The following is a 53434-nucleotide window of genomic DNA, read 5'->3' as shown; positions in this document are numbered from 1 at the left end:
TTCAAATCTTATGAACAGTGATACTGTTTTTGCGATTTAACAGGTGAGGAGGAAAGGGGTAACATGTAAGTTTAAAGGCTAAGGTACTGAAACTTTGAACTGTTTCTCTGATCACTATCTATATGCCACAGGAGGCGGATCACAAGAGGGAACCAAACAGAAATTGTTACCTGATCAACTAACTTCAAACACAGATCCATGAGGCGGGGGGTGTAAAACATTTGTCCGTTTAATTACACTTCATAACATTAGTCAACTGCTCATAAATGTCTTCACATGTATTGTTTTCTAGGTTGAGGATGATTACTATACAGTACTTCAGAACAAATCATAAATGCTTACTTGTAATAATTAATAGTAAAACAGGATACGCCAAGAGTGCAGCACTGCAAATGGAAGTGGAGACTGCTGCTCCGTACAACACTATACATATTAACCTTCAGTGGACTGATTGGAAAAGAGCTCTGGATTTAAATGTGGCTACCGACTCATGTACAGTGTTTTTACCCACTGCCTTCTATTTCAAGATAGTCTTGATGATTCCTCCTGCCTTCCTTTCTGGATTTTGAGACCTTTTATTCCAAATCAGGCATTTCTGAAAATAAAACCAACAGTTATAAATAATGTAAAGTAAACAAATGGCCACATGGTCAAAAAATATACTTCGCATGGAACATTTTGCATCAAAACATTTTCAGGGTTAAGGGATGTCTGGGTATAAAATTTCATTCGAAAGCTCAGTATCTGGTCAGAAAACATTTCACTTACTTTCATCGTCACTATCTGCAGACTCATCCTAAAAAGGAATAGAAAAAAAGCATGCGATCAAGCGAAATATGACCATTGCAATTAAGGTTTTGCAAGTGCTTATTGTGTCCCACACATTCTGAAGAGACACTGATCATTAATTAGCAAACCCATATACAAGAGGGACATGACTTGAGTGAGATATGTTTTTGTATTAAGCCAAGTGAAGTGAAACTGAGGGAAAGAAGGAACTCCACAGAAAAGCTCTTACATCATCAACATCATCTAGATCAGGTAGGCAGTCTTCCCCTCCCATGTTGTTCATCATCTGCAACCAGAATCACACATTACAGCTGTAGACAAATATCATCATGTTGGCTTATATTACTTGTACAATCTTTGCCCAACCTTTCATACAGCAATCAAGTGCAAGTTCAGTTTGCACTAGGGCCCTTACTTTAGCCATCGCTTCTTGTGTGTTGAATGCCATATCCCCGTCTCCCCCCTCTGGGAAATTATCGAAGTTGCCTAGTTCCTCGTCTGAGTCGCCCTCCCAGTCCTTCCAGTTGTTAAAGTCGACACTGAGCCAAGTTAACTGTTGAGGAATATCTTGCATGACAAAAAGGCATTGCAGATGCTCGTTTGGAGGATGTGTTCAGTGTTCCAAAATCAATTATGCACCAAATACAGAAAATGTGCATTTAAATTAACTATATAGATATATTAGTTATCTATATATTTAACTAATATATAACTACATACAAAAGTATGTGGACACCCCTTCAAATTAGTGGATTTGGTTATTTCAGCCACACCCGTTCCTGACAGGTGTATGAAATCGAGCACACATCCATACAATCTCCATAGTTTCATTGGCAGTAGAACAGCATTAATGAAAAGCAACATCAGCACAAGACGTGTTGGAAGCTTCATGAAAATGTTCAATATTCTCAATATGCTCATTACTCTCAAATGTTGTGCACAAATTTGTTTACATCCCTGTCAGTGAGCAGTTCTCCTGGAACTCTGTAGTGAGTATTACAACTGAGGACAGATTTTTTTTATTTTTTTTTTTATACATGCTTCAGCACTCGCCGGTCCTGTTCTCTGAGCTTGTTGCCTAACATTTCCACTTCACAAAAACAGCACTTAGTCGACTGGGGAAGCTCTAGCAGGGAAGAAATTTGAACAACTGACTTGTTGAAAAGGTGGCATCCCATGACAGTGCCATGTTGAAAGTCACTGAGCTCTTCAGCACTGGCCATTCTACTGCCAATGTTTGTCTATGGAGATTGGATGGAGGTGTGCTCAATTTTATACACCCGCCAGCAACGGGTGTGGCTGAAATAGCCAAATCTGCTAATTTGAAAGGGTGTCAAGATACTTTTGGCCATTTAGTGTATATATTATGGAAAATATATTATACACCATCACTGACCTTAGCCTTCTCTTTTGTTAGCCTAGGCCACGCTTTCCCAGGTTCAGCTTTTCGTAAACAGCACAACACTGACCGATCTGTGCGTTTGTGAATGGATTCCTGTGTATACAAGAGTGTACATGAACACTTTCATGCTGCAAAACTAAGTCCCCTTAGTTATATCTTGTCAGATGCAATCTGCATCTTGTCCTGAAGACAGGAAGACAATGCAATGAAGTTACTCACATTTTGATCAATGCCTTCGAAAAGGTCTACTTCGTTCTCATGTTTGACTTGATCAGTTCCTCCAAGACAACTGGTGAAGGGAGGGGTGAAAGGAAATTCAGCATAAATGTGACTAAATCTGAATGAGGAATTATCAAATGCCTAGAGCAGTCCGCCAAACGTCTCCTTTAAACCTCCACTGACAGAAGTTATAACTCACCTGAAAACAAACTTTGCATCCTCGAAATTGATCTTGACATCCTTGCTGTCCGCTACGCAGAACTCGATGTAGACGGAGTCCCGCCTGTCATACCACTTAGCAGTCGCCGGATGCCTGGGATCACAGATGAAGAAACTCAATGAATGACAACATTCTACAGAAAATGTAGAGAGTTACCAGTGCCTTTTTCTTCTCCAGGACAGAAAGGTTGGCTTCAGACCAAAGTCAATGTATCAATCATCACTGAAAAGGAATACAACTAAACTTCCGGAGGACCTATCATGCTTTCACTCCCTCTACCTCCTTATCCACTGCTAAAGCCACTTTCTATCAGTCTAAATTTCAAGCTTCTGCCTCTACCCCAAAGAAACTCACACCTTGTCTCTCAATTGTCCACCCCTGCGGACCACGTTTTCAACCACTTTGAAAAGGTTGACGACATCCGCTCCTCATTCACTCAGCCTATTGAGTTCACTGGTCCCACACACAGAACTACCCTACGCCTTGAACTCTTTCTCGCGTCTCTCCAGATGAAATCCTTCGACTAGTGAGGTCTTGCCACCCAACCTAATCCCCTGTATTCCCTTGTCTGGAGATCTTCTCCCATTTCTCACTACCCTCATCCCTGACTGTGTTCCTTCGGACTTCAAAATGGCCCGAGTGACTCTCCTCCTCAAGAAACAAAACACTCGATCCCTCTAACGTCAAAATACAGACCGGTATCCCGTTATAATTTTATTTTTAAACACTGGAGCTGACCAACTCCTGCTCTCTCTCTCAGAATGATGTTCTTAACCCTAACCAGCCATGCTTCAAGATAGGGTCACTCAACCTAGACTGCTCTTCTGTGTCAGAGGCTCTCCGCATTGCCAAATCCGACTCGCTCTACTCTGTGTCGAAGGCAGCGGATAGATCTAGGAAGATGAGAACAGTGAACCATCAGATCCTCCTTTCCACTCTCTCAGGGCTGGGCGCCTCAGGCATACTCTTGGATCGCATCCTACCTGGCAGGCCGTTCCTACCAGGGGACATGGTGAAGCTCTGTCTGCAACACGTACTCTCACTACTGGTATCCCCCATGGCTTGGTTCTAGGCCCTGTCCTCTCAACACACCAAGTCATTCAGCTCTGTCATATCCTCACATGGTCTCATATCATTTCTATGCAGATGACAACTCCTTTTTTCTTTCCAACACCCAGGTGGTGACACGCACCTCTGTGTGCCTGGCAGAGATTTCAGCATGGATGTCGGCCAACCACCTCAATCTCAAAAAGACAGAGCTGCTCTACCTCCAGGGGAAGGCTTGCCCGCTCCATGACCTCGCCATTAGTTTCCCCCCTCCCAAAATGCAAAAAAATAAAAATGACACTGGACAACACCCTGTCGTTCTCTGCAAACAACAAAGCAGTGCTCACTCGTGCATTTTGATGATCTACAACATCCGCAGAGTAAGACCCTACCTCACACAGAAAGCGGCGCAGGTCCTAATCCAGGCACTTGTCATCTCCCATCTGGACTACTGCAACTCGCTGTTGGCTGGGCTCCCCCTTATTCCGTCAAACCCATGCAACTTATCAATAACGCTACAGCCCACCTGGCATTTAACCTTCCCAAATTCTCCCATGTCACCCCGCTCCACTGGCTTCCAGACAAAGCTCGCAGACCATAGTACTTGCCTACGAAGCAGCAAGAGGAACTTCCCCTCCCTTCCTTCAGGCTATGCTCAAACTCTACACCACAACCCGAGTACTCCGTTCTGCCACCTCTGGTCTCTTGGCCCTCCCACACCTAAGGAAGGGCAGCTCCCGCTCAGCCCAGTCCAAGCTCTTCTCTGTCCTGGCACTCCAATGGTGGAACCAGCTTCCCCCTCAAGCTAGGACAGCAGAACCCCTGCCCATCTTCCAAAAAGATCTGAAACCCTACCTTCAAAGAGTATCATAAAAAAAAATAATACCACAGCACCACCACTCAATGGAAAAAGTAGACTGGCACTTGACCGCCCCCTACTACTAGCTTTGACTTTGCTGATAGTAAGTACATTTTACCTCAAAGTAGCTATGACTGATGTGGTTGTCTCAGATAGCCATCTTAACCTGTTTGGGATAGGGGGCAGCATTTTCACGTTCGGATGAAAAGCGTGCCCAGAGTAAACTTCCTGCTACTCTGGCCCAGAAGCTAATATATGCATATTATTAGTAGTATTGGATAGAAAACACTCTGAAGTTTCTAAAACTATTTGAATGATGTCTGTGAGTATAACAGAACTCATATGGCAGGCAAAAACCTGAGAAACAATCTTACCAGGAAGTGGGAAATCTGAGGTTTGTAGTTTTTCCAACTCTTTGCCTATCGAATATACAGTGGAAATGGGGTCATATTGCACTTCCTAATGCTTCCACTAGATATCAACAGTCTTTAGAACCTTGTTTGATGCTTCTACTGTGAAGGAGGGGGGGAAGGAGAGCTGATTGAGTCAGGGGTCTGCCAGAGTGGTATGAGCTGGTCACGCATGCTCACGTGAGAGCGACCTGCGTTCCATTGCAATTCTAAAGAACATTGTTGAAGAAAGAATTCTACAATTCTAAAGAACATTGTTCTATACATCGTTTGACATGTTTCTACGAACTGTAATATAACTTTTTGAACTTTTTATCTGAACTTTCGCCTGGACTTGCCCGCGACTCGTGAGTTTGGATTGTGAACTGAACGCGCTAACAAAAGGAGGTATTTGGACATAAATTATGGACTTTATAGAACAAATCAAACATTTATTGTGGAACTGGGATTCCTGGGAGTGCATTCTGATGAAGATCATCAAAGGTAAGTGAATATTTATAACGCTATTTCTGACTTCTGTTGACTCCACAATATGGCGGGTATCTGCATTGCTTGTTTGTCTGAGCGCCGTACTCAGATTATTGCATGGTTTGCTTTTTCCGTAAAGCTTTTTTGAAATCTGACACAGCGGTTGCATTAAGGAGAAGTATATCTATAATTCTGTGCATAACACTTATCTTTTATCAAAGTTTATTATGAGTATTTCTGTAAATTGATGTGGCTCTCTGAAAATTTGCCGGATGTTTTCGAGGCACAACATTACTGACCATAAAGCACCAAAGTAAACTGACATTTTTGGATATAAATATGAACTTTATCAAACAAAACATACATGTATTGTGTAACATGAAGTCCTGAGTGTCATCTGATGAAGATCAAAGGTTAACTTCTCTAGGGTAGGGGGCAGCATTTTCACATTTGGATGAAAAGCATACCCAAATTCAACTGCCAGTTACTCATCCCCAGGAGATAAGATATGTATATTGGATAGACAACACTCTGAAGTTTCTAAAACCGTTTGAATCATGTCTGGGAGTATAACAGAACGTATTTAGCAGGTGAAACCCCGAGGACAAACCATTCAGATGTGTATTTTATTTTTTTGAGGTCACTTTTTTAAAATATATTTTTTTAATTTTTTATCCCCTTTTCTCCCCAATTTTCGTGGTATCCAATCGCTAGTAATTACTATCTTGTCTCATTGCTACAACTCCCGTACGGGCTCGGGAGAGACGAAGGTCGAAAGCCATGCGTCCTCCGAAGCACAACCCAACCAAGCCGCACTGCTTCTTAACACAGCGCGCCTCCAACCCGGAAGCCAGCCGCACCAATGTGTCGGAGGAAACACCGTGCACCCGGCCCCCTCGGTTAGCGCGCACTGCGCCCGGCCCGCCACAGGAGTCGCTGGAGCGCGATGAGACAAGGATATCCCTACCGGCCAAACCCTCCCTAACCCGGACGACGCTAGGCCAATTGTGCGTCGCCCCACGGACCTCCCGGTCGCGGCCGGCTGCGACAGAGCCTGGGCGCGAACCCAGAGACTCTGGTGGCGCAGCTAGCACTGCGATGCAGTGCCCTAGACCACTGCGCCACCCGGGAGGCTGAGGTCACTCTTTTCAATGAGTTTATTGGGAAACCAGATTTCTAAGCAAATTACTTGCAGTTCCTACGGCTTCCACTAGATGTCAACAGTCCTGAGAAATAGGTTGAGGTTATTCCTTTGCGTAATGAAGAAATACGGCCATCTTGAAGTCGAGGCACTCCAGGTGTCCTGGACATGCGCTTCAATCAAACAGAAGGCATGCTACATATCGTTTTAATCCTGTATTGAACACATATCCCGTCTTCAATTTTATCGATTATTAACGTTAAAAAATACCTAAAGTTGTATTACATAAGTAGTTTGACATTTTTTGGAAACGTTTACAGGTAACCTTTGAGATATTTTGTCGTCACGTTTGAGCAAGTTGGATATATATTGACGGAATTAAACGAACAAAAGGACCATTTGTGATGTTTATGGGACATATTGGAGTGCCAACAACAGAAGCTCGTCAAAGGCATGAATTATATTTTTATTTCTGCGTTTTGTGTCGCGCCTGCAGGGTTGAAATGTTCTCTCTGTTGTTTACTATGGTGCTATGCTCAGATAATAGCATAGTATGCTTTCGCTGAAAAGCCTATTTGAATTCTGACATGTTGGCTGGATTCACAACCAGTGTAGCTTTAATTTGGTATCTTTCATGTGTGATGTAATGAAAGTTTGATTTTATAGTAATTTTCATAGTAATAAATTTTTATTTGGCGCTCTGCATTTTCTCAGGCTTTTTGCCAAGTGATACAGTAGCGTCTTGCCTAAACTCAGATTTTTGGATATAAATATGAACTTTCCGAAACAAAGAATACATGTATTGTGTAACATGAAGTCCTATGAGTGTCATCTGATGAAGATTATCAAAGGTTAGTGATTAATTTTCTCTATTTCTGCTTTTTGTTACTGCTCTCTTTAGCTGGAAAAATGGCTGTCTTTTTCTGTGACTTGGCTCATACCTAACAATCATTTGGTATGCTTTCGTCGTAAAGCCTTTTTTAAATCGGACACTGTGGCTGGATTTACAACAAGTGTAGCTTTAAAATGGTGTAAAATACTTGTATGTTTGAGGAATTTAAATTATGGAATTTCTGTTTTTTTGAATTTGGCGCCCTGCAGTTTCACTGGCTGTTGACGAGGTGGGACGTTACCGTCCCACATACCCTAGAGAGGTTAATGATTCATTTTCTCTATTTCTGCTTTTTGTGACTCCTCTCTTTGGCTGGAAAATGGCTGTGTGTTTTTGTGACTCGGAGCTGACCTAACAATCATAAGGTGTGCTTTCGCTGTAAAGTATTTTTGAAATCGGACACGATGGGTAGATTAACAAGAAGTTTAGCTTTAATTTGGTCTATTGCACTTGTGAATGTATGAAAGTTGCATATTTCTAAAAAATATTTCTGAATTTCGGGCGCTGCATTTTCAGCGGAATGTTGTCGAGGGAACCCCTAGCCATAAGAATTAAGGTACACTAAATATAAGTCGCCCTGGATAAGAGCTACTGCTAAATGATTAAAATGTAAAGGATCCCTTGCTGTTATTTTGCAGAATATTTATATAAAATAAAAATAAAAAGCAATGTCATGGACAGAAAACTGCTAGAAAAATCCCCTTAAATCATTACAGTTAAGATTTCGGGAGTGTTAACTGATCCTGGATATGTCACCAAGGACATATTATACCCCAGTGCTAGTAACAGAGTTGGAGGCAGAGGACAAACAGCTGTGGTGCACCTGCATTTAACAGGTGGAACAGAGTTGCAAGTTGTGTCAAAAGGCAGATGTATAAGGTTGCCAATAAAGGTACCAATTGAAAATGGCTGAGCATTTAGTTAGAAGCAACCCGGCTGTCAACAGAGTCATGATGATCTCATCAAAAGGGGATGGAAAATACTGGCCACACTTCCTTTACTCTTTTAGTGTGCCCAGTGATGGAGGGTCAAAGCATAGGTCTTCAAACCTGACATTATGTCAAGAACAATTTACTAGTAGACTATATGGTTTTATTTGTGATACGCTTCTTGGCATAAAGATGGTGCCATACTGGATAGCTGTCGTTTTGCAAGCTCTGACCCAACTTTGCTATTTTCGGATTATTTTGTAGGTTATGTTTTCTAAATAAACCCGCTAGAATTTCTTACAACCAACAATTACTTTTGAACCTCAGATTGGAAGCCGGAATTGAGAACTGCCACTTCAACTCATCTGCCCTGGGCTCTTTCTGTAATTCTTACCCATGGTTCACCTGTCTTGGAATACCTGATGGTAAAAGGGTCTGCATTTGATCTTGAGGGAGTTTTCAGCTGTTATCGTGACTGTTGCATAAATTCAACTTCAGGAAAAGAGAAATAACAAGCTGGCACAAAACTGTACGAGGCTATAACCAAGCAGAAAAACATACATCCAGAGGCTGCTTTTCTGGTTACCGCCGATTCATTAACTTCTTATGGCTGCAGGGGCAGTATTGAGTAGCTTGGATGAAAGGTGCACAGAGGTGCCCAGAATAAACGGCCTGCTCCTCAGTCATAGTTGCTAATATATGCATATTATTATTAGTATTGGATAGAAAACACTCTGAAGAATCTAAAACTGTTTGAATTATGTCTGTGAGTATAACAGAACTCATATGGCAGGCAAAAACCTGAGAAGTTCCACCTCCTGTTTGGATTTTTTCTGGGGCTGCTAGATTTTCAACCAAGCTCCCAATGAAATTACAGCGAGATATGGATGAGTTTTCACTTCCTACGGCTTCCACTAGATGTCAACAGAACTTTGTCTGATGACTAATGTGAAGGGGGGCCGAAGGAGACAGGAATGAGTAATCACTGCCATGAGGTGATCACGCATTGAACACGCGCGTTCACGTGAGAGGCAGCTCCGTTCCCTCGCTCAACTGAAGTCAATGTAATTCTCCAGTTGGAACGTTATTCAAGATGTATGTTAACAATATTCTAAAGATTGATTCAGTACATCGTTTGACATGTTTCTACTGACTGTTACGGAACTTTTGGACATTGTCACATTATAGTGGACGCGCTTTGTGACTTTGGAATTGTTTACCAAACGCGCTAACCAAAGTAGCTAATTGGACATAAATAACGGACATTAACGAACAAATCAAGCATTTATTGTGGACCTGGGATTCCTGGAATACTTTCTGATGTAGATCAAAGGTAAGGGAATATTTATCATGTAATTTCTTGTTTATGTTGACGTCAACATGGCGGCCAATTGCGACTAATTTTTCTGAGCGCCGTCTCAGATTATTGCATGGTTTGCTTTTTCCGTAAGTTAAAAAAAATAATCTGACACAGCGGTTGCATTAAGGAGAGGTATATCTATAATTCCATGTGTATAACTTGTATTATCATCTACATTTATGATGAGTATTTCTGTTGAAACGATGTGACTATGCAAAATCACTTGATGTTTTTGGAACTAGTGAATGTAACGCACCAATGTAAACAGATTTTTTTTTATATAAATATGAACTTTATCAAACAAAACATGCATGTATTGTGGAACATGAAGTCCTATGAGTGTCATCTGATGAAGATCATCAAAGGTTAGTGATTAATTTTATCTCTTTCTGCTTTTTGTGACTGCTATCTTTGGCTGGAAAAATGGCTGTGCTTATTGTGGTTTGGTGGTGACCTAACAATCGTTTGTAGTGCTTTTGCTGAAAAGCATATTTGAAATCGGACACTATGGTGGGATTAACAACAAGATTACCTTTAAAATTATATAAGACACATGTATGTTTGTATGTGCTGCACATGTATGTGCTGCCTACCACCACTCAGTCAGACTGCTGTATCAAATCATAGACTTAATTATAACATAATTGCACACAGAAATACGAGCCTTAGGTCATTAATATGGTAGAATCCGAAAACTATCATCTCGAAAACAAGACGTTTATTCTTTCAGTGAAATACGGAACCGTTCCGTATTTTATCTAACGGGTGGCATCCCATAAGTCTAAATATTCCTGTTACATTGCACAACCTTCAATGTCATGTCATAATTACGTAAAATTCTGGCAAATTAGGCAGCCCAAACTGTTGCATATACACCGACTCTGCGTGCAATGAACGCAAGAGAAGTGACACAATTTCACCTGGTTAATATTGCCTGCGAACCTGGATTTCTTTTAGCTAAATATGCAGGTTTAAAAATATATACTTCTGTGTATTGATTTTAAGAAAGGCATTGATGTTTATGGTTAGGTACACATTGGAGCAACGATAAGCACTGCATCGATTATATGCAGCACAGGACACGCTAGATAAACTAGTAATATCATCAACCATGTGTAGTTATCTAGTGATTATGATTGATTATTTTTTATAAGATAAGTTTAATGCTAGCTAGCAACTTACCTTGGCTTCTACTGCATTTGCGTAACAGGCAGGCTCCTCGTGGAGTGCAATGTAATCAGGTGGTTAGAGCATTGGACTAGTTAACTGTAAGGTTGCAAGAGTGAATCCCCCGAGCTGACAAGGTAAAAATCTGTCTTTCTGCCCCTGAACGAGGCAGTTAACCCACTGTTCGTTCCTAGGCCGTCATTGAAAATAAGAATGTGTTCTTAACTGACTTGCGTAGTTAAATAAAGGTGTAAAAAAAATATTCCAAAAATAGCGATTTCCGATTACGAAAACTTGAAATCGGCCCTAATTAAATCGGCCATTCCGATTAATCAGTCGACCTCTAATCTAGATAGCTAAAGTTACACAATCCTTCCATATTCTTGTTCAAAGTCAAAAGTAAGCATTGTAGGCTATGTCAACGACATGGGCTAAACCAGAGGTTTGAGACTACTTTTGCCCTCACTGCCTAAGATGAATGTGATTAATCTTACCATACTGACAATTGATGTTAAATGCACCACTTTAGGACATCCATTAAATGAGCATTATGTATCATTGGCTAGTTAGCCATCCCTCTTGGCTTCCTTGCAGGCTTCCTTACAGTTAGCAGCCGACAGTAGGATGACCAACCTTTCATTTTGTTGAGATTAACTGGACATTATCTATGTGCATAGTATGCATGTAAATATTTTGTAAAATAAAACTGTCAGTCATTCACCATTAGAATAAAGCTAAAGTTACTTATAACCAGAACACTTCGCTAACTAGTGAGGTGAGGTTACTAACATGTCATGATGGGATTCCAGTTCAAATGTGGTAAACATCCATGGGGATCGATCAACATGCTAATAGAATAGTTAGTTAATCAGTTGTTAGGTAACTAGCAAATATATTTTATAGCTAACGATAACTCAGGGGGGAAAAATGGAATGCACACCACATGCCATGCGGTGTACTTGCGCACTACCTAGCCAACTTCCATCATTAGCTAACTAACGTTAGATAACTAGCGTCTACTATAGCAGGGAATTTAGCCCATGACTGAACAATGTGAGCATAGACAGAAACCTAGTTATATTCAGTTTGGTTAAGCAGTTTCTAAATCTGGTTAACGTTAGTAGCTATTTCAATCCTTGCTGTTAGTTACTAGTACTAGCTTTTTTTACATTTATTTTCTAACGTTACTAGCTAGCTAGTTAGCGAGCAAATCAACTGACCGACATTCGCATGATTATATTTAGTGACTTGCATTTAAATGAGCTAGCTTGGTAGCCAACAGATACCTAACAAGGCCCATCGTCGCTAGGGGTCCCTCCCGCCTTTCGTAAAAGCATGTTGGTATGCTAGGTAGCTAACTTGCTATAACCTTAACGAAACCAACGACGTTAGCTAGCTAGTGGCGCTAGCGTGCTCTTGCGGACTACATTTTACAGAAGCTCGCAATTCATCACAAACTTACATGTCTTGTTGTAGATGTGTGATAGCCTTCTCCTTGGGGATACAGAATCTATTTACAATACTGTCCTTATGGGGATTTCGTTTCAATGGGCTGTACAAAAATGTGCTATATCCATACACTGCAAAGCCACCGTTTCTATGACTCGCGGACTGTGCATCTTCTTTATCTGTGGATTTTATATCTCGGTTGGCAACCAACTTTAAGGTGCATTACCGCCACCAGCTGGACTGGAGTGTGGACCAGAGACAGTGAAGGTCTAAATCCTACCCAATAATATCGTCTCCCTAAGGAAACGAATTACATAATTAAATACTACATCCCCTGAAAAGGTATTCAGCAGTTCATTTAATCCTGGCTCTTCAACCCCATTACTCCTCAAATCTAATAACAATTGCTCCCTTTCTCTCACATATTTCTGGCACTGAAATAGAACATGTTCCACTGTCTCCATCTCCTCCTGACAATGATCACACCTCCCAGTCGATGTTTCCCCACCACTTTCAATGTACTATTTAGCCTTGTGTGTGCCAGTCTTAGCCTGTAGACATCCCTGCCCCGACCCTTTCCTGGATCTTATACAGGTGTCTTCCCTTACTCTCACTGTTCCACAACTCTTTCCACTTATTTTTAACCACTGTTTTTATTAATCCCTTGACTTCTGCTTTACTGATTGATATTTCCATCTCAACATTAGGATGTTTAAGAGCCTGCTTGGCAATAATATCCACTTCCTCATTCCCCTCTACTCCCACATGAGCTGGTACCCAGAGGAACGTCACAAATACCGCCATCTGTTTCACACTATACAAACCTCATACAATACATCCTGTCTGCTCGAAGACATACATGAATTTAAGCTCATCAGTGCTGCACAGGTGTCAGAGCAGATGACTACCCTGTCTGGCCCCACCTCCTCCACCCACTCTGCAGCCAATAGTATGGCCAACAACTCCATTGTGTAAACAGATAAATCATCCGTTGCTCTTTTCGTCACTGCCACCTTAAAACTCAGGAACACTAAAAGCTGCTCCTGTTTAAGGGTCCTTAGATCCATCTGTGAATATGTTCAAGAAAGCATAGTACTGTGTTCTTAAATGTTCACTTACAACTGAATCTACTCCTTCCTCAACATCTCGTACCCTCTCAAGCAACCCTAGATCTATCACTGGTTGAGGAAGACACCAAGGTGGGATAGCAAGAACAACCACAGAGGGGCCGGACTCTGGATCTCTGGTATTGCGACTTCTTCGATGAGGTTTAACGGCAGTTGGCATTCAATAAATGTTGCATTACCGCCACCTACTACACTGGTGTATTACACCTTTATACTTTCCTTAATAAAAAAAAAATACTCTACCATCTAACACTACACTCACAATTAAAAATAAATGAATACCATACTCCACTATTTAAATCTATTTAGTCCTACTTCAGGCCAACAGCCAGAAAGAATGGGACACCACCACTTAACACACCCTGTAACTCTTCTGACATCAAATCTTGCACACACCAAATACCTCTGCAGCTGCCACCACAACCTTTATTTCTGCGACTTATGTTCCATCCCTGCAGTACAGTTGATAACCATTACTGTAAATGCCAAAAATCCAATCTTACTTAAACATATATCACTTGGTGATTAATCCCTCTGTACTGGTACAGATCTACAGTGCCCTCCACTAATATTGGCACCCATGGTAAACATGAGCAAAATGGGCTGTGAAAAAAAGGTCTTTGCTGTTTATCCTCTTGGTCTTTCATTCTAAAAAATTCACAAAAATCAAACCTTTAATTGAAGTAAAATGATTGAAAAAAATACATGTGAAATAAATATTTCTCTCCAAAACATGTGTGCACCCCGAGAAATTCTTATGAGTAAAATCTAACTGAACTATATTCCCATTCATATTTTACGATTTTAAGTTCACCTGAGTGATTAGGAACACTTAAGTGGTAAGCCATGACTTAGTGTTTCACTGGGGTATAAATTTGAGGTGACACACGGGCCAAGTTCCCATAGCCATCAATCACTATGGGAAAGACCAGAGAATACAGTAATGATGTGCGACAAGATTGTTGAGCTGCACAAATCAGGAAATGGCTTAAAAAATATATCTCAACGGTTGAAAATGGCCATTTCCACAATCAGGGCAATACTTAAGAAGTTTAAAGCAACTGGAGATGTTAACAATCGGCCTGGAAAAGAATGTGTGTCTATATTGACCTCACGCACAGTGAGGAGGATAGTAAGAGTGGACAAAAAATATCCAAGGATCACAGCTGGAGAATTGCAGACGTCAGTTGGGTCTTGGGGTCAGAAAGTCTCCAAAACTATGAACTAATGCCACCTACATAACCACAAGTTGTTTGGGAGGGTTGCCATAAAAAGCCTTTGCTGTCATCAAACAACAGACTCAAGTGCCTACAGTTTGCCAAACATTACTGGATCTTTCAATGGGACCGGGTTCCATGGTCAGATGAGACCAAAATACAGCTTTTTTTAAAACAAACACCAGAGGTGGGTTTGGCATAGACAGAAAGATAGCCATGCAGAAAAGTACCTCATCCCCACTGTGAAGAATGGTGATGGATCTTTGATGTTGTGGGGCTGTTCTTCTTCCAAAGGTCATGGACAACTTGTTAGGATACATGGACTCAATTATGTACCAGCAGATATTAAATCAAAACCTGACTGCTTCTGCTAGGAATCTTAAACTGGGCCATGGTTGGATCTTCCAGCAGGACAATGATCCAAAGCACACCTCAAAATCAACCCAAAAATGGTTCACTGACCACTGAATCAAGGTTTTGCCATGGCCGTCCCAGTCCCCTGACCTAAACCCCATAGAGAACTTGTTGGATGAGCTGAAGAGGACAGTCCACAAGCGTGTACCTCGGAATCTGAAGGATCTGGAGATATTCTGTATGGAGGAATGGTCTGATCCCTTGCCATGTGTTCTCCAACCTCATTATGCATTATAGGAGAAGACTCAGAGCTGTTATCATGGCAAAGGGAGGTTGCACATAGTATTGAATGAAGGGGTGCCAATAATTGTGGCACACATATATTTGAGAAAAATATGTTTTATGATAAGGTTTTTTTCCCTTTAAATTATTTTAATTTAATTAAAGGTTAGAGTTTTGCTCATATTTTTAATGAAAGACCAAGAGGATAAATATTTATTTTTTTCACAGGCCGTTTTGCTTATATTTACCAAGGGTGCCAATATTAGTGGAGGGCACTGTATACCACACTCCTTCCGTGGCCTCCAACTGCTCTTAAACGCTAGTAAAACCAAATGCATGCTTTTCAACTGTTCGCTGCCCGCACCCGCCCGCCTCACACCTCTGGACGGTTCTGACCTAGAATATGTGGACAACTACAAATACCTAGGTGTCTGGTTAGACTGTAAACTCTCCTTCCAGACTCATATTAAACATCTCCAATCCAAAATCAAATCTAGAGTCGGCTTTCTATTTCGCAACAAAGCCTCCTTCACTCGCGCCGCCAAACATACCCTAGTAAAACTGACTATCCTACCGATCCTCGACTTCGGCGATGTCATCTATAAAATAGCTTCCAATACTCTACTCAGCAAACTGGATGCAGTCTAACACAGTGCCATCCGTACTAACCAACGAGTAATCTAACAATTCCACAACTACTACCTTATACACACACAAGTGTAAAGGGATAAAGCAGAATATGTACATAAAGATATATGAATGAGTGATGGTACAGAACGGCATAGGCAAGATGCAGTAGATGGTATAGAGTACAGTATATACATATGAGATGAGTAATGTAGGGTATATAAACATAAAGTGGCATAGTTTTAAGTGGCTAGTGATACATGTATTACATAACGATGGCAAGATGCAGTAGATGATATAGAGTACAGTATATACATATGAGATGAGTAATATAGGGTATGTAAACATTATATTAAGTGGCATTGTTTAAAGTGGCTAGTGATACATTTTTACATCAATTTCCATTATTAAAGTGGCTGGAGTTGAGTCAGTATGTTGGCAGCAGCCACTCAATGTTAGTGGTGGCTGTTTAACAGTCTGATGGCCTTGATATAGAAGCTGTTTTTCAGTCTCTCGGTCCCTGCTTTGATGCACCTGTACTGACAACGCCTTCTGGATGATAGCGGGGTGAACAGGCAGTGGCTCGGGTGGTTGTTGTCCTTGATGATCTTTATGGCCTTCCTGTGATATCGGGTGGTGTAGGTGTCCTGGAGGGCAGGTAGTTTGCTACGAGCATCACAAACACCAGGAATCAATCTTCCCCTTCAGTTGGTCAGCTTTCACATTTACTGCTACCCCAGTAATCACTCCTTCCAATGTCGGCCTTTTCTTTAGAGCAAAACAATTCACATCTCTTGCCCCCATTCGTTTAACATGGAGCGCCTGCTCCCTCTGACCAGCAGAAACACAAACAATTATCACAAGAACACTTCTGGTTACCCTCACTGATTCCACAGCATCCAAATCTGTTTTCACCCACTCTGAAACCACAAATGGATCAGCCAAAAATTGATCACTTTTTCAAAAAACTTCACTCCTGTCATACTCATCTTTATCCTGACCCTCGGTGCAACCCTCGGGCTCCGAGAACTTCACACCTCCAATACTTTGCCCTCATTCACTTCAATTTCTCCTCCTATCTTCAACTCACTCTGCTTACACAGTCTACCATTCTTTTTTAACAAACCATCTCCCTTAAACCAACTCAAGCTCACCCTCTTCCTCCTGCTCTCTCTTAGACCTCCTCTGTCTCTTTTTCCCATAATTTCTCCTCTGTATGGTATTGCGACTGATAGCGTGTTCAAAACAACTGGGAACTCGGCACCACCAATGACGCCATGACTCGGCTAATGCAAATTTAACGTTTCGAGAACATTCCAATAAATCTAATAACATAACATTGTATTTGTCACATGCTTAGTAGACAACAGGTAAAACAGTGAAATGATTATACCTCGTTAAATACAAATGGGTACTCGGACCTCGGAAATCTCTGACTTCCGAGCAATCAAGACAACTGTGAACTCTGAAAAAAAACGAGCTCCAACTGGGAAAAGTGATTTTGAAAGGTCATCCAAATCAGAATTCCAAGTCTGTAACTCGGGCCTCTTTCTAGAGCTCCGACTTTCTGACCTGAAGATCACTGACGTCATGATTTGACCTCGTATTTTTTAGAGTTCCCAGTTGCCTTGAAAGCACCATTACTTGCGGTTCCTTTTCCAACAATGCAATAGTATCCAGCTGAGCAGCCTGTCACCAAAACCAATCCTATCGCCATCTACTGGAAGTGATTAATCCCTACAACACACATGAATTTCTTTCCTAGATTACTTTCTGCTTTCTTTTCCGCCTTTCCTAGCTTCCTAGGAAAAGGGAGCTAGTAAAGAAAGAAAGGAGCCAGGGAAAGAGGAAAGGGAAGTAGGGAAGGAAAGGTAGCTAGGAAAATAGGAAAGGAAGCTAGGAAAGGCAGAACAGAAATGGAGCTAGGAAGAGGTAAGAAAAGAAGGACATTAATCTAGGAAAGAAAAGGAGTAAAGGGAGCTAGGAAAAGAGGAAGGGTCCTAGTAAAGGAGGTTAGGAAGGAAAGGAGGTTAGGAAAGGAAGCTAGACAATTAGGAAATTAAGCTATGAAAGGAGGAAATGGGAGCTAGGAAAAGAGGAACGCTAGCAAGAAAAGGAGGAAATTAATCTAGGAAATTAGGATTTCACATGTATGTGGTAGGGACCAATGACAGTATATATGAAAGGACAAAGCCATCGATTACGTGACACCAATTATTTTCTATGTGAAGACTCAAATACCGAAATCAAGCCAAATTAAGTCAGTTAAAATGGTGTCTCATGGAGACATAACATAAAGTTTGAGCTACTCCAGGAAAAGATGTTGCAGGGTAGCTCAGTGTTGCTGCCCAATCTCATTGAGTAACGTAAACGCACCCCATTCCGTACAAATGTGCGTAACCGCGACATTCAAACGAGGCTACAAAGAAAACTAATGGGACTGTAGTGACTGTGTTGACTTCAAAATCGGGGGTGTGAACTAGGTTTCTATTCAAGCGTTGATCGACATGGTAATGGCTCTATAGTATTGGAGAAAAGTAAAAATAAATAAAAAAACGGACCCTCCGTTACATCTTGACGTGTCATGTCGTAACATACAGCACGCATAAAGCAACTATTTCTGTTTTACAATCTCTCTCCACAAGGTGTAGCACTTCTCTCATCGTTTAAAAACAAGAAATGGACAGTGACGGGGGTAAGGGGGGGTACCGCTGTTTACTTCTAAGATCACTTTAGCACCGCCCTAAAAACCCGATTCAAATTCGACACAGACCTTAAAATAGGTATGTAATGACACATTATATAAACTCTTTAGTGTTTTATTTACATTTTAGAGGCGATGGGGTGTTAAGTTGGACAGATCGAGTGAAAAAAGCAATTTTCCCACACATCTGTCCTTCTCACTACCACGCATTAGTTTCGCTACCCCAACCGCCATTTAAAAAAATACCCGACGGGGCTCATTGCCTGCTTGAATTATGCAGAAACAAGCAGTGTTTAGGTCATGTAATCGATTTTTTTGGAAATGGGAGAAATTGTGCTTTACAATGGTATTGACATTACAGTTGATCTGGAAGTATTACGTTTTTGGGGCGCTAAAATAAGGGCCATTGTACAGACCAAGGCGATGTACGAGTTTACGTTACCTGAAGTTGAAGGCCGACTGGGGTACCGTTGGCTGCCATTAGAAATAATTATTTACACAAAGATTTTTCCATTCACTATAGATGGGTTAGCTGACAACACGAAGATTATGCACGTGCGTTGATGGGGCAGAAGTCCATCTGTAGTTATGATTCTGGATGGTCAGATAGCTAGCAACAATGACATGAAGCTGCCATGTGGGGAATCATAGGTCCATCTTGTTATTGACACCATGTCTTGTTTTGAGGAGCTCCACGTGCTAAATTCCTGCACTTCAAATTTTCAATTTCTCCTGCACCTAAATATAAACAGTAACGTTACCAGCACCTACAATTATTACCGACGCCTATTTTTATGCAAGTCAAGCACTGCTCGTCAGGTCTATGCTAAAATTAGCTAGTTAGTTAACCAACAGCTAACTATGTATTTGAGAGAAATACTCATTGTGCAAATGTATTTACGTTTTCAATACTGGTGAAAGTAATTAAAAAAAATACCAGTAGGTAAGGGACAACCAAGCGCACAAATTTTTAAATAGCCTAGGTGCAATAGTGGAGGCTGGTGGGAGGAGCTATAGGAGGACAGGCTCATTGTAATGGATGGAATGGATTTAATGGAACGGAGTCAAACATATGGTTTCCATGTTTGATGTGTTCAATACCGTTCCATCTTTATTCCATTCCAGCTATTACAATGAGCCTGTCCTCCTATAGCTTCTCACACCAGCATCCTCTGGTGTGATCAAAGAATTACATATAGAAACCCTATTAATTTCATATGATCTCTGTAGAAAAAGACAAAGGGAGTCATCTATCTCATCACCTGTTCATGTGGGAAAGCCCACGTAGAACAAACGAAAAACACAATTAAAACAAAGCATAGCTGAACAGCGCAGCTCAATCAGGTGTAAGAACACAGACTATCCAGTAGCTGCTCACTTTGTTGAAGCTAACCATCCCCTCCCTCAAATACACAGGGATTGATCAAATTTCTCTACCAAGGAGAGGAGGTAACATTGAGATCCTACCTTCAACTACAGAGAGAGGCCTACTGGATATCCTATTTAAAAACATTGACCCCTAGTGGTCTGAATTTTGACTTTGGCCCCTCTTATGAAGAATTATATTTTCTATAAAAAAAAGTCTATAAATTAATATATTCTTTCTACAGCTTATCAGCATACACCCAATATGTTCACCATGATGGTGCTTATTATTCTCATTATGGTTGAACCGAAAGATTACATGTAACAAACATTTTATGAAATTGGAAACAAAATATGTGAAATTAAATTAAACTCTACAGGATCGGTATCGCTGAGCTAACGTAGGCTAATGTGATTAGCATGAGGTTGTACGTAACAAGAACATTTCCCAAGACATAGACATACCTGATATTGGCAGGAGAATGACATTGTTCATCTAACTGCACTGTCCAATATACAGTACCTATTACAGTGAAAGAATACCATGCTATTGTTTGAGGAGTGCACACAGTTATGAACTTGAAATGTTAATAACCCAAATAGGCACATTTGGGCAGTGTTGATACAACATTTTGAACAAAAAGCTTATTTTTTCTTTGTATTATCTTTCACCAGATCTAATGTGTTATATATTCCCACATTTCCACAAACCTCAAAGTGTTTCCTTTCAAATAGTACCGAGAAAAATGCATATCCTTGCTTCAGGGCCTGAGCTACAGGCAGTTAGATTTGGGTGTCATTTTAGACAAAAATTGAAAAAAAGCGTCCGATCCTTAATTAAGAGATTTTAAAACCTACCCTAACCAGAAACCATGGAAAGATGGCGGCATTCTCGCAAAACTGAAAGTGCTTACCACCGCATTTAACCATGGAAAGATGACCGGGAATATGGCCGAATACAAACAGCGTAGTTATTCCCTCCGCTAGGCAATCAAACAAGCGAAATGGGACAAAGGAGTCGCAATTCAACGGCTCAGACACGAGGCGTACAGTTGGAAGTCAGAAGTTTACAAATATTTAGGTTGGCGTCATTAAAACTCGTTTTTCAACCACCACACATTTCTTGTTAACAAACTATAGGTTTTGGCAAGTTGGTTAGTACATCTACTTTGTGGATGACAAGTAATTTTCCAACAATTGTTTACAGACAGATTATTTCACTGTATCACAATTCCAGTGGGTCAGATGTTTACATACACTAAGTTGACTGTGCCTTTAAACAGCTTGGAAAATTCCAGAAAATGATGTCATGTCTTTAGATAGGCTAATTGACATCATTTGAGTCAATTGGAGGTGTACCTGTGGATGCAGTTCAAAGCCTACCTTCAAACTCAGTACGTCTTTGCTTGACATCATGGGAAAATCAAAAGAAAATCAGCCAAGATCTCAGAAAGAAAATTGTAGACCTCCACAAGTCTAGTTCATCCTTGGGAGCAATTTCCAAATGCCTGAAGGTACCACGTTCATCTGTACAAACAATAGCACGGAAGTATAAACACCATGATCATGCAACCGTCATACCGCTCAGGAAGGAGACCCGTTCTGTCTCCTAGAGATGAACGTACTTTGGTGCAAAAAGTGCAAATCAATCTCAGAACAACAGCAAAGGACCTTGTGAAGATGCTGGAGGAAACCGGTACAAAAGTATCTATATGCACAGTAAAACGAGTCCTTTAACGACATAACCTGAAAGGCTGCTCAGCAAGGAAGAAGCCACTGCTCCAAAACCGCCATAAAAAGCCAGACTACGGTTTGCAACTGCACACATGGGAACAAATATCATACTTTTTGGATAAATGTCCTCTGGTCTGATGAAACAAAAATAGAACTGTTTGGCCATAATGACCATCATTAAGTTTGGAGGAAAAAGGGGGAGGCTTGCAAGCCGAAGAACACCATCCCAAATGTGAAGCATGGGGGTGGCAGTATCATGTTGTGGGGGTGCTTGGCTACAGGAGGGACTGGTGCACTTCTCAACCTAGATGGCTTCATGAGGGAGAAAAATTGAAGCAACATCTCAAGACAAGACAGAAGTCAGGAAGTTTAAGCTTGGTCACAAATGGGTCTTCCAAATGGACAATGACCCCAAGCATATTTCCAAAGTTGTGGCAAATTGGCTTACGGACAACAAAGTCAAGGTATTGGAGTGGCCATCACAAAGCCCTGACCTCAATCCTATAGAACATTTGTGGGCAGAACTGAAAAAACGTGTGAGAGCAAGGAGGCCTACAAACCTGACTCAGTTACACCAGCTCTGTCAGGAGGAATGGGCCAAAATTCACCCAACTTATTGTGGGAAGCTTGTGGAAGGCTACCTGCAACGTTTGACACAAGTTAAACAATTTAAAGGCAATGCTATCAAATACTAATTGAGTGTACGTAAACTTCTGACCCACTGGGAATGTGATGAAAGAAATAAAAGCTAAAATAAATCATTCTCTACTATTATTCTGACTTTTCACATTCTTAAAATAAAGTGGTGATCCTAACTGACAGGAATTTTTACTAGGATTAAAATGTCAGGAATTGTGAAAAACTGAGTTTAAATGTATTTGGCTAAGGTGTATGTAAACTTCCGACTTCAACTGTATGTAAATGAGATATTTCATTTTCGATAAAGTTGAAAACATTTCTCAAAACATGTTTTCACTTTGTCATTATGGGGTAGTGTGTAGATGAGTGAGAAAATCAATCAATATAATTAACTTCGAATTCAGGCGGATTAAGTCCAGGGGTATGAATACATTCTGAAGACACTATAGCCAAGATATCATTACCTATTGTGTATTGTTTCTTTCGCTGCACTGTTGGGAAGGGCCTGCACGTATTTCACTGTTCGTCTACAGTCGTGGCCAAAAGTTGAGAACGACACAAATACACATTTTCACCAAGTCTGCTGCCTCAGTTTGTACGATGGCAATTTGCATGTACTCCAGAATGTTATGAAGAGTGATCAAATGAATTGCAAAGTCCCTCTTTGCCATGCAAATGAACTGAATCCCCCAAAAAACATTTCCACTGCATTTCAGACCTGTCACAAAAAGACCAGCCGACATCATGTCAGTGATTCTCTCGTTAACACAGGTGTGAGTGTTGACGAGGACAAGGCTGGAGATCACTCTGTCATGCTGATTGAGTTCGAATAACAGACTGGAAGCTTCAAAAGGAGGGTGGTGCTTGGAATCATTGTTCTTCCTTGGTCAACCATGGTTACCTGCAAAGAAACACGTGCCGTCATCATTGCTTTGCACAAAAAAGGCTTCACAGGCAAGGATATTGCTGCCAGTAAGATTGCACCTAAATCAACCATTTATCGGATCAAGAACTTCAAGGAGAGCGGTTCAATTGTTGTGAAGGCGGCTTCAGGGCGCCCAAGAAAGTCCAGCAAGCGCCAGGACCATCTCCTAAAGTTGATTCAGCCGCGGGATCGGGGCACCACCAGTACAGAGCTTGCTCAGGAATGGCAGCAGACAGGTGTGAGTGCATCTGCACGCAGTGAGGCGAAGACTTTTGGAGGATGGCCTGGTGTCAAGAAGGGCAGCAAAGAAGCCACTCCTCTCCAGGAAAAACATCAGGGACAGACGGATATCCTGCAAAAGGTACAGAGATTGGACTGCTGAGGACTGGGGTAAAGTCATTTTCTCTGATGAATCCCCTTTCCGATTGTTTGGGGCATTCGGAAAAAAGCTTGTCCGGAGAAGACAAGGTGAGCGCTACCATCAGTCCTGTGTCATGCCAACAGTAAAGCACCCTGAGACCATTCATGTGTGGGGTTGCTTCTCAGCCAAGGGAGTGGGCTCACTCACAATTTTGCCTAAGAACACAGCCATGAATACAGAATGGTACCAACACACCCTCCGAGAGCAACTTCTCCCAACCATCCAGGAACAGTTGTGACGAACAATGCCTTTTCCAGCATGATGGAACACCTTGCCATAAGGCAAAAGTGATAATTAAGTGGCTCGGGGAACAACACATCTATATTTTGGGTCCATGGCCAGGAAACTCCCCAGACCTTAACCCCATTGAGAACCTGTGGTCAATCCTCAAGAGGCGGGGGGACAAACAAAAACCCACAAATTCAGACAAACTCCAAGCATTGATTATGCAAGAATGGGCTGCCATCAGTCAGGATGTGGCCCAGAAGTTAATTGACAGCATGCCAGGGTGGATTGTAGAGGTCTTGAAAAAGGATCAACACTGCAAATATTCACTCTTTGCATCAACTTCTTGTAATTGTCAATAAAAGCCTTTGACACTTATGAAATGCTTGTAATTATACTTCAGTATACCATAGTAACATCTGACAAAAATATCGTAAGACACTGAAGCAGTAAACTTTGTGGAAATTAATATTTGTGTCATTCTCAAAACGTTTGGCCACGACTGTACACCTATTTACAAAGCATTTCACAAAATTTGATTTGTTGCTAAACAACCCACCCGTCTAGGGTGATGGGGGATCTTGTTTCCTGTCAATGCCTGCAGGACCACGGTCGGCCTTGAACATCCGTGGCTTCCATGAGAGGGTGCAGTCAGTCTCCCCTGGCAGGGATTAACCACAGCCAGTAGATGTCGATAGTATTGTTTTTTATTGACAGGCTAATCACAGGCTGCTGCAGGGTTGCAGCTGGATGCATCTCAAGCATTCACCAGTTGCTCATGAACTGGTTTGGACACAGGGATTAAAGTTCAGGAGACTACTCCCCTTTAGTAGAAACCCAAGATAGGAGCATGCTTGACCCAATTCCGTGGTTGACCTGGCCACCGATCTAAGATTACTCCATTCCTTGCCTTTATCATTAGGAGAATGGGGAAAAAGACCATCAGTGGTTAACATACGTTTGAAGCACTCTGGGTTATGTCTGGTGTATTATCACAGGTATCAGTCAGGTATTTCTAGGATATCAAATGCAGTCATACTAATGCTTGTTCCACCCCCCATAAATTTGGCATTACGATCTGTATTCATTACATACCTTTACAGTAACCTTTCAGCGAACAAGTGCCTTCCAGTTTCCTTGTTTCATCAGTTACTCAGAGGTGCGGTTTACACTGGAAGTCTTTAGATTAGTCATAGTAGCAAAACGGCTCAAGATTCCCAGCACCAGCTAATTAAAATGCAATACTTTTGTCTTAAATCTGTGGTACATTGTTTACAAAAAATATTTAACCACAGCAATGAAAGATATCCAGCCCTACAATACCATTTCAGCAGAGGGACTTCTGAAAGTTCAGTAAAACAGAGCACAGTTTACACCTCTGAGGACTAAACTGTATTCCATACCACTGTTCAGACAAATCCCTTTGAGTCAAGTGTTCTTCAATCCTAGTCCTGGAGATGTACGATTCATAATTTCACAAAACTAATACAGAGGGAAACCTAGTTCAATTCACCAAGCCACAACTTTATTTCCATCTCGGGTATAAATTGTACAAACAATAGTAGATTAAACCAGCAAACTTTCAGAACCCCCTTCGACCAGCAGCCTACATCGTCAATTCCTGTGAATATAAGAATACAATGTGTTGATACATGTACAAACTAAGCCCTGTCATAGTTAAGTGCCCATCTCTTCTCAGGACAGAAAGGTTGGCTTCAGTAGACTCAGAAGAACGAAAGTCACTGTATCAATCATCACTGAAGAGAAAGGATCTCCAGCTAGTAGATCCTACGATAACTGACAGGTCACAACTCAAATCTACACATTTTTGGATTGAGGGGAACCTGTGCTGGATAATACTGTCTGGTGACAAGGGAATTGTGTGGTAAAATATACTTACCATAATAGCATTGACAATATCATTGTTGTTGTTTTTAAGGGCGCGTACAGCCTTCGCTCGCGACACGTTGGCTTGTGACATCACGAGTTCAATGTCCTTCACCTCAACCCCGGTCTCGTCAACCTATGCATCGAGACAAAGCATTAGTATCAGACAGTTTAACTCACACTGCAATTCACTGACATCAAGGGGAATGGGGCTTTTGGATTGGACCCACAATAACCCCATTAAACAAGGAAGACAACTACAAACTAAAAGCTAATTAATGGAGGCAAACAGAGTTATACCATCTAAATGGACAAAAAGTATGGTACCTGGTTTCTGATAATGTATAAACTAAGCCCTATCATAGTTTACAGTGGTCTGGTTCATGATCATGTATAAAACTAAGCCCCATCATAGTTTCAATTGCTCTTCTCAGGACAGAAAGGTTGGCTTCAGCAGACTCAGAAGAACGAAAGTCACTGTATCAATCATCACTGAAGAGAAATGACCTGCTGATGATTCTATGTTAACCGTTTCACCCCTCTCAAGGCCCTCACCTCTTCCTCTTCGCTCTCCTCTTGTACAGTGGGAGTCTGTGTGTTTTCCTGGACGTTCGACACGGCTTCTCCCTGTACCTTGAACTTCTCTGCCGCGGCAAGCTGGGCTTGTTGTGAAAGATCCTCGATCTGAGACACAAAGGGAGAGAAACAGATCGTGATATCAGCGCTGTAACCTTTGGAAAGAACCCCAACACCTTGGTTGAATGGACATTACACTGCAAATTTGACTGATACCATTAAGAGTATGCGATTCTGGTTCTGAAAGAGCAGTTTAGAGGAGATGGAATAACACCAGCAACATGACATATTTAAAAGGAATCAGAAAATAAAATTCAAACTGTATCCATCTTACCTTAGCCTCACCAAAGACAATGTAAGTGTCTGATGCAGGGCTCTTGTAGACGTCTGGTTTGGTGATAACGAAAAGGATATTTTTAGACTTGCGAATGGTAACCCTGGTGACCCCCGTCACCTGCCTGAGACCCAGCTTAGACATTGCCTGGAGAGAAGCAAAGAACCATGGGTCATGCTCTATTTTGAGTGGAACTGAACACTAGTTCCAACAATGGACAGTTATAGATGGCATAGTAATTTAAATAATTCAATGTATACTTTTAAGACTGGAATGCCTAATGAAAACAAGTCTAGATCGTTTCATGTTAGTTACCTTTCGTGCCTTCTTTTCACTACGGCTCTGTTTGGCTTTGCTAACGGGTTCTTCATCTATTTCTGCAGCAGCTGCAAGCTGTGGGGGAAAAATTTACAAATCCTCCTTTAATGACAGGCAAGATGTAGATTTTTGGAGAAATAGACCAAAAATGCAACCAAGATGTAAGAATATGGTGTGCGCGGTAAAAATAAAGCATATTAAATTATCCCTTTGGCTTTTTCCTATTCTCAGGACATGAAGGATGGCTTCAGTAGAATCAGAAGAATGAAATTCACAGAATCAATCATCACTGAAGAGTCAAGGATCTATTCTAATCATGTTGGGAGTGAAATACACTGCTCAAAAAAATAAAGGGAACACTTAAACAACACAATGTAACTCCAAGTCAATCACACTTCTGTGAAATCAAACTGTCCACTTAGGAAGCAACACTGATTGACAATACATTTCACATGCTGTTGTGCAATTGGAATAGACAAAAGGTGGAAATTATAGGCAATTAGCAAGACACCCCCAAAAAAGGAGTGATTCTGCAGGTGGTGACCACAGACCACTTCTCAGTTCCTATGCTTCCTGGCTGATGTTTTGGTCACTTTTGAATGCTGGCGGTGCTCTCACTCTAGTGGTAGCATGAGACGGAGTCTACAACCCACACAAGTGGCTCAGGTAGTGCAGTTCATCCAGGATGGCACATCAATGCGAGCTGTGGCAAAAAGGTTTGCTGTGTCTGTCAGCGTAGTGTCCAGAGCATGGAGGCGCTACCAGGAGACAGGCCAGTACATCAGGAGACGTGGAGGAGGCCGTAGGAGGGCAACAACCCAGCAGCAGGACCGCTACCTCCGCCTTTGTGCAAGGAGGTGCACTGCCAGCGCCGTGCAAAATGACCTCCAGCAGGCCACAAATGTGCATGTGTCTGCTCAAACGGTCAGAAACAGACTCCATGAGGGTGGAATGAGGGCCCGACGTCCACAGGTGGGGGTTGTGCTTACAGCCCAACACCGTGCAGGACGTTTGGCATTTGCCAGAGAACATCAAGATTGGCAAATTCGCCACTACGTGCTCTTCACAGATGAAAGCAGGTTCACACTGAGCACATGTGACAGACGTGACAGAGTCTGGAGACGCCGTGGAGAACGTTCTGCTGCCTGCAACATCCTCCAGCATGACCGGTTTGGCGATGGGTCAGTCATGGTGTGGGGTGGCATTTCTTTGTGGGGCCGCACAGCCCTCCATGTGCTCGCCAGAGGTAGCCTGACTGCCATTAGGTACCGAGATGAGATCCTCAGACCCCTTGTGAGACCATATGCTGACACATGCACATTTGTGGCCTGCTGGAGGTCATTTTGCAGGGCTCTGGCAGTGCACCTCCTTGCACAAAGGCGGAGGTAGCGGTCCTGCTGCTGGGTTGTTGCCCTCCTACGGCCTCCTCCACGTCTCCTGATGTACTGGCCTGTCTCCTGGTAGCGTCTCCATGCTCTGGACACTACGCTGACAGACACAGCAAACCTTTTTGCCACAGCTCGCATTGATGTGCCATCCTGGATGAACTGCACTACCTGAGCCACTTGTGTGGGTTGTAGACTCCGTCTCATGCTACCACTAGAGTGAGAGCACCGCCAGCATTCAAAAGTGACCAAAACATCAGCCAGGAAGCATAGGAACTGAGAAGTGGTCTGTGGTCACCACCTGCAGAATCACTCCTTTTTTGGGGGTGTCTTGCTAATTGCCTATAATTTCCACCTTTTGTCTATTCCATTTGCACAACAGCATGTGAAATTTATTGTCAATCAGTGTTGCTTCCTAAGTGGACAGTTTGATTTCACAGAAGTGTGATTGACTTGGAGTTACATTGTGTTGTTTAAGTGTTCCCTTTATTTTTTTGAGCAGTGTATAAGGGTTTACTGTATCCCACCCATACACCATAGAAGCAGCGTGCTAAATTAATCTGTTCTGTGGCCTGCCAGACCTCTGCCCGAGCAGTCTTATCTGGGCACTTGGTCACTCTCAGGTGGTCTTACCTGCGCTTGCTGTGTCTGTGCAGAGTCGTGTTCCTCCAGATCTGGTACAGACTCATCACTGTCCGATTCAGTGCCAGACCCTGTAAGCCACCCCCAGAGAAACAAGCATTATTCATGTGGTCAATGGCAAAGGCCTGAGCTGCAGAAAACCAGTTCTTCTACAGCAGCCTTTGTAAGAGAATTGTAATTGCATAGGTATTTAACAGAGCAAAGTCTATGAGGCACAACAGAGACTAATACAAATCGAGATGTTGAATGAGCGCAACATTGGTTGGTGGTAGGTGAATCTAATCTATTAATTTGAGGCAGTGAAACAGAATAAAAATGGGTATATGTGGATGAGGTTAACAAAAATGTCAGTGTAGAAAAGAACAGACCTGCTTATAATGTGAAAGTATCTGTGGAGTAGTAAAATCTTGCACACCCTTTGCATACGGATTTGAAAAGTAATCTCCCAACTTGACAAACCTGTATCACAATGACATGGAACTGCCACCCCCCTTGCCATTCCCCTCAAAAGTCATTTTATAGGCTGACAGAAATACAGTTCCTTCAGAAAGTATTCACACCCCTTGACTTGCCAACATTTTGTTAAACAGATTTTAAAAAGGGATTCAATTTAGATTTTTTGTCTAAGTCTTAATACACCATGTCAAAACGGAGGTCTGAAACGTCTTAAATAGTCAAGCCTTTTGTTATGGCAAGCCTAAATAAGTTCAGGAGTAAAAACGTGCTTAACAAGCCACATAATAAGTTGCATGGGCCGTGTGCAATAGTGTTTAACACAAATTCCAAATTACTACCTCATCTCTGTATCCCATTCATACATATAATTGTAAGGTCCCTCAGTCGAGTAGCGAATTTCAAATACAGAGTCAACCCCAAAGACCAGGGAGGTATTCCAATGCCTAGCAAAGGGGCACCAAAAAAAGAAAAGAAGAAGCAGACACTGAATATCCCGTTGAGCAAGGCGAAGTCATTCATTATTACCAATACACCCAGTCACCACAAAGATACAGGCATTCTTCCTAACGCAGTTGACGGAGAGGAAGGAAACCACCCAGGGATTTCACCATGAGGCCAATGTTGACTTTCAAACAGTTAGAGTTTAATGGCAGGAGAAAACTGAGGATGGATCAATATTGTAGTTACTCCACAATACTAACCTAATTGACAGACTGAAAAGGAAACCCGTACAGAATAAAAAAATATTCCAAAACAAACATACTGTTTGCAAGAGGGCACTAAAGTAATACCGCAAAAAAACAATGAATGTTTTGTCCTGAATAGTGTTATGCTTGGGGTAAATCCAATACAACGCATTAAGGAGTACCACTCCCCATATTTTCAAGCATAGTGGTGGCTGCATCATGTTATGGGTATGCTTGTAATAGTTAAGGACTGTGGAGTTTCAGGATTAAAAAAAAGAGCTAAGCAGACAAAATCCTAGAGGAAAACCAGGTTCAGTCTGCATTCCACCAGACATTGAGATTATTTCAACTTTCAGCAGGAAAATAACCTAAAACCCAAGGCCAAATGTTCCCGAGTGGCCGAGTTAGTTTTTCCTTAAATCTACTTGATTTTCTAGCAATGATCAAGAACCAATTTCACAGAGCTTGAAGACTTTTGAAAATAATAAATGGGCTTATGTTAAAAAATCCAGGTGTGGAAAGCTCTTAGAGACTTACCCAGATAGACCCACAACTGTAAGCTGTAAGGTGCTTACTCGTGAATACTTATGTAAATGAGATCTGCATTTAATTTTCAATAGATTTGCAAAAAATATATAGTGTTTTCACTTTGACATTAGTGTGTAGATGGGTGCAAATGTGTATTTTTAAAATCCATTTTGAAGTTAGGCTGTAACAACAAAATGTGGAATAAGTCCAAGGGTATGAATACTTTGAAGGCACTGTAATAGGGCTCCTCAATTCACTATAATTGAGAGACCCCCCCCCAGAAAAAAACAGTATATAATAGCAGGGCATTTACATAATTTGAACCTTAACATCATCTTGTTGGGAGGAAAAACATGCAAACTGGAACTTCCTGTTTTGAAAGTACACAGTAAAAATGTACCCCAAAGAATAAAAATGGCACTCAAACGGGAGCACTGATTTCACCAATCAATAGCTCCAATAACTACACGTGATCTTTGAAACAGGCCAGTTCAGACGTTACATTTGAGGAAAAGGTAATACAGACTACTACAATCTCTACTTTCTTTAGCTTTAAAAGGGAAAAGAGACTTGAACAGGCCACAGAAATCAACACCGGTGGGCAAACAGAGGGGACACAGACAGACAAAATATTGAAATACCCTTGTCATTCTTGATCACAGGCTCCGGTTTGGTAGGGGGTTTAGCAGGGGTGGGGGCAGGGTTTGAAACAGGTGCTGGTACAACGGCTACTTCAACAGGCTTAGGGGGAGCTGGGGAAGCTACAACAGGCTCGATGGGAACAGGCTTAAGAGGAGCTGGTGCAGCTACCACGGCTGCATAGGAAGCAGGCTTAAGGGGAGCTGGTCCAGCTACAACTGGCTCAACGGGAGCCGGGGCAGCTACAACGGGAGCGGCCTTGACGGAAGCTGGTGCAGCTACAACGGGCTCAACAAGAGCTGGCTTAGCGGGTGCTGGTACAATGGGCTCAACGGGAGCAGCTACAACCGGAGAGGCCTCAATAGGAGTTGGTGCAGCTACAACGGGAACGGTCTTGACGGAAGCTGGTGCAGCTATAACTGGAGCAGGCTTAGGGGGAGCTGGTGTAGCCACAACGGGCTTAACAGGAGCCGGCACAGCTACAATTGGAGCAGACTTAGGGGGAGCTGGTGTAGCAACAATGGGCTTAACTGGAACTGGCTTAGGGGGCGCGGTTGTAGCCATAACAGGCTTAACTGGAACTGGCTTAGGGGGCGCGGTTGTAGCCACAACAGGCTTAACTGGAACTGGCTTAGGGGGCGCGGTTGTAGCCACAACAGGCTTAACAGGAGCCGGCGCATGTACAATTGGAGCAGGCTTAGGGGGAGCTGGTGTAGCAACAATGGGCTTAACTGGAACTGGCTTAGGGGGAGCTGGTGCAGCTACAACTGGAGGAGGCTTAGGGGGAGCTGGTACAGCTACAACTGGAGCAGGCTTAAGGGGAGCTGGTACAGCTACAACTGGAGCAGGCTTAAGGGGAGCTGGTGTAGCCACAACGAGCTTAACTGGAACTGGCTTAGGGGGAGCTGTTGTAGCAACAACTGGAGGCGGCTTTAGGGGAACAGGTGTAGCCACAACAGCCTTAACAGGAGCCGACGCCGCTACAACGGGCTCAAAAGGAGCAGGCTTAGGGGGAGCTGGTGTAGCAACAATGGGCTTAACTGGAACTGGCTTAGGGGGAGCTGGTACAGCTACAACTGGAGCAGGCTTAAGGGGAGCTGGTGTAGCCACAACGAGCTTAACTGGAACTGGCTTAGGGGGAGCTGTTGTAGCAACAACTGGAGGCGGCTTTAGGGGAACAGGTGTAGCCACAACAGCCTTAACAGGAGCCGACGCCGCTACAACGGGCTCAAAAGGAGCTGGCTTAGGGGGAGCTGGAGAAGCAACTGGGGCAGGCTTAGGAGTCCCTACTACTGTAGGGGGTGAGAAGACTGGCATATTTACTGGCTCCTCTGGTGGAATGAGAGGGGGAAGGTCATCGTCATCCTCCAGGGCAGGTGCTGCATTGACCTCTTTCACCTCAGCCTTGAGCAGACGCTCTGGCTTGGCTATGGGCATTTCAGAGGCAGCTCTAGGGGGGCTAGAGGCAATAGCGTCAGCAAATGACACGGGGGCTGGTGCAGCAGGCTTTGAGGTCACTTTGAAGGACACAGGGGACGCCACAGGCTTGGGAGAGGCAGGCTCTGGAGCAACAGTTACTGGCGTGGCCACTACTGGTGCAGGAGCAGCTTTAGGCTCCATAGGAAGAGGTTTGGCCCCTGCTGGGGCTGGCAGGTCAGCAGTAGGCTTAAAATACTCTTTCTTAGCCTTTCTTTGTTTGCCAACCTTCACAACCTTGGGGGCGGCACGACTGCCCTGGCTGGGAGTTCCAGCAGCCCCAGGTGAGGTAGCTAGGGGGGAATGGGGTGTGGAGGAGGTAGGAGAAGCAGAGGAGGCAGACATAGAGGAGCGTTTTCTTCTGCCAGGGACAGCCTTTGGGGCAGAGCCACCCTTGGCCTCTTTGCCTTTGGGCTTGGCAGGGCCAGAAGCAGTCTGAGGTTTCTGGGAGGTAGCCAGACTTGCAGAGGGTGCAGCTGAATGAAACAAATTTGTTAAAATGTTTTTACATTTGGAAGACAAGGATGTCAAAGCCTGAACCATGCGGGTTAAAAGATCAGAACACAGGAGGCAATGTTACCTCAGAAATCCAGGGTTAGGAAAATAAACACCACACCAAACTTCTTTCCGAAATGGAAGGAATTGTTGCAGGGCAGCACACTCAATTTCAAGTATTCAGGCAAAACACACACACACGTCACATTTTCTACAGCATCACTCAAATTCAAATTGAGGACCCACTCAGTGCAGAGGAAAGACAAAGTGTGGCAAATGCATTCGCAAAGCATGGCACGATTTATAATTTGTGACAGGTCAAATCCGAAGGCGCTTTAGCGGTTATTGTTTATAATGCTATGCAGAACAGATAACACTAAGAACATTTGACCTAAACCCTAGGTAGAATGATGAATTGTGGTTTACAACCGAGTTTCAAAGTTAAGCTATACCAGTGCTCCCAAACTTTTTCACTTATGCCCCCTTTCATCATTGTGAACCCCATAGGTTTGAGAATCGCTATAGTATAGATAAACAAAATCAGTATTTCATTGAATCATTTAACCAATTCGCTATGTTTAATACTAAATACTAATACTATTAAATAAATAAAGCAATCAACAGCAGATGTGAGGATGATTAAAAGATAGTGAGGATTAAAATGGTGTACCACAATGAACAAAAAGCCTTAAACTGGAACTACAACTCCCACAAATGAAAACAAACACCTTCATTGGAAACAAATATCAGTGTTGAAAACACACTGCTGTTAAAGCACTTGAACACAGTTGGCTTGGTGCATTCTTCCTGGACAAACGCCAATAAGCGCTGAGAGAGAAAATAGAGCAACAGAAACAGAACAGTTAACATCAGACGACAAGAGTAAAAAGTTGCTGGAAGTCAACTCTTTACATGAAGTGCTTAAATGGACTGGCCTGTTTCAAGGTGAAACAATGAGTTTAAAACAGTGACGCAAAAGAAAATTGAGACGCCTCGAGTTAACAAGCCTTAAAATAAAATCTTGCCATTCTTAATTCTCTCAACATTAGCCCTTTTCATCAAGCATATTGAAATACAAAAAGATAAATTTGGGAAAACATACAATTTACAAGGCAAATCTAGGCCCAGTCAGTGCAAAAGTTAGCAAGTATATAAGAAACAAAAGATCTGGAAGGGGGAGCTGCTGTAAGAAAGTAAGAGCAGCCTTTACTTTACACACAAAATGACCCACCTGACAGGTGCCGGGTGGAGATGGTCGGGCCTGCACGATTTGACGTCACCTTTGGCTGGACGGCCTCAGAGAAGGCCGCCATTGCTTCTTTCTCAACGAGAGTTTTGTTTAGTGTGGCAGTGTCTATGGTCAAATCAGCAGGCAGAGATTCCAGTTCTGTGTCCCCAGGGTTCGAGCTGGCCACTTCAGTGCATGGTACGGCATCTTCAGGAGCTGGCTTCAAACTCACAGTCTTCACATCTTCAACGATTGCCTCGACTGCAGGCTCAGGGGTGAATTCTGGAGTTTCACGTGCCATCCCATCAATAGTGTCTACGATTGGCGCGTCAACAGCATCAGCGATAGGCTCTTCAGCAGCAAGCACTGGTTCTTTGACCACTCCAATGGGTTCTTCAGCTTCAGCCATAGGTTCCTCAGCCACGGTAACCTCTGTAACCGCAGCTGAATCTTGAATGATTATATTTTCAGTTGCTTGGGTGACCGGTTCTTCGGCAGCAGCTTCTAGGTCTTGAACAGTTGGTTCTTCATTTGAGGCATGAGGTTCGTCAGAAAGTGCCGTTGGTTCTTGAACAGGCGTTTCTTCTGAGGCAGATGCAGCTGCCTCAACTGGTGAGACAGATTCTTGGATCACTGCTTCCTCTGTGACCCCAGGCACTTCAGTTTGCGCAGTGACTTCAGGTGTTGCTTTTACACCATTAAGTTGTCCACTAGCTGCCTCCCCAGAAGCCATGTCTGACACTGAATGGGATTTGATTTCTGGAAGAAAAGTGGAGCCTTCTGGAGGCACAGGACTCTCCAAAGGGGCATTGGTCACATCGGGCACAGCCATCCCAAGGGGAGCAGAGGAACTCAACACCCCTGGAGCTGATAGGAAGGAAAGGAGGAGGAGCGGAAGGAGCAGCAGGGGATAGTCACAGCGATAGCGTGAGGAGCGGTTGATAAGCTTACATGTTTATTTAAAGCATATGATCAAAATGATTGAACACCTTGTTTAAGAAAATCTAGCTACACTAATAGTACTCTCCTATACGAGAGACTAACAAACATGAGGAAGGTAGGGTCCAAAATGTTTTGATTATGTGACAAAATATGAAGAGGAAACAATTGAATAAAAGTACATTTTTTAGCAATGGGTTTGTGATCTACATCTACCAATTCAGTTGAACCAAGGTGTTTGTGAGGTTGTTAAAGGATGCAGACATGAGCTTTTCATTTGTTATAACTGAACCAAAAATGGGTGAATGTGTATACCCACAAAACCAAACTTGTGCCCATGTCCCAGTTACCATGCAGTGCCCAAATGCACAAGATTGTACTTGGAAACACATTGAGACCGAAAGTGTGAGGAAACCCTCTGAAGAAAGAGTAGCATTCAATACACCTACTAACCGTAATGACAATATTTCAGAGTGAAGTGTCTTGCGACAGAGACAATCATGCACACTGGAATACTAGAAAACTTTTGAATTAGTAAATCGAGATTTAATAAGTTTCTATTCTGTTATATATAATGAGGCATTTTAATAACCTTACCTGAATAACCGTCAAATAACTAGATTTCTTAAAAATCCATTTCATGCAACAAACCAATTCCCCAACAGGATTTTCAACACTTTTCTGGAACACCGACTTCCATGCTGAGCAAAAAAAATACCGCTCTTCCAACAGACTAAAATGAATTCCTAAAGTCTTCACGTGTGGTCTTCAGCTAAAAACAGTTATCAGCTAATACTTGGTGTTAGCACTAGTATGTGGGCTCTCTCCATAAATCCTTCACTGTAGTTCCTCAGCAACTTCATTAAACAAGCACCTGTGGTACCCATGTCATTTCCAATCAATATCAGTAGTCTTCACTTGTTTAGCACATGCATCTTCTTTGGCTGCCATCATGGCCAATGGACTTCAAAAGCAATTTGTGGTCTTAAATCAGCGCCACTCCATAGTCTCTTTGGGGAAACATGGACTTTCATCTGCTTATAACTCTTCTAGTACAGTGCTTGGTAGTGAAGAAATCGATAAAAGTTTCGCCAATTATAATCACTAGCATATTGACATCTTCGCCATAGTAATCAGAATTTTGTTTGCTGCAGCACGAAAATGAATGAGAAAATGCTTTAAGAAAACCAACCACAATACTAACTCCGTTCTATTCAAAACCAATGTTTCTCAAATGACTTCAAAATAAAGAGCCATAAGCTACTTCACAGAAGCAGCTTACCTTTGACATCAACATTTAGTCAAATCAATGCCATAACAGGCCTGCACTTGTTAGGGCATCAGTACATTACCATAGTAGAGGTTGACCGATTAACGCGAGTGCAGCAAGGAGCCACGGTAAGTTGCTAGCTAGCATTAAACTTTTCTTAGCATAATCACTAGTTAAACTGGTAATATCAACCATGTGTAGTTAACTAGCTTGTCCTGCGTTCCATATAATCAATGCGGTTAATTTATCTACGGATCAGAGCCTACTTCAACATCGATAAACGGGTGATGGTTTAACAAAAGTGCATTTGAGAAAAAAAGCACAATCGTTGCATCAATGCACCTAACCATAAACATCAATACCTTTCTTAAAATCAATACACAAGTATATATATATTTTTTTAACTCCATATTTAGTTAAGAAATTCATGTTAGCAGGCTATATTAACTAGGGAAATTGTCACTTCTCTTGCATTCAGTGCAAGCAGAGTCAGGGTATATATGCAGTAGTTTGGGCCACCTGGCTCGTTGCGAACTGTGTGAAGACCATTTCTTCCTCACAAAGACCGTAATTCATTTGTCAGAATTTCACATAATTATGACATAACATTGAAGGCTGTGCAATGTAACAGCAATATTTAGGGTTGCCACCCGTTCCATAAAATACAGAACTGTTCCGTATTCCACTGAAAGAATAACCATTGTTTTCGAAATTTGACCATATTGACCCAAAGCTCATACTTCTGTGTTTATTATATTATAATGAAGTATGATAGAGCAGTCTGATTGGTGGTAGGCAGCAGCAGACTCGTAAGCATTCATTCAAACAGCACTTTCCTGCGTTTGCCAGCAGCTCTCCGCAATGCTTGAAGCACAGCTCTGTTTATGACTTCAAGCCTATCAACTCTCGAGATTAGGCTGGCAATACTAAAGTGCCTATAAGAACATCCAATAGTCAAAGGTATATGAAATACAAATGGTAGAGAGAGAAATAGTCCTATAATACCAATAATAACTACAACCTAAAACTTATTAACTGGTAATATTGAAGACTCATGTTAAAAGGAACCACCAGCTTTCATATGTTCTCATGTTTAAGTTCCTTGCTCAGAACGTTCGCTTTTTTACAATGGCTCATACTGCACTTTTACTTTCTTCTCCAACTGTGTTTTTGCATTATTTAAATCAAATTGAAAATGTTTCATTATTTATTTGAGACTAAATTGATTTTATTTATGTATTAAGTTAAAATAAACATGTTCATTCAGTATTGTTGTAATTGTCATTATTACAAATATATATTTATAAAAATAAATAGGCCGATTAATCAGTATCGGCTTTTTTTGGTCCTCCAATAATCCGTATCGTCGTTGAAAAAAACCATAATCCATAGCACTATCATTATCATCAATTCGAAGTAAAAGATGAAATTTCAGATAAAATAAACAGCAAATAGCAGTAAGCAATGGCCACTTAACATGGTCAATGAGAATGTAGTGTGAATAAAAAATAAATAAATCTGCTATAAAAAAAAATGTATTTTATGTGGACCAGTATTTCCCAGAACCAGAAGTAATTCATACAGCTGTAACGTTATGATAGTCAGTGCCACTCCTTTATGCCAAAGGTTGCTATTAAAGTTTGACCACGTAATTAATGCCTGTTTCTTTAAAATGTCCCATGCACAAGGCGACTACATAAATACCCATGCATTGGGAAGTGTTTCACAACCCAGTTGTCAGTGCAGTAACATTCAACAGGCAGTTTGAGTTTGAGTAAATAAGGGGTCCTGGATAACCCATTTGGACTGCAGTGAATTTCAGGACACAACAACCAAATTGTTAACACACAGTTATTCCCACATTAATGCAAAGTGAGGCAATGACCAGCCTTGTCAAACATAATTCTAGAGGGCTACTCACTTCTCAGTATAAAAACAAGGTTTCTAGTCTGGAAGTTGTGGATAGAGACCGAGTAGCCCCCCCCAAGATTATAATCTACAGGGTATGGTTTATATGATCCCTCAGCTGCTCAGCCCACCCATCCCCTTAAAATAAACCTTCCACCACACCTCCCCATTAATGCTGAGAATGTGTGTAAAGCAGGACTCAACAGGTGACCCAGAGTTCCAAGTCAATGTAACCAACAGATGTTAGTGTCATTCAACAGCAGTGTCACCTGCTTGATTATCTCAGTGTCAACTGATGAGTGTTACCTTTCCCAAAAGGAGTTAAACCAATATAGAGCTCTAAAATAAAAGCCACCACTCCACTCCCAATGGGGGAATATGACTTCTACTGCAGTGCTTGAATTCCAGGACCCCGTCAGCCCAGTAGTTTAGTATCTTAGCATGCATGTGTGATATAATAATGCTATACGAACCAGTCTCAACTTGCGGCTGTTGCATCTCCTGCTCAGTGACTGGGACCGTCTCTGTGGCTTCGCCAGGCATGCTTGTGTCTGAAAGGAGAAATCAAGTAATGATCACCAGGAATAACTTACATTTAAATCAAGTGAGGATTGAATAAAACACAGCCAACGTAATTATTTTTTACATGGCTCACTGACTAGGCAAATGCAGAGCGCTGATGGCTTCAGTGTACTATAGTAGGACCTGGATTCAACGTGTCTGTGTTCAAATATCAATCATTCCCAGCTAGATCTCATTTATACTAAGTACAAGTTACTGTACTTGTGTAACATTTTAATCACTTTGCTACTGATACTGTCAAATGTAACGTTATACTACTTACTGACTGAGGGATAACTGGCTAATGGATAGCAGCCAAGTAGCTAACGTTAGTTAGCCATTTTAAATTATAACTCAAGTGATATGCGTGTTTCACGTGTTGCTACATAGCTAGCGTTAGCTACACCCCCGGCCCTAGTTAGCATACTAACAATCCACTTTAAAATGATTAGTTAACTAGTTAATGTTAAAGTGCAAATCAGGATACAAAATGGCCACTGAACGGAAACGCTGTTTAATATAACGTATCAGCAATAATAAACACTCGTATCAACTTTTAAACTCTACAAAGAAAACAAAAAAGTTAGCAAGCTAACGTTAAGCTCACTTTCTGGCGAACAAGCTTCACTTGAAGCTAACGTTAACTAGCTGGCTGTGCACGGTCACAAACAGCCGACAGACAATTGTACGTGTTGATACACGGTCAACGTTAACTAAACACTTCACAGATGTAGCACAATTGTTAACATTTCAAATTCGTCCTGTTATCAAATAGTTAGCCTGTTCCAGATAGGGAATTTGAGCAGTCATGTTCCCCCATTTTGTACCAGAGATCGACTACATAACAGTGAATATGTGTACATACAATGATATAGATTAATATCCACATAAAGTGTATGACAAATGTATCATGTACTGTCGGAACCCTGTTTAAAATATTTTCAAAGACGATAAACGGTTAGATTAAGTTAGATTAGCGAGAGACTCACCGAGTCGGGATTCTATATCCAAGATGGTTGTGAGAGAGAAATTCTGACCTCTGTCTCGCGGTGTTATCACATTTTGCACTAGTTTCTTCTTCCGGGTTGTTCCGGTGTTTCCACTATTCTTTTCATAACATCTATGGCGTATCCTTTCAGAAGTTTTTCAGATGAAATTACAGCTCTACATTTTCAACCCCCATATTTGAAATCTGCAAAGTTTACATTATATGGTGGGACATTTTAACATTTGACATTCTGGCAGGCACTGTTGTTTTTATGTGTGACTTGATAGTGTCTGTTTTAATCTTTCAGCACTGGTCAGCTCCTTGTCTGGGCCTCATTAACACGATAAATGAACACGGCAGTACAGTAAATCATTAGCAACTTCAGTTACATCAGGATGGCCACGCAGTTATGGGTGAACAGGGAGTAGAGGAGGGGGCTGAGCAAGCACCCTCGTGGGGCCCTTGTGTTAGAGGATCAGTGTAGTGGAGGTGTTGTCTACTTTTACCACCTGGGGACAGCCCGTCAGGAAGTCCATGACCCAGTCTGACAGGACACCCCCAGGTGTTGTGTCATCAAGTTTGCAGAGGACACAACAGTGATAGGCCTGATTACCAAAAAAGACGAGACAAAGCGAGCACGCCCCCATCCACATCGACGGGGAGAAGGTGAAAAGCTTAAAATTCCTCGGTATACACATCACTGAAATCTGAAATGGTCCACCCACACAGACAGTGTGGTGAAGAAGGCCCAACAGCGCCTCTTCAACCTCAGGAGGCTGAAGAAATTTGGCTTGGCCCCTAAGTTCCTCACAGACTTTTACAGATGCACCATTGAGAGCATCCGGTCGGGCTGTATCACCACCTGGTACAGCAACTGCACCGTCCACAACCGCAGGGCTATCCAGATGGTGGTGTGGTCCGCCCAATGCATCACCGGGGGCACACTACCTGCCCTCCAGGACATCTACCGCACCTGGTGTCACAGGAATGCCAATAAGATCACCAAGGACCTCATCTACTCGAGTTACGGCCTGTTCCCCCCGCTATTATCCAGAAGGCAAGGTCAGTACAGGTGCATCAAAGCTGGGGCAGAGACTGAAAAACAGCTTCTTAACTCAAGGCCATCAGACTGTTAAATAGCCATCACTAGCCGGCCTTCAACGAGTATCCTGCCCTGACCTTAGTCACTGTCACTAGCCGGCTACCACTTGGTTACTCAGCCCTGCACCTTAGAGGCTGCTGCCCTATGTACATAGACATGGAGCACTGGTCACTTTAATAATGTTTACATACTGTTTTACCCATTTCACATGTAATTTTTCCACATTTGTTATGTTACAGCCTTATTCTAAAATGAAGTCAATAGCGTTTTTCCTCTCATCAATCTACAAACAATACCCCATAATGACGAAGCAAAAACTAAAAAAATTACATAAATACATTTACATAATTAGATAGTCCCTTTACTCAGTACTTTGTTGAAGCACCTTTGGCAGCGACTACAGCCTCGAGTCTCCTTAGGTATGACACTACAAGCTTGGCACACCTGTATTTGGGGAGTCTCCCATTCTGCTCTGCAGATCCTCTCAAGCGGTCCTGAGAAATTCCTCAGGTTCAAGTCCGGGCTCTGGCTGGGCCACTCAAGGGATATCCTGATACTTGTCGCAAAGCCACTCCTAATTTATTTTGCCTGAGTACTTAGGGTCGTTGCCCTGTTGGAAGGTGAACCTTTGCCCCAGAGATCCTGAGCGCTCTGGAGCAGGTTTTCATCAAGGATTTCGCTGTACTTTGCTCCATTCATCTTTCCCTCAATCCTGACTAGTCGCACAGTCGCTGCCACTAAAAAACATCCCCACAGCATGATGCTGCCACCAATATGCTTCACCGTAGGGGTGGTGCCAGGTTTCATCCAGACGTGATGCTTGGCATTCAGGCCAAAGAGTTCAATCTTGGTTTCGTCAGACCAGAGAATCTTGTTTCTCATGGTCTGAGTCCTTTAGGTGCCATTTGGCAAACTCCAAGCGGACCGTCACTTTCTAATCGATCTGGCCCTGGTATCCTGGAAGAATATTGACCTAATTTCGTCAGTACAGGATGCCTGGTTATTCTTTAAAAGTACTTTCCTCACCATCTTAAATAAGCATGCCCCATTCAAAAAATCTAGAACCAGGAACAGATATAGCCCTTGGTTCACTCCAGACCTGACTGCCCTTGACCAGCACAAAAACATCCTGTGGCATACTGCATTAGCATCGAATAGCCCCCGCAATATACAACTTTTCAGGGAAGTTAGGAACCAATATACACAGTTAGGAACGCTAGCTTTTTTCAAACAGAAATTTACATCCTGGAGCACAAACTCAAAAAAGTTCTGGGACACTGTAAAGTCCATGGAGAATAAGAGCACCTCCTCCCAACTTCAGACGCTAGGAAACACTGTCACCACCGATAAATCCGCGATAATTGAGAATTTCAATAAGCATTTTTCTACGGCTGGCCATGCTTTCCACCTGGCTACCCCTACCCCGGTCAACAGCCCTACGCCCCCCACAGCAACTTGCCCAAGCCTCCCCCATTTCTCCTTCACCCAAATCCAGATAGCTGTTCTGAAAGAACAGCAAAATCTGGACCCCTACAAATCAGCCGGGCTAGACAATCTGGACCCTCTCTTTCTAAAATTATCCGCCGAAATTGTTGCAACCCCTATTACTAGCCTGTTCAACCTCTCTTTCGTATTGTCTGAGATCCCGAAAGATTGGAAAGCTGCCGCAGTCACCCCCCTCTTCCAAGGTGGAGACACTCTAGACCCAAACTGCTACAGACCTATATCTATCCTACCCTGCCTTTCTAACGTCTTCGAAAGCCAAGTTAACAAACAGATCACCGACCATTTCGAATCCCACCGTACCTTCTCCTCTACGCAATCTGGTTTACGAGCTGGTCATGGGTGCACGTCAGCCACGCTCAAGGTCCTAAACGAAAGCCTAACCGCCATCGATAAGAGACAATACTGTGCAGCCATCTTCATCGACCTGGCCAAGGCTTTTGACTCTGTCAATCACCACATTCTTATCAGCAGACTAAACAGCCTTCGTTTCTCAAATGACTGCCTCGCCTGGTTCACCAACTACTTCTCAGAGTTCAGTGTGTCAAATCGGAGGGCCTGTTGTCCGGACCACTGTTGTCCGGACCACTATTGCTAGATATTACTGCACTGTTGGAGCTAGGAACACAAGGACTTCACTACACCTGCAATAACATCTGCTAATTACAGTACATGACCAAAAGTAGAACATCTCATTATAAAATCATGGGCATTAATGTGGAGCTGGTCCCCTCCTTTGCTGCTATAACAGCCTCCACTTTTCTGGGAAAAATTTCCACTAGATGTTGGAACATTGCTGCAGGGACTCCATTCCATTCAGCCACAAGAGCATTCGTGAGGTCGGGCACTGATGTTGGGCGATTAGGCCTGGCTCACAGTTAGTGTTATAATTCATGCCAAAGGTGTTCGATGGGGTTGAGGTCAGTGCTCTGTGCAGGCCAGTCAAGTTCTTCCACACCGATCTCGACAAACCATTTCATATGGCCCTCGCTTTGTGCATGGGGGCATTGTCATGCTGAAACAGGAAAGGACCTTCCCCAAACTGTTGCCACAAAGTTGGAAGCACAGAATCGTCTAGAATGTCATTGTATGCTGTAGCATTAATATTTCCCTTCACTCGAACTAAGGGGCCTAGCCCGAACCATGAAAAAAAGTCCCAGAACATTCTGCATCCGCCACCAAACTTTACAGTTGGCACTATGCATTGGGGCAGGTAGCGTTCTCCTGGCATCCGCCAAACCCAGATTCGTCCATTGGACTGCCAGATGGTGATGTGTGATTCATCACTCCAGAGAACGCCTTTCCACTACTCCAGTCCAATGGCAGTGAACTTTACACCACTCCAGCCGACGCTAGGAATAGGCTTGTGTGCGGCTGCTCGGCCATGGAAATCCATTTCATGAAGCTCCCGACAAACAGTTGTTGTGCTGATATTGCTTTTAGAGACAGTTTGGATCTCGGTAGTGTGTTGCAACCGAGGACAGACGATTTTTAAGCAATATGCACTTCAGCACTCGGGGGTCCCGTTCTGTGAGCTTCTGTGGCCTACCACTAAACGGCTGAGCCGTTGTTGCTCCCAGACATTTCCACTTCACAAAAACAGCACTTACAGTTGACCAGGGCAGCTCCAGCAGGGCAGCAATTTGACAAACTGACTTGTTGGAAAGGTGGCACGTTGAAAGTCACTGAGCTCTTCAGTAAAGGCCATTCTGCCAATGTTTGTCTATGGAGATTGCATGGCTGTGTGTTAAATGTTATACACCTTTTAGCCACGGGTGTGGCGAAACAGCTGACTCCACTAATTTGAAGGGGTGCCCACATGCTTTTGTATATATAGTGTGTGTATGCGACCAATAAAATTTGATTTGGAGGGTATTAATGATTTTAGTTATTGATAGGCCTATGTACACTGGTACATAGGCCTATCAAAAGTTTCATTCTGACAGTTAAATGAACTGCATAATATCGCTGGAGTATATATGCTAGGGGGGAAATGCTTCTGACCTTGTCCTCGACTCTCATGGCACAGAATCGTCCCGCTGTGGCGATGCTGAGTAACTTTACAGCATAGCCACGCACAATTACATTTAAAAAAGTTAAATGTCCTGTTGTCTGTCAAGAATGTTGAATAAAATTATATTTGATCTTACTCTGCCGATTGTCTGTGGGGTTGGTCCTCCAGTGGGTAGAAATTTGAGACAAAATATCCACAGGCAATAAACAGACATCAAAACACAAGTCTCTGTGTGTGGCAATCAATATTTGTTTGCTTGAGGCCTAAGGCACGTGCACAAGATGGTTGTACATGCACACGATGCACGCATACTAACCGAAGTCTTGCAGGTTTTTACATGATTTGGCTCATGTGCCAGAAATATCAACGACAGTACCGGCACTCTAAAAATAATAATTTCCTGTAGGATACTTTGTCTCAGATTTCAACCCACTGAAGGCCCAACCTCACAAACAACTGGTAGAGTAAATTCAAATATCATTGTATTATACATTCTGGCTTGTGTGGAAACTTTCCAAGTTTTTGCAGTGCTTTGTTTCAGACTGAATTGGTATCAGTCTGATTTATTAGGCAAGGCACGTGCCATGATGGAACTGACTAGATCTAGTTGGTCTCCACCACAGCAATACTAAGACACAAAATAGGTTGACAAACTGTAGGACAAAGTCAATTTAATGAGAAAACAATAAGCCATATAAAAGTTTGCAAAACTGTGATTTTCAATCATTCATAGAGTAATACATTTGCATGACAATTCTCAGACTGAAACCATCTGCTTACAGTGCATATGTAATGTATGTTCATCTTTTAAATGTCAGATTAACAACTAATATGACATGCTTGTTTAAGATTAGACAACTATTGTTGGACACCGCACAGGGTTAGAAGTCCTTTTGAAGATCTGAAAAGAAATTGAGAAATAAGGCCATGATCATCAAATCTTTAAGTGGAATTTTCATGCTAACAATTGTAATCTTCCACTAAGGACTTAAATTACACTCACCACTGTTTTTAAGAAGCTCCCCTTTCCTTGAGTGAGCCATCCCCTCCAAGAATTGATCAAACAGTTTCACATACTTCGCCAAGCTTGTTCGTTTGTAGTCTGAAACCAATAAGCTTTTGTTAGTCAAATCAACGTGCAATGAACAAATGCATATCAGATCCCTTGGCTCCCTTAGTAATGAATTGCACTGGTCTCTTTGAATACCTCTCATCTTCCTCCGCTCTCCTGCTTCTTTTTTATTCTCAATCTCCATGGTGTCCTCCTGCTCCTCTTCATTCTTGGGCTGATCCAGCTCCTCACAGATCAGACTACAAGGAGATACAATAACAGGATCGGTGAGAAAACCAACAGAGAACACTATGGACGCAACACAAACCTGTTTAGCCCTCTGGGAATACCATTTTTGAAAAGCTCTTTACAAAGTGCTTATTATGACAAACTGACTGTGGGCTTACCTGATAGTGGGCACATCAAAGGGGTCAAAGCAATCCAGTTCTTTCAGGTCAATAGGAACAGAGATGCGCCCTGTGGGGAAGGAACGTAGGGAGGAAAGGTGTTGCGTGTTGGGCTGACATACAAAGATTATCTCTCAGTTGGATGAGAAGCATCCTTTGACTATTTCTCTCACAGGCAACATTTGGGTTAAATGTGTCATGGTTCAACGTGTTAGTCTTGCACTTCATGAGTTTCTCCTCACCTGTTTTGGGATGGACGCTGAAGGGGCTCTTCAGCAAGTGGTTGACTCCTTTACTGACGTTAACATCCAGCCGAGGGTAACAGTACTGAAGCATAATCTCCATCTCAAAGTAGTGGCCCTTCTTGGCAGTCGTCTGGTTGAATAAAGTAATTTTCATAAGGGCATGCTTGGCTGCCATTGACATCACCACATTGTTGTACTGTGTTCAAACTGTCAGTCTTTATTGCAGTGTTGTGTGAGCATGGCCACCTACGCGTTTGTCTTGGGCCATACTTTTGAGTGTATCCCAGCGCGTCTCAGGGTTCTTTTCAGTCTGGAAGTACTGCAGCAGCTTCTTTCTGACATGTGAAGTTTCCGCTAAGGATAGGCATGTTCTCCCTCAACATGTAATGATATATCACAAAACCTGCTAAACTGCGACATACAGAACACGGTTGGCCAGTTTATTAGGTATACCCATCTAGTACCGGGTTGGACCCCCCTTTGCCCCCAGAACATCTGGAATCCTTTGGGGCATGGAAACATTGCTCAATTGGTAACAAGGTAACGTGTGCCAGGAAAACATTCCCCACAACATTACACAACCAGCCTGTACCGTTGACACTAGGCAGGATGGGGCCATGGACTCAGGCTGCTTACGCCAAATCCTGACTGCCATCAGCATGACGCAACAGGAACCGTGATTCGTTGGACCAGGCAATGTTTTTCCACTCCTCAAATGTCCAGTGTTGGTGATCGAGTGCCCACTAGAGCCGCTTCATCAGCCCATCTGACAAGGATTGACAAGTTGCGCGTTCCGAGATCCCATTCTGCACACCACTGTTGTACTGTGCCATTCTTTGCCTGTTTGTGGCCCGCCTGTTAAGTTGCACGATTATCGCCACCCTCTTTGAAGCTAAATCAACGAGCTGCTTTCGCCCACAGGACTGCCACTGACTGGATGTTTTTTGTTTGTCGCACCGAAGGCTGTGGCGGTCATGACATTTTGTCAGTAGGTGATTGTCATTCAAATAACTGCCAGTCTTACAGTAACCGTTAATTAAAATAAACACGTTTATAATCTCTGGCTTCAACGCATAGCCTCCAAGCCACTGATGTGGACCTTTAAAACATCTACATTTTTAAAAGTCTAATAAATCAATTTAATATAGCCTACACCATCACAGTAAATACATAATTTATTTTAGACAGGTCTAAAGAAACATGAAGAAAATGTAGTCCATTTCAGAGGGGGGGGGATTGCAAATACAGGACTAGTAAAGGCCCAGGGCACTACTTCTGGGAAAAAAACATTTTTATTTATTTATATATATATATATATATATATATATATATATATATATATATATATATATATATATATATATATAAATAAAAATGTTACACACACACACACTCTGTGTGTGTGTGTGTGTGTGTGTATGTATGTATATATATATATATATATACACACACACACACACACACACACAGTGTGGATTAAATGTCAGGAATTGTAAAAAACTGAGTTTAAAAAATTTGTGGAGTGATTGAAAAACGAGTTTTAATGACTCCAACCTAAGTGAATGTAATCTTCCGACTTCAACTCTGTGTGTGTGTGTGTGTGTGTGTGTGTGTGTGTGTGTGTGTGTGTGTATATATATATATATATATATATATATACATACACACACACACACACAGTTGAAGTCGGAAGATTACATTCACTTAGGTTGGAGTCATTAAAACTCGTTTTTCAATCACTCCACACATTTCTTGTTAACAAGCTATAGTTTTGGCAAGTCGGTTAGCACATCTACTTTGTCCATGACAAGTAATTTTTCCAACAATTGTTACAGATTATTTCACTGTATCACAATTCCAGTGGGTCAGAAGTTTACATACACTAAGTTGACTGACTTTAAACAGCTTGGGAAATTCCAGAAATTTATGTCATGGCTTTAGAAGCCTCTGATAGGCTAGGTATTCTAGGTATTTCAAGGCCTACCTTCAAACTCAGTGCCTCTTTGCTTGACACACAGCCGTCATACCGCTCAGGAAGGAGACGCGTTCTGTCTCCTAGAGATGAACGAACTTTGGTGCGAAAAGTGCAAATCAATCCCAGAACCACAGCAAAGGACCTTGTGAAGATGCAGGAGGAAACGGGTACAAAAGTATCTATATCCACAGTAAAACGAGTCCTATACCGACATAACCTGAAAGGCCGCTCAGTAAGGAAGAAGCCACTGCTCCAAAACCGCCATTAAAAAAGACAGACTACGGTTTGCAACTGCACATTTGGACAAAGATCGTACTTTTTGGAGAAATGTCCTCTGGTCTGATGAAACAAAAATAGAACTGTTTGGCCATAATAACCATCATTAAGTTTGGAGGAAAAATGGGGAGGCTTGCAAGCCGAAAAACACCATCCCAACCGTGAAGTACGGGGGTGGCAGCATCATGTTGTGGGGGTGCTTTGCTGCAGGAGGGACTGGTGCACTTCACAAAGTAGATGGCATCATGAGGGAAAATGACGAGGATATATTGAAGCAACATCTCAAGACATCAGTCAGGAAGTAAAAAATTGGTCACAAATGGGTCTTCCAGATGGACAATGACCCCAAGCATACTTCCAAAGTTGTGACAAAATGGCTTAAGGACAACAAAGTCAAGGTATTGGAGTGGCCATCACAAAGCCCTGACCTCAATCCTATAAAAAAATTCTGGGCAAAACAGAAAAAGCGTGTGCGAGCAAGGAGGCCTACAAACCTGACTCAGTTACACCAGCTCTGTCAGGAGGAATGGGCCAAAATTCACCCAAATTATTTTGGGGAGCTTGTGGAAGGCTAACTGAAACGTTTTACCCAAGTTAAACAATTTAAAGGCAATGCTACCAAATACTAATTGAGTGTATGTAAACTTCTGACCCACTGGGAATGTGATGAAAGAAATAAAAGCTGAAATAAATCACTCTACTATTATTCAGACATTTCAAATTCTTAAAATAAAAGTAGTGATCCTAACTGACCTAAGACAGGGAATTTTTACTAGGATTAAATGTCAGGAATTGTGAAAAACTGAGTTTAAATGTATTTGGCTATGGTGTATGTAAACTTCCGACTTCAACTGTATGTATGTATATATATATAAATTCAAATTTTTTTTAAGGGGGTGATGCAGCACCCTCAGCGCCCTTACTTTCTGAGGCTATGGTAAGAACAATACAATTGGGGAAAAAACACTGTTTTCACACTCGATTGCGCAACGACTGGGTTTAGTTTCACTAGGTTCTGTAGGCTATGGGCTTTCCAACCATGTTCCAGGGGTCTTGGGCCAGTAGGCAGTGGTGGAAAAAGTACCCAATTGTCATACTTGAGTAAAAGTAAAGATACCCTAATAGGAAATCACTCAAGTAAAAGTGAAAGTTACCCAGTAAAATACTTCTTGAGTAAAAGTAAAAAAGTATTTGGTTTTATACTGAACAAAAATATAAACTCAACATGTTAAGTGTTGGTCCCATGTTTCATGAGTTGAAATAAAAGCCCAAAAATGTTCCATACGCACAAAAAGCTTTTCTCTCTCTAATTTTGTGCACAAACGTATTTACATCCCTGTTACTGAGCATTTCTCCTTTGCCAAGATAATCCATCCACCTGACAGGTGGGCATATCAAAAAGCTGATTAAACAGCATGATGATTACACAGGTGGACCTTGTGCTGGGGAAAATAAAAGGCCACTAAAATGTGAGGTTTTGTCACACAACGTCTCAAGTTGAGGGAGCGTGCAATTTGCATGCTGACTGCAGGAATGTCCACCAGAGCTGTTGCCAGAGATGTAATGTTAATTTTTCTACCATAAGCCGTTTTAGAGAATTTGGCAGTACGTCCAACTGGACTCACAACCGCAGACCACATGTAACCACACCAACCCAGGACCTCCACATCCAGCTTCTTCACCTCCGGGATCGTCTGAGGGGGAGTGCTGAGGAGTTTTTATGTCTGTAATAAAGTCCTTTTGTGGGGAAAAACAAATTTTGATTGGCTGGGCCTGGCTCCCAAGTGGGTGGGGCCTATGCCCTCCCAGATCCACCCATGGCTGTGCCCCTGTTCAGTCATGTGAAATCGATAGATTAGGGCCTAATGAAAGTATTTCAATGGACTCATTTCCTTATATGAACTGTAACTCAGCAAAATCTTTGAAATTGTAGTATGTTGCGTTTATATATTTTTTCAGTATATAAATAGTCAAGTCAGTTGTGATATAAACCTTAGCAAAACATATAGGCCTATGGGCTAGGCAACATGATGCATGAGACTGATTTTAAAAAGTTGCTGAAAAATGCATGCGCTGTGCATCCTTCACAAGTGATAATATGCTCACCATTTAGACTTTTCTCAAATTAATCTTGTCTTCACATATACTAAATAATATGTGCAGAATTTGTTTTTATTTAGAATGGGCCATTATCATGCACCTGTCGGAACAGGAAAATAAATAAGGACATGACATCCGCACCATTCTCGGCAAAGCCTAGACACTGACATGCATGAAAAGCCCAGGAGGCCAGCCGTTTCTGAGACACTGGAACTGGCGCCTGGCACTGACGATCATACCTCGCTCAAAGTCGCTTAGGTCACTTGTTTTGCCCATTCTAACGTTCAACCGAACAGTAACAATGCCTCGATGCCTGTCTGCCAGCTTTATATACCAAGCCATGGCCATGTGACTCATCGTCTGTAGGAGCGATCTATTTCGTGAACTGGGTGGGGTACCTAATAAACTGGCCACTGAGTGTATGTACTGTATGCATGTCAAATTTCATGTAGTGTCATAATGAAAAGTGGCACAGAGGAAAAGGATATCTTCAGGCAAAAGGGCCAGCACTTTGTCTACAGCCTCTTTGCTACCCAGTATATCCTGTCCCAGCAGAGCGTACTGGGAGAAGTAGCGCTCCACCACAGTCAGGGATTCCCTGGAGGGGAGACAAGGGTTAGAGGTCAACTGGTCAGTCAAAATTCAACATGATTCTGCCCTTTAACAGTTAGACACCTTAAACTAATGGTCCTTTTCTCAACTATTAGAACCCACAACAGCTAACAAGGATACAAGTATGGCTTTGAAACTTGATCTTACGTGATGAATGGATGAATTGGGTCTGACAGCACAACTTTCCTCACCGTCTCATCTCCACCCTGAAGAACAGAATTTTTGTGTGACAATCTCCAGTGTTGATATCACTTTGATGATGTTGATCTTATGATTGTTAGCATTTCTTTACTCAGAACTTCTTGACTCAAATGAACAGAAGTCGAGAAATGTTAGGCTCCCGCATCACCTCTATCAAATATTGCATGTGATTGAGTCTACTAATCCATTAAAATATAGCCAAGAAGAGTATAACCTCTTGGAAACTTCTTTTAGCCTAGAGTGGGTTATGATGTCATGAGAAGTGGTCTTACCTTGACCAGACTCAAGTACTCAGCCACAGCGGAGCGTGCCGCCACAGAGAGCTTCCGGGCGGCCTCGTCACACACCCAGCAATGCACTCCTCTCCTGCCAGAGTACACCCACAGGCAGTGCCGGAAACCAAAGTCATCTGGAGCACCCCAGAAAAAAGTTAACAAACACAGGTAACAATGAAAAATAATCAACATCAGACAATTTTGTAAAATGACCAATAGAAAGATAGGTTCAAGACAAGAGCTCCCTTTTAATCCTGTGAAAATTAACAGTTTTTCTGACTCACCTCGAAGGGCCCGGTCCAATATACGGATGGCAATGGTCATCAGAGTCCAGCACTTTGGGCAGATGTCTGCACCACTGCAAGACAAGACAGCTGATGAATGGTCCCAGATCCCCAAAACTTCAAAAATTATCATCCCCAAATTATAATCTGTTGTACATTCAAACATACTCCGCAACTTTACAATCGTAAAGATGGTTGAACTACAGACACTTTCTCGCTAATGTGATCAAGTACCTGCAACAGCTTCTGACGTCATCATAGTCTGTCATATCAATATCAAACACCAGCTCCTTCTCCAGAGCCAGGAAGGATCCAGACTTGACTGTGTTGTGCTGATTGGGCTGAGGGTGGCAGAAGAAAAATAGAATGGACACTTGAGTGACTAGAGAGAGGTGTGTGTGTGAGAGAGAGAGAGACAAAGGGAGAAGAAAGCAAGAGTATGTGAGTAAGTGGTGGTCAAATCCAGACGGTGAGTAATGGAACCCCACCCTGTGACTGTAGACTGCTCCAATGTCAATCTTGTACGGGTTCATCTTCTGCATCTCCTTCTCCAGCTCGTTCTGTGTGCTGAACGACTGATATCGTACGTAGATGTCATCCTTCAACGTGAAGGAGAACTCTCGATTCTGGAAGTAGTTCTTTGTCACTGAGGGGTTGCAAAAGAAGTTGTCCTCAATCATTAAACTTGACTGGTTGTGAACTAGATAGCAAGTGTGTTGTTGGAGGGGCAAAACTGTTTCAATCAAAAAATGCCAGAGGCATGGGGCACAATGACATTTTCTGTAAAGCTGTTAAAATCCTTACATGCCCTATGCTGTTGGAAATTTTAGACAAAATATCCCCAGTAATCTAGTGAGGAGATTCTATTAATCTGGCCCGGGTGACCAGGTAGGCGTGTTTTGCACCGGGTGAAAGTTGATTGCATTTGTTTTGGAAGGTTCAAAGCCAACTGTGAACTCGGCTCAAAACAAAAGTGATGTAATTAAGCATGTGGAGTAATGAGTAAGATTCTGTGTTCACATGCAAAAGGGATTGCTTTCGATAAAAACACTGTCTGCCTTCCCAATGAAAATTAGTTTTAACATTCAAACTAGAGGTCGA

General features: G+C 42.4%; 3 protein-coding genes and 3 non-coding genes across 8 annotated transcripts in view; all 6 read right to left on the bottom strand.

Annotated features, from left to right (window-relative positions):
• Nucleotides 1-211: 211 nt before the first annotated feature.
• LOC139542771 (prostaglandin E synthase 3-like) lies at nt 212-12543 on the bottom strand. The gene is made up of 8 exons (XM_071348591.1): nt 12366-12543; nt 2610-2723; nt 2411-2480; nt 2186-2284; nt 1205-1342; nt 1019-1075; nt 769-796; nt 212-595 (listed from the first exon to the last, which is right to left on the bottom strand). Coding segments are annotated over exons 1-8 (528 nt in total). The 5' UTR covers nt 12368-12543; the 3' UTR covers nt 212-575.
• Nucleotides 12544-25475: 12932 nt separating this feature from the next.
• LOC139542769 (nascent polypeptide-associated complex subunit alpha-like) lies at nt 25476-40415 on the bottom strand. 3 transcript variants are annotated; one of them, XM_071348587.1, is made up of 9 exons: nt 40290-40393; nt 39213-39290; nt 34626-35489; nt 29106-29185; nt 27085-27162; nt 26770-26916; nt 26415-26543; nt 25873-25995; nt 25476-25593 (listed from the first exon to the last, which is right to left on the bottom strand). In XM_071348587.1, the coding sequence occupies exons 2-9, from the start codon at nt 39280-39282 to the stop codon at nt 25579-25581; spliced, it is 1506 nt and encodes a 501-aa protein (XP_071204688.1). In that variant the 5' UTR covers nt 39283-39290; nt 40290-40393; the 3' UTR covers nt 25476-25578. The 3 variants fall into 3 exon arrangements, with proteins under 3 accessions (XP_071204688.1, XP_071204687.1, XP_071204690.1); XM_071348586.1 differs by lacking the exon at nt 34626-35489 and adding an exon at nt 31426-33375; XM_071348589.1 differs by lacking the exon at nt 34626-35489 and having other exon boundaries at nt 40290-40415.
• LOC139543315 (small nucleolar RNA SNORD59) lies at nt 25663-25736 on the bottom strand. The gene has a single exon (XR_011668692.1). It is a non-coding gene; the product is annotated as a small nucleolar RNA SNORD59 (small nucleolar RNA).
• On the bottom strand, nt 26285-26358 carry LOC139543313 (small nucleolar RNA SNORD59). Its single transcript, XR_011668690.1, has one exon. It is a non-coding gene; the product is annotated as a small nucleolar RNA SNORD59 (small nucleolar RNA).
• Nucleotides 27310-27383, bottom strand: LOC139543316 (small nucleolar RNA SNORD59). Its single transcript, XR_011668693.1, has one exon. It is a non-coding gene; the product is annotated as a small nucleolar RNA SNORD59 (small nucleolar RNA).
• A 5146-nt stretch (nt 40416-45561) lies between the features above and the next one.
• The window catches only part of prim1 (DNA primase subunit 1), an 18349-nt gene continuing 10476 nt past the window's right edge, over nt 45562-53434 (bottom strand). Inside the window, exons 2-13 of the mRNA XM_071348590.1 lie at nt 52822-52979; nt 52568-52674; nt 52334-52407; nt 52047-52183; nt 51721-51779; nt 51450-51559; nt 46861-46952; nt 46608-46740; nt 46366-46435; nt 46115-46218; nt 45911-46009; nt 45562-45808 (exon numbers count right to left, since the gene is read on the bottom strand). Of these exons, the coding sequence (XP_071204691.1) occupies nt 45789-45808; nt 45911-46009; nt 46115-46218; nt 46366-46435; nt 46608-46740; nt 46861-46952; nt 51450-51559; nt 51721-51779; nt 52047-52183; nt 52334-52407; nt 52568-52674; nt 52822-52979 (1163 nt within the window). The 3' untranslated portion in view covers nt 45562-45788. The remainder of the gene's footprint in view (nt 45809-45910; nt 46010-46114; nt 46219-46365; nt 46436-46607; nt 46741-46860; nt 46953-51449; nt 51560-51720; nt 51780-52046; nt 52184-52333; nt 52408-52567; nt 52675-52821; nt 52980-53434) is intronic.

This window comes from Salvelinus alpinus, chromosome 17, assembly GCF_045679555.1.
Source record: "Salvelinus alpinus chromosome 17, SLU_Salpinus.1, whole genome shotgun sequence".
NCBI classification, from domain to species: Eukaryota; Metazoa; Chordata; class Actinopteri; order Salmoniformes; family Salmonidae; genus Salvelinus; species Salvelinus alpinus.
This window is presented reverse-complemented; position numbering and strand designations above follow the sequence as displayed.

What these genes read in the sequence shown, in the direction of transcription:
- LOC139542771 (XM_071348591.1), bottom strand. An exon ending in TCGAAGGCATTGATCAAAAT is followed by an intron (nt 2,285 to 2,410) that starts GTGAGTAACTTC and finishes TTGTATACACAG; the next exon opens with GAATCCATTCACAAACGCAC. An exon ending in TGCAGATAGTGACGATGAAA is followed by an intron (nt 596 to 768) that starts GTAAGTGAAATG and finishes TTTTATTTTCAG; the next exon opens with AAATGCCTGATTTGGAATAA.
- LOC139542769 (XM_071348586.1), bottom strand. Translation starts at nt 39,282, where the DNA reads ATGCCTGGCGAAGCCACAGAGACGGTCCCAGTCACTGAGCAGGAGATG. An exon ending in ACAGCCGCAAGTTGAGACTG is followed by an intron (nt 33,376 to 39,212) that starts GTTCGTATAGCA and finishes TGTTTCATTCAG; the next exon opens with CTGCACCCTCTGCAAGTCTG. An exon ending in TGTGATCAAGAATGACAAGG is followed by an intron (nt 29,186 to 31,425) that starts GTATTTCAATAT and finishes GGTGGCTTACAG; the next exon opens with GGTCTGGCACTGAATCGGAC.